Consider the following 72,089-nt stretch of genomic DNA (forward strand, 5'->3'; position numbering starts at 1 on the left):
GCACCATAAACAGGGTTTCAAAATAAATGAAACAAAACCTGACAGAATTAAATGGAGAAATAGACAAATCTTTAATCATAAGAAGAGGTTTTAGCAATTCTCTCTCAGTAATTGATAGGAAAACTAGAAAAAAGCGCAGAAAGGATGGAAAGGATGTAGAAGATTTGAACAATACTGTCAATTAATTTGAACTAACAGACATTTATAGGACAACACCCTTAATAACTACCAAACACATATTAGCTTCAAGCGCACAATGAACATTCATCAAGACAGACCATATCCTGGACTATAAACAAGTCTAAATAAATTTAAAAGAACTGAATTCTTATATTTATGTTCTCTGAACCTCTAATCCCATGGAAGTAATTATAAAACAATAAAGAGACATAAAGAAAATTCTCAAATATTTGGAAATTAAGCAACACATTTCTAAATATACAATATGGTAAAGAGAAAGCACAATTTTAAATATTTCAAACTGGGGTAGTTAAAACAAGACTTAGAGAAAATTGCATTATAACTTAAATTTTTATGTTAGTAAAAAGAGACTTGAATGATCTAATTTTCCAGATTGATATGCTTGAAAAAGGAAAGCAAGTCAAACCTGAACTAAGAAGAAAGAAATAATAAAATATGGATCAGTGATCAATAAAATACAAAAAGCATAGAGATAAATCAACAATAGTGAGGTCATTTATTTGAAAAGATTAGCTGAATAGATAAACCATAACAGTGATCAAATAAAACAAAAAGAAAACACATATTACAAACTGAGGAATGAAGCATAGATTACTACTACAGAGCCTAAAGACATTAAAAGTATAAGACAATATTAACAACTTTATACCAATAAATTTGAAAATTTAGATGAAATGGACAATCCTTTGAAAAACAGAACCAAAACTGACATAGAAGAAATGAAAAACGTTAATGACCTATATCTATTTTTTAAATTTAATTTCTAATCAAATCTTCCCCATAAGGAAAAACCTAAGCCTAAATATTTTCACAAGTGAGTTCTTCTCAAAATTTAAAAAATTAAAAAATAGTAATTTTTACCAACAATTAAAAACTAGAGGCCAGAGTATAGTCTTCAACTGCTTTTATGAACTAATCATAATTCTGATATCAAAAACTAAAAATAAAATATCAGAAAAAGGCATTACAGATTAACCACACTCTTGAACACAGATACAAAAATCATAAAATTATTAAGAAATCATATCCAGTAATATATAAATGAGATCTATTAACATATGAAATGAGGTTTATCCCAGGTATATAAGTAAGTTTGAAGTAACATTCAAAATCAATTTATTTCTCCACTTTAATAGAATAAAAGAGAAAAAAACCCCACATGATCATTGAAAAAGGTGTCTACAGCTAACATTATACTTAATGATGAGAATCTGAATGCTTCCCCCTAAGATTGGAATAAGGCAAGATTTTCTGCTCTTGCCACTTCCAATCAATACTGAATCAGAAGTCCTAACCAGGTAAATAAAGTAAGATAAACAAATAAAAGACAAACAAATATGAAAGATTTTAAATACTCGTCTATTAGCAGATAACATGATTATCTACACAGAACATCCTAAGGAATTTACAAAACAAACATCAAAACAAGTAAATTTAGCAGGAGTATACTACATAAAGTTGACATTTTAAAAATATATTATAACATATTATCAGCAAGCAGTTGGATAATAAAATTTTAAATGTCATTTCCAATATTAATCTAAAAAAGAACTTGAACTGTTTAGGGATAACTTAACAGGACCTTTATCTAAAAACTACAAAACTAAATAAATAAATGAAGAGACACGGCCTTTTGACTGATTAGAAGACAACATTATTAAAATTTCAATTCTCCCAAAATCCACTTAAAGATTCAATGCACTCCAAATTAAACTTACAAGAGATGTTTTATAGAAATAGACAAATCAATATGGAAATGCAAAGAAACTAAGAGAGCCAAGACACATGAAAATGAACAAGTTGGAGAAGTCACATTATCATGTTTCAAAACTCAGTGCAAAGCAACATTTACCAAAAAAGCATTGTACTGGTTTCAAAACAGACAAACAGATCAATGGAATATAACAGAAAATCCAGAGATACACCCATATACATGTGGTCAAACAATATTCCTCATTCTCACGATAAGTCATGAGAGAAAGGAAAGTCTTTTAAACAAATAATGCTAGAATACCAGAATAAACAGAGAGAAATGTATTTTGACCCCTACCAAACAGCAAACACCAAAATTTGAGATCAGAAAAATAACATAAAGCTAAATTTAGAGTTTCTAGAAGAAAACGAGGAGAATATTTTGATGACCATGAAGTAGGCAAATATTTCTTAAAAGGGTTACAAAAAGTATATGAAAAGGATTAACTGGATTTTAATTAATATTAAAAACCTATTGAGCATTTAGAAAATAGAGAAGGTGGTATACAGACTCGGAGAAAATATATGTGATGTGCACATCTGACAAAGGGTTTTATCTTGAGTATATAAACAAATCTTACAACTCAATAATAAAAAGAGAAACAACTCAATAAGAAAACAGATAAACATGAATAACAGAAGAAGCAAACAGGTGATTTGTATATCTTCACAAAAGAAGATATATGAAAGGCCAACAAATACAAGAAGAGGTATTCAGCAATATTAATTTCAGGGAAATGCAAAATAAAACCACAGTAGATACCACTTCACACTAGAAAGGCTAAAATTCAAAAGATTGTCAATACCAATACCAGAGTTGCTAAAGATCTGGAAAAAATGGCATATACCCAGGATGAGATACAAAACTATACAAAAATTTGTGACAACAGTTTACAGCTGTTGTCATGCACCTAACCCACGACCCAGCAATTTACTCTTCTGATATTTATCCAAGAGAAATAAAAACATATGTCCACAAAAATATCCAAAAATATTCATACCAGCTTCATTCATAATTGCCACAATCTAGAAACAATCCAAATGTCCACCAACAGAATGGAGACTCAGCATGTAATATACCCACACAAATACTACTTGGACCAAAAAAATGAACTACAGAAATATGCAACAATAAGTATGAATTTCAAAAACATTATGTTCAGCAAAAGAAACTAGAAACAAAAAAGCCTGTAATCTCTGCTTGTGTTTAGATAAAGTTCAGTAACAGGTGAAACTAACCTATGGTGATGCAAATCAGACCAGTGGATGCCTTGGCATGCGAGTGAGGTACTGACTAGAAAAGGACACAAAGGAACTTTCTAAAGAAATGCAAATATTCTATATCTTGAATGAGGTATAGCTACATTTGTGTAGACATGTACACTTAAAAAATATACACTTAAGATCTGATGCTTTTCCACCTCCGTGTTCAGTGATGCCATTTTGGTAGCTTGAAATTAGACATGGTGGAAGTACTTACACATGCAAATCGAGGAAATTCCACAAATAAAGGCTTTTTTTCCTCAACAAACCACTGCCAAGATCCCTCCCTTTCAAAGTGATTGATGTTGTAACAAATAAAAGTCTGAGACTATTGGTATCCAGCCATCATATGGACTGAGCAAAAGAAATCCTATCTGTAGCAAGTGAGAGAAGAGAAATAAAGGAGGTACTCAAAGAAAACCAAAGATAAGAGACAGAACAAGATATCCAACAAAATTGGAAGAAGCACATCATCACTGACAGAAAGGGGATGAACAAGGAATTCCAGTTCAGTGACTTTGGCTAGCTGCTGTCTTTCTACACTCACAAAAATATCTCTGAAGATCCAGTAAAAGATGAATTTCAAAAGAATAAAACAATGTGGGCAGAATAAAGTTATCAAATGTCATTAACTATATGTCCAAAGGAGCTAATTTTATTTGGTCATTTTCTTCATAGCACCTACCATTACCTGACATAATACCATGTATTTGCTCATTTTATTGCTGTCACCCCACTATAATTAAGGCAGAATCTCTGGCAAACCTTTCACTATAATAATGCCAGCACCTAGGCCATATCTAATACACTGTAGGTAGACAATAAGTATTAGCAGAATAAATGAATAAACAAGAAAAAAACAGATTTCTTATATGGAAGATGGAGTTAATGTTCTATTCTCCAACAGGTCAGTAACTACAGAAGGAAGAAGTTTGGTCATTGATAAGGGACTAAATTTCTTCCTGCTGACTTTGAGATGTAGGCAGGATAAGCCTGGTGCATATGTACAGAATGCAGCTGAATCTGGCTTTGACTTTTCAGGTCTAACAGAAGATGGACACATAAATCTTCAGTATAGGTGATAGTTATTGTCTAAAAGAAGCTTTAAGCCAACTTTTTTTTTTTTATTTTTTAATTTTATTTTAATTATATTTTTATACAGCAGGTCCTTATTAGTCATCAATTTTATACACATCAGTGTATACATGTCAATCCCAATCGCCCAATTCATCACACCACCACCCCCATCCCCCACCGCTTTCCCCCCGTGGTGTCCATACATTTGTTCTCTACAGCTGTGTCTCAATATCTGCCCTGCAAACCAGATAGATCATCGGTACCATTTTTCTAGGTTCCACGTATATGCGTTAATATACGGTATTTATTTTTCTCTTTCTGGCTTACTTCACTCTGTATGACAGTCTCTAGATCCATCCACGTCTCTACAAATGACCCAATTTCATTCCTTTTTATGGCTGAGTAATATTCCATTGTATATATGTACCACGACTTCTTTAACCATTCGTCTGTCGATGGGCATTTAGGTTGCTTCCATGACCTGGCTATCGTAAATAGTGCTGCAATGAACATTGGGGTGCATGTGTCTTTTTGAATTATGGTTTTCTCTGGGTATATGCACAGTAGTGGGATTGCTGGATCATATGGTAATTCTATTTTTAGTTTTTTAAGAACCTCCATACTGTTCTCCATAGTGGCTGTATCAATTTACATTCCCACCAACAATGCAACAGGGTTCCCTTTTCTCCACACCCTCTGCAGCATTTGTTGTTTGTAGATTTTCTGATGATGCCCATTCTAACTGGTATGCGGTGATACCTCACTGTAGTTCTGATTTGCATTTCTCTAATAATTAGTGATGTTGAGCAGCTTTTCATGTGCTTCTTGGCCATCTGTATGTCTTCTTTGGAGAAATGTTTATTTAGGTCTTCTGCCCATTTTTGGATTGGGTTGTTTTTTTTATAATATTGAGGTGCATGAGCTGTTTATATATTTTGGAGATTAATCCTTCGTCCGTTGATTCATTTGCAAATATTTTCTCCCATTCTGAGGGTTGTCTTTTCATCTTGTTTATGATTTCCTTTGCTGTGCAAAAGCTTTGAAGTTTCATTAGGTTCCATTTGTTTATTTTTGTTTTTATTTCCATTACTCTAGGAGGTGGATCAAAAAAGATCTTGCTGTGATTTATGTCAAAGAGTGTCCTTCCTATGTTTTCCTCTAAGAGTTTTATAGTGTCCGGTCTTACATTTAGGTCTTGAATCCATTTTGAGTTTATTTCTCTGTATGGTGTTAGGGAGTGTTCTAATTTCAGTCTTTTACATGTAGCTGTCCAGTTTTCCCAGCACCATTTACTGAAGAGACAGTCTTTTCTCCATTGTATATCCTTGCCTCCTTTGTCAGAGATTAGTTGACCATAGGTGCGTGGGTTTATCTCTGGGCTTTCTATCTTGTTCCATTGATCTGTGTTTCTGTTTTTCTGCCAGTACCATACGGTCTTGATTACTGTAGCTTTGTAGTACAGTCTGAAGTCAGGGAGTCTGATTCCTCCAGCTCTGTTTTTTTCCCTCAAGACTGCTTTGGCTATTCGGGCTTTTTTGTGTCTCCATACAAATTTTAAGATTTTTTTGTTCTAGTTCCGTAAAAAATGCCATTGGTAATTTGATAGGGATTGCACTGAATCTGTAGATTGCTTTGGGTAGTATAGTCATTTTCACAATATTGATTCTTCCAATTCAAGAACATGGTGTATTTCTCCATCTGTTGGTATCATCTTTAATTTCTTTCATCAGTGTCTTATAGTTTTCTGCATACAGGTCTTTTGTCTACCTAGGTAGGTTTATTCCTAGGTATTTTATTCTTTTTGTTGCAATGGTAAATGGGAGTGTTTCCTTAATTTCTCTTTCAGGTTTTTCATCATTAGTGTATAGGAATGCAAGAGATTTCTGTGCATTAATTTTGTATCCTGCTACTTTACCAAATTCATTGATTAGCTCTAGGAGTTTTCTGGTGGCATCTTTAGGATTCTCTATGTATAGTATCATGTCATCTGCAAACAGTGACAGTTTTACTTCTTCTTTTCCAATTTGAATTCTTTTTATTTCTTTTTCTTCTCTGATTGCTGTGGCTAAAACTTCCAAAACTATGTTGAATAATAGTGGTGAGAGTGGACATCCTTGTCTTGTTCCTGATCTTAGAGGAAATGCTTTCAGTTTTTCACCATTGAGAATGATGTTTGCTGTGGGTTTGACATATATGGCCTTTATTATGTTGAGGTAGGTTCTCTCTATGCCCACTTTCTGGAGAGTTTTTATCATAAATGGGTGTTGAATTTTGTCAAAAGCTTTTTCTGCATCTATTGAGATGATCATATGGTTTTTATTCTTCAATTTGTTAATATGGTTTATAACATTGATCTATTTATGTATACTGAAGAATCCCTGCATCCCTGGGATAAATCCCACTTGATCATGGTGTATGATCCTTTTAATGTGTTGTTGGATTCTGTTTGCTAGTATTTTGTTGAGGATTTTTGCATCTATATTCATCAGTGATATTGGTCTGTAATTTTCTTTTTTTGTAGTATCTTTGTCTGGTTTTGGTATCAGGGTGATGGTGGCCTCACAGAATGAGTTTGGGAGTGTTCCTCCCTCTGCAATTTTTTGGAAGGGTTTGAGAAGGATGGGTGTTAGCTCTTCTCTAAATGTTTGATAGAACTCACCTGCAAAGCCACCTGGTCCTGGACTTTTGTTTGTTGGAAGATTTTTAATCACAGTTTCAATTTAATTACTTGTGATTGGTCTGTTCATATTTTCTGTTTCTTCCCAGGTCAGTCTTGGAAGGTTACACCTTTCTAAGAATTTGTCCATTTCTTCCAGGTTGTCCAATTTATTGGCATAGAGTTGCTTGTAGTAGTCTCTTAGGATGCTTTGTATTTCTGCAGTGTCTGTTGTAACTTCTTTTTCATTTCTAATTTTATTGATTTGAGTCCTCTCCCTCTTTTTCTTAATGAGTCTGGCTAATGGCTTATCAATTTTGTTTATCTTCTCAAAGAACCAGTTTTTAGTTTTATTGATCTTTGCTATTGTTTTCTTTGTCTCTATTTCATTTATTTCTGCTCTGATCTTTATGATTTCTTTCCTTCCGCTAACCTTGGGTTTTGTTTGTTCTTCTTTCTCTAGTTCCTTTAGGTGTAAGGTTAGATTGTTTACTTGAGATTTTTCTTGTTTCTTGAGGTAGGCTTGTATAGCTATAAACTTCCCTCTTAGAACTGATTTTGCTGCATCCCATAGGTTTTGGATCGTCGTGTTTTCATTGTCATTTGTCTCTAGGTATTTTTTGATTCCCTCTTTGATTTCTTCAGTGATCTCTTGGTTATTTAGTAACATATTGTTTAGCCTCCATGTGTTTGTGTTTTTTACAGTTGTTTCCCTGTAATTCATTTCTAATCTCACAGCGTTGTGGTCAGAAAAGATGCTTGATATGATTTCAATTTTCTTAAATTTACTGTGGCCTGATTTGTGACACAAGATGTGATCTATCCTGGAGAATGTTCCATGTGCACTTGAGAAGAAAGTGTAATCTGTTGTTTTTGGATGGAATGTCCTGTAAATATCAATTAAATCTATCTGGTCTATTGTGTCATTTAAAGCTTCTGTTTCCTTATGTATTTTCATGTTGGATGATCTGTCCATTGGTGTAAGTGAGGTGTTAAAGTCCCCCACTACTATTGTGTTACTGTTGATTTCCTTTTATAGCTGTTAGCAGTTGACTTATGTATTGAGGTGCTCCTATGTTGGGTGCATATATATTTATTATTGTTATATCTTCTTCTCGGATTGATCCCTTGATCATTATGTAGTGTCCTTCCTTGTCTCTTGTAACATTCTTTATTTTAAAGTCTATTTTATCTGATATGAGTATTGCTACTCCAGCTTTCTTGTGATTTCTATTTGCATGGAATATCTTTTTCTATTCCCTCACTTTCAGTCTGTATGTGTCCCTAGGTCTGAAGTGGGTCTCTTGCAGACAGCATATAGATGTGTCTTGTTTTTGTATCCATTCAGCAAGCCTGTGTCTTTTGGTTGGAACATTTAATCCATTCACGTTTAAGGTAACTAAACATGTTTCGGGTTTGTTTTTGTAGGTCCTCTTCTTCTCTTGTGTTTCCCATTTAGAGAAGTTCCTTTAGCATTTGTTGTAGAGCTGGTTGGTGGTGCTGAATTCTCTTAGCTTTTGCTTGTCTGTAAAGTTTTTGATTTCTCCATCAAATCTGAATGAGATCCTTGCTGGGTAGAGTAATCTTGGTTGTACGTTCTTCCCTTTCATCACTTTAAGTATATCATGCCACTCCCTTCTGGCTTGTAGAGTTTCTGCTGAGAAATCAGCTGTTAACCTTATGGGAGTTCCCTTGTATGTTATTTGGCATTTAATTTTTGCCACTTTGATTACTATGTGTCTTGGCATGTTTCTCCTTGGGTTTATCCTGTATGGGACTCTCTGCTCTTCCTGGACTTGGGTGGCTATTTCCTTTCCCATGTTAGGGAAGTTTTCGACTATAATCTCTTCAAATATTTTCTCTGGTCCTTTCTCTCTCTCTCTTCTCCTTCTGGGACCCCTATAATGCGAATGTTGTTGCATTTAATGTTGTCCCAGAGGTCTCTTAGGCTGTCTTCATTTCTTTTCATTCTTTTTTCTTTATTCTGTTCTTCAGCAGTGAATTCCACCATTCTGTCTTCCAGGTCACTTATCCGTTCTTCTGCCTCAATTATTCTGCTATTGATTCCTTCTAGTGTAGTTTTAATTTCAGTTACTGTATTGTTCATCTCTGTTTGTTTATTCTTTAATTCTTCTAGGTCTTTTATAAACAGTTCTTGCATCTTCTCCATCTTTGCCTCCATTCTTTTTCTGAGGTCCTGGATCATCTTCACTATCATTATTCTGAATTCTTTTTCTGGAAGGTTGCCTATCTCCACTTCATTTAGTTGGTTTTCTGGGGTTTTATATTGTTCCTTCATCTGGTACATAGCCCTCTGCCTTTCCATCTTGTCTATCTTTCTGTGAATGTGGTTTTTGTTCCACAGGCTGCAGGATTGTAGTTATTCTTGCTTCTGCTGTCTGCCCTCTGGTGGATGAGGCTATCTAAGAGGTTGTGTAAGTTTCCTGATGGGACGGACTGGTGGTGGGTAGAGCTGACTGTTGCTCTGGTGGGCAGAGCTCAGTAAAACTTTAATCCACTTGACTGCTGATGGGTGGGGCTGGATTCCCTCCCTGTTGGTTGTTTGGCCTGAGGCGACCCAACACTGGAGCCTACCAGGGCTCTTTGGTGGGGCTAATGGCGGACTCTGGGAGGGCTGATGCCAAGGAGTACTTCCCAGAACTTCTGCTGCCAGTGTCCCTGTCCTCACGGTGAGGCACAGCCACCCCCTGCCTCTGCAGGAGACCCTCCAACTCTAGCAGGTAGGTCTGGTTCAGTCTCCCCTGGAGTCACTGCTCCTTCCCCTGGGTCCCAATGCACACACTACTTTGTGTGTGCCCTCCAAGACTGGAGTCTGTTTCCCCCAGTCCTGTCGAAGTCCTGCAGTCAAATCCCACTAGTCTTCAAAGTCTGATTCTCTAGGAATTCCTCCTCCCGTTGTCAGACCCCCAGGTTGGGAACCTGATGTGGAGCTCAGAACCTTCATTCCAGTGGGTGGACTTCTGTGGTATAAGTGCTCTCCAGTCTGTGAGTCACCCACCCAGCAGTTATGGGATTTGATTTTCCTATGATTGCGCCCCTCCTACCGTCTCACTGTGGCTTCTCCTTTGTCTTTGGATGTGGGGTATCTTTTTCGGTGAGTTCCAGTGTCTTCCTGTCAATGATTGTCCAGCAGCTAGTAGTGATTCTGGTGTTCTCGCAAGAGGGAGTGAGAGCATGTCCTTCTACTCCACCATCTTGGTTCCTATTCCCCCTAAGCCAACTTTTTAGTTCATTTTTATTTTATTTGTCCTTTTATCCTTAAAGAGAGATTTGGGAGACCCATATCCACCCAAGCCTAAGTTTATTATTTTATTCAATTAAAGAGAAAACATTCTGAGCATACATTGATGTGATAAAAGAGCTATCAAGTGATTCATTGAAGGAAATTTTTAACAACAAAGAACAGGAACAAGCACAGAGACTCATAGAATTACTCATTTTCAGTGAACTCTGGAGAACACAGACCACATCAGAATCACTGATTCTGCCAACTTGATCTTATGTCCAAAGTGGTAAGATCTTGTTTTAAAGTAGCCTAGCATTTTCATTAGCCTCAAGTGAGATTGTTAACATTCACTTCAAGGATAACTTCACTTCCTTACAAAGAGAGAATCAAAACCTGAGAAAAAGTGAAGTTCCCAAATTTCCAAACAATGTGGAACAAGTTCAGTATTTCCTATTCCTCACTTCCAATGTATTCACCTCCATAGAAAATCCCTCAATAAAAAGAAATCTACCCCAAAAATGATTATCTTCACTGACCCCAAGCTATGCTTTTGTTGTAATTTGTTTTCAGTAAAGATATCAATTTCTCCCTGAAGAAAAACTGCCTCAAGAAAAAACTAGAAGAAAGAACTTAGAATGGAATTTTTTCATCATGAAAAAATAATCTTATATTGAAAATATAACTTTCCTGGGCAATGTGCAGACTTTGTTATTTAATGGTGGGTTTGTGCTTTTCATATAAACTCAATGGAGATGGGGGAAAAAAGTAAATCTAAAGATTCATTCCTCCAAGCCCCCCACATTTACAATGGTGATGAGAAAGGCAAGTCAGATCCTATATATCCTTTTCCCTTTATCCCACTCAGTAGGACAGGTCAGAATGAATGGACATTACCACCCATATGTGAGTCAACTTACTAGGAAATTTCACAGAAGACAGCTCACTCAATCCTCCCAGTAAGCGTTTGAGGTAGTTCATCAGAGATCATGTCAAAATGGTGGTGTCCATTGATATATTTTTATAGAGGAAGATGGCAGAGACCCAGAAGCCCTGGAAGAGAGTTTGGTCCACAAGCAATTACCCCTACTGCTACCACTGTAGAAGCATAAACATACAGTCAAGTAAACAACAAAAGAACATGTTATGCCTTGCTGGACTTTGGATTACTGCTCCAGTATATACCCTAGCTGACCTAAACTACTGCCAGGTAGGCAGGCATTTTTGTCTAGACTAGATGCAGAGAAAGAACAAGCCAGAAGGAAAGCTCCTCTGTAATTCTAGGTATAATGGCTTTATACTCCCCTTGACCTTTGAGTTGTATCAGACTCCCTCACCTACATATTTAAAAGGCATGAAAAAATGCAAAGACAGTCAAAGATGCCTGGGCTTCTATCCAGGAAGAACTGGGTATTTCTCTGGCTTACCTCTCCAACCTCTCAAAAATAAGAGCAACAAAGAAGGAAATGCTGTCGATTTCTAAGAAACAGAGATTTCTTACCTCCAGTTTCTTAAAAATAAGAGGATTAGAAAAGTGGCACTCACATATGAGCTAAATCTCAACTCTTTCCAGTAGCACAAAGGTAAGCAAACTGATTTAAGACAGATTTTTTAACTAAATAGTTTGTTTTTATTTTTACTACAAGCAACACAATCACTGGATTGCTGAAATTAAGAACATTTATTAATTCATTGGAAGGACATTCTAATATCGCATAACTCATAGCCAAGACCCATGAAAAGATGAAACTTGGGTGGTTTCCCAGTACCCCAATACCACACAATCCCTCCATGGTTGGACTCTCTCACATCCACACTTTAATATTTTTCCCCAAATACATGAAATTTCTTGTAGCATACCAAATGTTCATTATGCACTTCCAGCCATTGCACTAACCCTTGGCTTTCACTCCCCTATTTTTTCTGTCTTTCCTAATCCATATTCATCTTTCAAGCATCAAGATACAGACTGTGTTTCTTTTTTTTTTTTTCTTAAATCAAGGGCATCTTGGATCTAATGAAACACAGAAACTAGGCAACCTCTAGAGAACTTACATAATTTGCCCAGTTTCTTCAAGGAAGGAAGCAGAGCCACCCTGTAGCAGTGGGAGGATTTACGAGGTGACACTCTGATGTGGTTCAAGGGAAAGAGCTTGGACACCGGGCAGACCTGGGCTCAGTTTCCAGCTCTACAGCTGAGAACCTATGTGATCTTGGGAAAGCAGAGCAACCTCTCTGAGCCTTGGGTTCTTCCTCTACCAGATGCAGGTCATGGCTCCCAGACAGTGTTTCTTATTCACAAAGTCTTCTGTGACATTCCACACCCAATGTCCTTTCTCTTGTCCAGTATCACCATGTGGAAGCCTTTATTATATAATAATAAACACCAATATCAACAATAATGCAGGTTAACCTACCATTTGCCAGGCACTGTGATAAATAGTTCACTGAATCATTTTATCTAATCTCTGCGTCATCTTTGTGTCTCAATTACTATTTGTATCCCCAAAGATGTTAAATGACTGCCCAAGGCTAGATAGCGATAGTAATAGAATTTTGACACCCAATCCAGTTATGCTGGACTTCAGAGCTGAGACTAACTACTAGGCTATATTCCTATTTATCACTATTTATTATAATTTGCTGTTTATTTTTTATGTCCCTCTCCACTAAACTATAATCAACTTGAATGAATTAACTGTGTCTTTGATATTTGGATTCCCAACAGCTTATGTATTACCTTGCTGTCACTCAAGCAGCCCAAACACTGGACTTAGTCTCACACAGTCCTCATCCCTAATTCCTTGCTATGCTCCATTCACAACTGTTTAAGGGAATGGTTGTTGAAGATCTAAAAATATATTATCATAGCATGGTGATGACCACTCAGCATAGGCAAGCTCTGGCTCACACCTGGCTCTGTCTTTAGCCCAATCTCCAGCCTCATCTCCTACCAAGGTGATAGCTGCCAGCACATCCTGGGGGAAGACATGATCCCTGATAACTTCAAATCCAGCTCTACCACCAAAGACACTGAGCACACTCAGATGGCATAGGAACACTCCCACACGAGGATATCCCTTCAACACCGGGATAGGTAACGGTTTCACCTAATTTCATAGAGACAGAAATGAGAAGACAAAACAATATGTTTCAAATGAAAGGACAAAAAAATAAGTAAACTGAAAAAGCAACTGATGAAACAGAGACAAATAATTTACTAGATAAAGTGTTCAAAGTATTAGTAATAAGAATGCTAACTGAACTTTGAAGAAGAATAGATGAACAGAGTGAGAATATTAACAAGGAACTAGAAAGTCCAAAAAAGAACCAATCAGAACTGAAAAACACAATAACTGAAATGAAAAACACACTAGAAGGAATTAACCCCAGATTAGGTGATACAGAAGAATTCATAAGTGGTCTGGAAGACAGATAATGGAAATCATCCAATCAAAAAAGCAAAAAAAATTTCTTTTAATGAGAACATTTTAATGGAGCACTGAGACAACATTAAGAATACTAATATTTGTATTATAGGGGTCCCAGAAGGAGAAGACAGAGAAAAAGGGGTCAAAAATGTATTTGATGAAATTATAGCTGAAAAATTACCAACCCTGAAGAAGAAAGCAGATATCCAGGTACAAGAATCAGAGTCCCAAACAAGATGAACCCAAAAAGACCCATACCAAGACATATCATAATTAAAACAGCAAAATTTTAAGATAAAGAAGGAATTAGAAAGGCAAGAGAAAAAAAAAAGTTACATACAAAGAACCCCCATAATGATATTAGCTGATTTTTTCTGCAGAAACTTTGCAGGGCAGAAGGGCATGACATGATATATTTAAAGTTCTGAAAGGAAAAAACTTATGACCTATAATCCTCTACCCAGCAAGGATATTATTCAGAGGTAGAGGAAAGATAAAGAACTTCTCAGACCAGCAAAAAGTAAGAGTTTATCAATACTACCAACCCTAAAAGAAATGTTAAAGAGTCTTCTGTAAGTGGAAAAGGCTACAAGTAAGAATTTACAAAAAAGAAAAAATCCCAGCAGTAAAGGCAAATATATAGTAAAGTCTGTGAATCACCCACTTAAATAAGCTGGTATGAAGATTAAAAGGCAAAAGTTGTAAAATCAACTACAACTACAAGGGATAAACATGAAGTTGTAAAATATGATAGCAAAAAAAAAAAATGTGGAGGAAGGAATTGAAAAATGTAGATCTTTTAGAATGTGTTCAAACTTAAATGACTATCAGTTTAAAACAAGTACATATAGATATAGGACAACATATATGAAGCCCACGGTAACCACAAATCAAAAATCTACAATGGATACACAAGAAATGGAGAGAAAGAAACACAAGTATACCACTAAATAAAATCATCAAACCACAGGGAAGAAACTAAAAGAGTAAAGAACAGGGAAGAAATACAAAAACAATGAGAAAACAAGTAACAAAATGGCAATAACTACATACCTATTAACAATCACTTTAAATGTCAATGGAAGAAATGCTCCAAACAAAAGACACAGGGAGGATGATTAGATAAAAAAGAAGACCCATCTATATGCTGCCTACAAGGGACTCACTTCAGACTTAAAGACTCACACAGACTGAAAGGGAAAGAATGGGAAAATATATTTCACACAAACGTAAATGATGAGAAAATGGTGGTAGTGATACTCATATCAGACAAAGTAGATCTTAAAGTCTATAACAAAAGACAAAGAAGGGCATTATATAATGATGAAGGGATCAATACAAGAAGAGAATATAACGTTTGTTAACATATATGAACCTAATATAGAAGCATCTAAATATATAAAGCAAATATTAATGAATATAAAGGGAGAAAATGACAATAATAGTAGCAGTCTTTAACACCCCACTTACATCAAAGGACAGATCATCCAGACAGAAAATCAATAAAGCAACAGTGGCCTTAAATGATACATGAGACCAGCTGGACTTAATAGTTATCTACAGGACAGTCCGTCTAAAAACAGGAGAATACATATTCTTTCCAAGTGCACGTGGAACATTCTCCAAAATACATAACATGCTAGGCCACAAAACAAGTCTGAACAAATTTAAGAGAACGTAAATTATATCAAGAATTTTTTCTGACCAAAACAGTATAAAATGAGAAATCAGTAACAGGAAGAAAAACAGGAAAATCACAAACACATGGAGACCAAATGACTTGCAACTAAAAAAACCAAAGGGACAATGAAGAAATCAAAGAGGAAATCAGAAAACACTTTGATACAAATGAAAATAAAAATACAACTTTCCAAAATCTATGGGACTTAGCAAAAGCAGTTCTAAGACAGAAGTTTATAGTGATACAGGCCTACCTCAAGAAACAAGAAAAATTCAAATAAACAACCTAACCTACCATCTAAAAGAATTAGAAAAAGAAGAACAAACAAAGCCTAAGGTCAGCAAAAGAAAGGAAATAGTAAAGATCAAAGAGGAAAATGATAAAATAGAGCCCAAAAACACAATAGAAAAGATTAGCAAAACAAAGATGTGGTTTTTTTTTTTCCTTAAGTCTCTTTATTCTTTTCATGCCTCTTTCCAGTTAGTATACAAATACAGAGAGACACAAAATTCATGTATAAGCAGGACTGTAGGGATATAAGGATTTTAAAATGAGATTTTTAAAGAGAAGGAGGGTTCCCTTAAACAATTCATTTGTTTTAGTACTATTTTTTGTTAAAGAAAAAAGATTCAAAAAAGTTGGCCACATTTTTAAAATGTAGTGTTTCCTATTTTTTAATATTATTAAATGTTCCCAGGCTGCATGAATATTAGACTTTTTTTTTGAATTTTATTTTATTTATTTTTTTATACAGCAGGTTCTTATTAGTTATCCGTTTTATACATATTAGTATATATATGTCAATCCCAATCTCCCAATTCATCACACCACCACCACCACCCCTGCCACTTTTTTGAAAAGATAAACAAAGTTGATAAGCCTTTAGTCAGGCTTATTAAGAAAAAGAGAGGACCCAAATAAACAAAATAAGAAGTGAAAGTGGAGAAATTACAACTGACATCACAGAAATACAAAAAAAGAAAATCATAAGAGAATACTACAAACAGTTACATGACAAAATATTGGACAACTGAGAAGAAATGGATAAATTCCTAGAAACATATAATCTTCCAATATTGAATCAGGAAAAAATAGACAATCTGAACAGACTGATCATTAGTAGTGAAATTGAATCAGTAATCAACAAACTCCCAGCAAACGTAAGTCCAGGAGCAAATGGATGCACAGGGGAATTCTACCAAACATATAAAAAAGAGCCATTACCTATTTTTCTCAAACTATTCCAAAAACTTGAAGAGGAGTGTACACTACCAAAATCATTCTATGAGGCCACTATTTTACCCTGATACCAAAACCAGAAAAGGACATTACAAAAAAAGCCTACAGGCCAATATCTCTGATGAATATAGGTAGAAAAATCCTCAACAAAATATTAGCAAAACAAATTTAACAATATATAAAAAGGATAATACAATATGACCAAGTGGGATTTATTCCAGGGATGCAAGGATAATTCATCATCTACAAATCGATCACTGTGATACACCACATTAACAAAAGGATAAAAATCACATGACCAACTCAATAGATGGAGAAAAGGCATTTGACAAAATTCTACATCCATTCATGATAAAAACTCTCATCAAAGTTGATATACAGGGAACATGTCTACATATCTCAACATAATAAAAACCATGTATGACAAACCCACAGCTAAGGTCATACTCAATGCTGAAATGCTGAAAGCTTTTCCTCTAAAATCAGGAACAAGACAAGGATGTCCACTCTCACAACCTTTATTTAACATAGTAGTGGAAGTCCTTGCCACAGCAATCAGACAAGAAAAAGAAATAAAAGGCATCCAAATTGGAAGAAAAAAAGTAAAACTTGTCACTGTTTACAGATGGCACCATAATATATATGGAAAACCCTAAAGTCTCCACCAAACAGCTATTAGAACTAAAAAAAATGAATTTAGTAAAGTTGCAGGATAAAAGATTAATATACAGAAATCTGTTGCTTTTCTACACACTAAAAATGAACTATCAGAAAGAGAAAGCAAGAAAACAATCCCGTTTAAAATAGCATCAAAAAGAATAACACACCTAGGAGTAGACTTAACCAAGAAAGACTTATATTCTGAAAACTATGAAACACTGGTGAAGGAAACTGAAGATGACACAAAGAAATAGAAAGATATCCCATGTTCATGGGTTGGAAGAATCAACATTGTTAAAATGGTCATACTCCCCAAAGTGATCTACAGATTTAATGCAATCCCTATCAAAATATCCACAACATTTTTCACAGAACTAGAACAAATAATCCTAAAACTTACATGGAACCACAAAAAAAAAAAAAAAATGCCTAAGCAATCCTGAGAACAAAGAAAAAAGCTGGAGGTATAAACCTCCCAGACCTCAGACTGTACTACAAAATGACAGTCATCAAAACAGTATAATACTGGCACAAAAACAGACACATAGTTCAATGGAACAGAATAGAGAGCCCAGAAATAAGCCCTTGCACTTATGGTCAATTAATCTATGACAAAGGAGACAAGAATATACAATGGGGAAGACAGTCTCCTCAATAAACTGTGCTGGGAAAACTGGACAGCTACATGTAAGAAAATGAAATTAGAACATTCTCTAATACCATATACAAAAATAAACTCAAAATGGATTAAAGACCTAAATGTAAGACCAGATACTGTACAACTCCTGGAACAAAACACAGGCAGAACACTCTTTGACATAAATTGTAGCAATATTTTTGGGATCTGTCTCCCAAGGCAAAGGAAACAAAAGCAAAAATAAACAAATGGGACCTAATTAAACTTAAAAGCTTTTGCACAGCAGTGACAAAATGAAAAGGCAACCCACTGAATGGGAGAAAATATTTGCAAATAATACAACATATAAGGTGTTAATATCCAAAAATATATAAACAGCTCACACAAATCAATATCAAAAAAGCAAACAACCCAATTTAAAAAATGGGCACAAGACCTAAATAGACATTTTTCCAAAGAAAATACACAAATGGCCAACAGGCACATGAAAAGATGCTCAACATCACTAATCACCAGGGAAATGCAAATCAAAACCACAATGAAATATCACCTCACAACTTGTCAAAATGGCTATCAACAAAAAGTCTACAAATAACAAATATTGGTGAGAACGTGGAGAAAAGGGAACTCTTGTACACCATTGGTAGGAATGTAAACTGGTGCATCCACTATGGAAAACACTATGAAGCTTCCTCAAAAAACTAAAAAGCAAACTACCACGTGACCCAGCAATTCTACTCCTGGGTATATTTCTGAAGAAAACAAAAACACGAATTCAAGAAAGATATATGCACCCCAATGTTCACAGCAGCATTATTTACAATGGCCAAGTTAAGGAAGCAACCTAAGTGACCATCAGCAGATGAATGGACAAGAAGATGTGGTGTGTGTGTGTGTGTGTGTGTGTGTGTGTGTGTGTGTATGAATATTACTCAGCCACAACAAAAAAGAATGAAATCCTGCATTTTGCAACAATGTGGATTTACCTAGAGGGTATTATGCTCAGTGATACAAGTCAGACAAAAAAACAAATGCTGTATTGTATCACTTTTATGTGAAATCTAAAAAATAAAAGAGTGAATATAACAAAACAGAAACAGATTCACAGATAAAGAGAACAAACTAGTGGTTACCCGTGGGAAGAGGGAAAAGAGAAGAGTAAGACAAGGGTAAGGGATTAAGAGGTACAAACTACTATGTATAAAATAAATAAGCTACAAGGATATATTGTACAGCACAGGGAATATAGCCAATATTTTATAATAACTTTAAATGGAAAATATAAAAATACTGAATCATTATATTTGATACCTGAAACTAATTTAATATTGTAAATCAACTATATACCACAATAAAAAAAAAGAATAGAAACATGAAACCCAAAAGATACAGCAAAGCATTCTAAATATTCAATCAATATACTTGAGATACTCTGTACATAAATGACCATGGTACTGTGCATATTTAGCAACATTTAACAATGACTTCTAATTTTAATTCTAGGTTTTTTCCCCTAAATTCTCTCTAGATTATGTTAGAGTTTAAAATAATTTGATTTTTAAATTTCCCACATAACTTTTAGAAAAAATAGAAAATATGGTGATAGTAACACATAACAAAAGATGACCCAGTAAAATTACTTTAAATAAACAAACAAAACATTATCAGACCTACTGGGATGCAATGGACAATAGCGTACACTGGCTGCAAGCCACTACATGACTTAAAACAGGAGTTTACCCAGACTCATGAAATGAGTAGCAGCAGGAAAATATCTAGCAAAAGGGCAACTTCCAGAATTTTCCATTCCTCTGTGACCATCTTAAAGCAAATTAATCCAGAACTAGTAGGAGGTCAGACTACCTAGGTGGTCTCTGAGTTACACAGCCCTAGAAATACAGCAGGTGATGCAAAGCAACCATAAATATCTTCCAACAATCATGCAAGATGTTTCAATCACACCACAAAAATTATACAAGAATCACTCAAATATAAAAATTGGATGATTTCCTACATAATTTTTCTATGTAATTCTTAGAATTTCACAAAATTTAGGCAGAATTCCTGCTGAAAAATTGTTGGGAAATTCTTCTAAAGTTCCTACGCAGAACAAAGTGGAATCACACACGAGAGTCCAAAAATTTCACTTACTGTGTGACCTCGGATAAGTTACTTCACTCATTTATGCACGTCGACTTGTATGCATATATTTACCTTTCTCTCTCTCTAGAAAATAAGCTTCTTGAGGGCTTGGATTATGTTTTTTGATCTCTGCTTTATCCTAGCGCAGGGGCAATGACTGGAACACAGTAGGCACTCTATAAATATATGACCATCGACTGCCTGCCTGTCAGGGAATGTGAAGGTATGAAACGAACAAATTATCAGCTAAAGGATAGGAGCTACCAGGATAAACGCCAGAGTCAGTGTTAAGACTGGTTCCAAAACCAGGACCTACTAAAAGAGAAACTGGTAGAAGAAAATAGGAACCCAAGGAGAAAACAAGGAATCAGTCATATATTCCTGAGTAGGCAATCAGGGTAGTATAATATATTTCTGGTGAACAGCATCTTGACCTAGGTGGATGTTTAAACATCACAGACATGGATGTGTCTGGTCCCACTGCAGGTTATCTGAAGGGAACAGCAGCTGCCCTAGTTCATAATATAAGATCAATATTTGAGTTCTGTCTTTTCAGCATGGACACTCTAATGACTTTACTTTTTCGTAATTGTGAATTCTTAATTGGAATTACAATAGTAGCCCATTTCCTAGTAGAAGTGATTTGAGGTTTTTCACATTATCTTTAAAAATCCTTAGGTTTTTTTTCTTTGCACAAACCTCTAAATAACAGTTCTATTTCTCCTGTCTCCTTTCAATCAAACTTTTGAGAGAGTTATCTCTTTTTTTATTTGCTTCCAAATTAATTTTACAATTCACTACACTCTAGCTTCTGACCCTTGAATTCCATAAAAAGAATCTTTGCTAAGATCATCCTTGACCTTACATGATTATCTGCATGTAATTAAAATCAACAAACACCTTTAAATTTCTGTCTCATATAATCTTACATTGGACAATAATAACTATCCCCTTATTTTTCACATGCTTTTTTTCCCCCTTGATTTACAGGATACAAGACTGTTTGGTTTTCTTCCTGTCTGGATAATTTTCCTTTGTCTCTTTAAAATGCCCATCTTCCAACCAGCCACTAAATGACAGTGTTACTCAAAGGTAAGTCTTACTTCCTTTTCTGTTTTCACTCTATATTTTCTCAGAGAGCAATCTCATCCACACCCATGATTTCAATCACCACTACTGACTCCTAAATTTACCTGTAGTCCAAACCTTTCCTCTGAACTCCAAACGTATATATCTAAAAGCTTGCTCAACATCTCTAGATATTTAAAAGGACCTAAAATTCAACACATCCAAAATGAGTCAAAATAATAATAGTAGCTTATTAAGCTCTTGCCCCGTTCCACATAATGCTCTCAGTAAGTTAGGTAATATTACCGTCATAATCCTCATTTCATAAATGAGGAAAATGGGGCATAAAGAATATAAATAAACTGCCCAAGTACATACAGGTAACAAGTCTCAGACCTAAGAGTTGAATCCAGGCCTCCCAGGTACAGAGATCAATTTCTTAACCACCATACTATACAGCTTCCAAATCTTCCTGTCTAAACCTGGTCTTCTTTCACTATTATACATCTCTGTAAATGGTCCTCTACTGGTAACCTATCACAGAATACAATGAGAAACAACTGCATTCTTCCTCCACCTCAGTTGACTGGCAGCTCAACTATGTTCAATAGAGACAGTTTTTCCCTTGCTCCTTTGGAAAAATCTCTAGTGTACTCCATATCTTATTTGCTCACTCAAGACACAAAAAACAATCTAATTTTGCTAGTTAAAATACCAAGGCCCATGTAATAGTTACAAAATCCAAAATCCATGCATCCACTTTCATGGCCTCCACTTCCACACCCCTGGTCCAATCTAACATTTTCTTTCACCTTGACTATTGTTCAGTAGCTTACTGCTTTCCCTCCATACACTCTGGCACCCTTAAAGGTTTCCTAAATGGCAGTTTGAATGATCTTTTCAAACAGATCAGATCAGCTGCTGCTTAAACCATTTTAATGGATATTCCATATTCTGAGGCCAAAACCAAAATCTTTAACCTGTCTTGTAGAGCTTTGTGAAGTCTGGACCTTATCTTTCTGAAAGTTCATCACGTTACTCTTTGCCTTGATTCAATCAAACTTCTTTTCAGTTCCTTGAAATAGTTATATTCTTCTTGCTTTAGGGCCTTTGCACATACTCCTTCTTCATCTGGAACATTTCCTCAAAAAAAATGTTTACTTTAGTAAACCCTTATTCATCTTTCAAACCTCAGCTCAAATTTATTTCTATCACGAGCAAAATCCCTTTAGCACCCATTATAAGCCAGGTTCCTGTGTGCTCCTAAAACAAGGGTCTTGTCCTTTTGGGCCTTTCCATCAGTTTTAATCATTCATTTCCTTGTATAATTAGACTGTGATGGTGGCGTTGTCTATTTCACTCACTGATATATCCCCAGCACCTAGCTTAATACCTGCTATATTACAAAGAGTAAAGGAATATATTAGTTCAGTGAGTAAATTAACTATGGTAAATTAAGTTATGCTTTTTAAGCTATAAAGACTTTTAGTATGACAACATTCTATTTATAAAAACCTATCCTTAAAATGATCCTAGTACTCAATATTTCAGCACTGAATTAATCAGAAATATTAAAATCATTACATATTTCCATAAATATATTTACAAAAAAACATAAATATGCAAAATATTTTTTTCATGCTTATAAACTATGCTAAGGATAGGCTGACTCTTTTAGGTCATTACATCTTAATAATCCCTATATGAATCAGTCAGTATCATTCTTCCATTACCTCAGATCATACCATCTGTCCCACAGACACATGGCCTAGACCATAGGGAAGACAGAGTGATTTACTTTAAATGAACTAGCACAAAATTAATTTCTCTAACTTGAAAAATCACTGGTCAGTGTTAAATCACATCACATTATATAGAACATTATAATAATGTTGCTTCACCTTGCAAAGGGAGGTAATATAATGACAGTATAGGACAGTGGAAAGAAAAAGGGCCCAGGGATCAGACAGATCTGGATTTGAATCTTGTCTCTGCCATGGGCCAACTACACAGCCATGAAAAACCATCTTAACACTCAGAAACCTAATATTTTCTCTGTAAAAATGGAAATTATAAATACTTCCTTCATGGAATTGTAAAGATTAAATGAGATACAAGACCTTATGTTATAACTGAATTTTCCAGAAACCAAGAAATTATACATAGATTTAGTAATCCGGACTCAACTAACGATTAGCTGTGACCTTGGTTTTATCTCAACCCTTCAGCTTTTCCCATACTAATAATTTTTGAGTTACACCTGCAACAACAAACCTTTATTTTCTAGCCAACAATTCCCAAAGAGTTTTGGGTCACTGGTTCCTTTTTTAAAATAATCTTATATTTATCTCTCTTTGATATACTAACAGTTGCTAACACAAATTACAAATATCTTATATACAGTTGTCCCACCAAAAGAGAGAATAATATTTTGTATTTGCTCAAGCAATGCTGGACATCCTCACTCGTTTGGAATTCAAAATTTAAATAAATCAGTTGGCGTCTGTGAGGCAATTTTACTGTCCTTTCTGTCTGAGGAGTTTTGCAGCTTGAAATGAGGAAACTATATGAAAACTAGTTTCCGTGCTTTACATATATAAAGTAATATGTGTATCTAGTATACTAGACAGGTCAGTTACTCATATGCCAATTTGACTTTGATGTATTTTTTTATTATGACCTTGCATAAAATCAGCAGTTTCCAAATGGTAAGTAACAATCCTCCTAAGAAGAGTTATCCTCCAAATTAGAAGAAAATTACTTTCTCAATTCAGACTTGCATATTAATTTTCACTGGGAGCTAATGTTTTTCTTCTTTCAGACTGATTTCAAATCAGAAGCAGATTATTTGTCTGACTGAATATTTACAAAAGGATCCTTATTCCTTAGTGTAACACATATTTATGATAACCTAAAAGTTAAAGCTAGTGCAAGGAGTAAGAATAGGACATAAAATATGCAACAACTTGAAACTAAAAATAATCCTCCTCACACCCTAGGACCATCTCTCTGTCCCTTCAGAAAACTCAGTATTCTACACACAATAAATGCTAAATAAACATTTTATAAATAAGAAAGTGGATGAGGAAGAGGAAGATGCTATAAATTAGATGCCAAAATGATCTCTGCCATAACTGAATTAGGCTGGGTTTGCTTAGTTTGTCCTCTGAGGCTACTTATTTCTCCCAAAAGCCTACAGCCATGAATTACGATAAATATGCCATTTTAGTGGTGTCTGATACTACAGCTTAGCTACTTCTATATCAATATCTAATGCAATAATGGGGTTGGATATAGCTTTATAAAGCTTATTCGATATATTTTGAAAATCACTAAAAATTTAGTCTTCGACAATCCCCATTTGGTAAATTTCATTTCAGGATGCAGCTATGTGGGTATAGATAGGGATGTCAAAAGTCATAGAAGTAGTACAGATTAAGTATAGAATATTAGGGGGTTGAGGGGAACCCTGTGGAACACCCAATTCAGAGGTCAAAAACGAAACTGCATTCTGCAGAGGAAAATGAAAAGAGCTGTTCAGACAGGAATGGAGGAGATGAGCAGAAAATTGAGAAAAAAGTAAATTATGCTATTTAAGTAAAAGGTTGCATCCTTCTCTGCCAAATGCTACAGAAGCCACAACGATGTGGACTTAGAAGATCCATAGGATTTTGTAGTGAGGGCATCATGAAGACATCACTCCCCAATTTATATCTTATGAAGTGCTTTTATATGCATTGTTCAGTTTAATACTCAAAACACAACACTGAAAGATCAACATGATAGTATATTAGAATTTGTACAAATGAAAAAAACTAAGACTGAGAGAGATCCAATTATTTGTGTAAGATCTTACAGCTACTAAATGAGGAAGCCAGGAAAAACACTTTGTATTATTTGTAATAACAATAACAACAACACTAAATCATCATTTACATTTAATAAGCACCAGGTACTATTTTTAGTTCATTATCATCCCATTTAATCCTCACAATGACCTTATGAGGTATGTTTTATTATTCTTATGTCACAGATGCAAAACCTTAGGCCACTAAGGATAAAACGACTTGTCCAAGGTCATATAATAGTACTTGAAAGGCTATTTTGGTGAAACAATTCTGGTTTTCCAAATTCCTCTGAGTCATCTGTTTGATACTATGACATTGAAGTACTTGATTATTTCATCCTAACAAAAAACTCCTTATTTATTCCACACATTAAAGGTCAGGTAAGTAAAAGTTTGAGCTTTTCCTCTACCCTATCCTTATTTTCCAAGTACCAATCTACACTAAAGAACAAACTTCCAGATTCCTATAAGCATTGTCATAAAATATTGTTTTATAATTCAACTCGGATACGTGTGAGAATTAGTTCAACCATCTCAGTGGTTTGCCCTCTGTTTCATATTCTCCATCATCTAAACGAAACTAAAAACACTTTCCCCTCTAATTTTCATCCCTCCTGCATCCATTTATCCTTTTGATTGGGCTAAGATTAAATATGCATCAAGATATTTAGTCAATGTAATCTAATTCAGCTATGTATGGGCACTGGAATTAGACCCAAACTCTTGCCCTCACAGGACACATAAGCTTTGACAAGATATTTTTCCTTTTGGAGGTTCAATTTCTTCACTTAGTAAATGGAGAACATCAGACTTTTGCCCATCAGGTTGTCATGAAAATGAAAGTGTCTCACACATATCAGGACTTCATTAAATACTTAAGATCTAACTCCACTGCTAATATTGTCAATAAATTCACCAAAAAATCATAAAAAATTAGCTTTAGAAAGTGTAAAAGTGTTTCCCTATTAATAATTTGTTGTATCATATTTTAGGTATAGTTTCTTTACTTTTGACTTTTAATCAATTAGTAATAATGTCATAGAAGTTATTCGTTGATTGTTGAGACTCTCTAAATATTTTATTTTAGCCTGAGTAGAATCAAGTGACTCCACTGCTTCCTGGTCATATTAAAACAGAAATTTTAATTTGACCACACTGCTATTTTAGATTTTTCTTCTCCTTTAGTCTCAGCTCTTCAACTCACTGCCTAGATGGATAGTACCTAGTATAGAATTACAGATGTGGCTTTGAAATTTTTACTGGAGTAATACCTAGCAAATATAATTTACAAATTGTAGTGGAGTAGATCTGATCACTGAAATCAGTGCTTATTAGGTCAATAACACATATTGTTTAATTACTTAACCTTTACCTCTGCAGGAAACAAGTCTTCAACAATTAAACTGTCTCTTCCAAATTATCAACCTCCTGAGCTTACTAGATGTATCTTGAAAAGCAGTTACATATTCGAATTTTTCAACCCCTCTCTGATGAGTCCCAGTATGCATATTCCATTTTTTATGGAATCTCAATTAGCATCTAAGAACACACTTTGAATAATGTTAATTTAGAATGTTCTACCTTCAAAAAATAATGTACACTGACCATGAAACTTTTGTTGTTTTGTGGGCATGTTATATGCTTACATGACTAAAAACTCCAAAAGTACGGCAGGTTTCCAGTAAAGCTTGTTCTAATAGTTCAGATTATATTACCAAGACCCATTTTCTCTCAAGCTCTCCACTGGTCTCATGCTGTCTCCTTGTCTCCACATTATGGACTCTCTGTAGCTACCTCTAAAAAGAAAAAAGAAAGAAAAAGAAAGGGAGGGAGGGAAGAGAGGGGAGGGGAGGGGAGGGGAGGGAGAAAGGAAAAAGTTAAAGGAAAAGAAAAAAAGCCTTCATTTGTAGTATCTGTGATTTCTGTGATGTAAATACTCCTAACACAGCCATGGCCATTTCAAGCTATCAATGTATACTACTGAATCCAGGATGGGTTATACAATCAGCTCTCATGAAGCAGTTAAGGGCCAGTTCCAAAATTACCTATGTTAGTTGCAGCTCAGTGTTCGTATTTTTATATCACTAAGTCTTGGAGGACAAAGTTTCTTCTGGTAGTTCCCGAGGAAGAAGTAGGAAATGTCTTTTCCCCAAAGCCTTCCACTAGTTTGCCAGTATCTCATGAACTCTGAATGGTTTACTTACCCATGAAATTTCTGGGGGAATGAAATAAACTAATTAGCTTAAGCTAATCTGGGGCTCACTGATCTGTGAACCATGCTGCCCAAATGTTTCTCCATTCGGACACAGCAGAGTGAAATCACCATTCAGAAACAAGGGGATCGCTAATCTAAAAAAAAAAAATAGATGGGAAGATAGATGGAAGGAAGGGAGGGAGAGAAGGAGGGACGGGGGGAGGGAAGGGGATAGGGAAGGAAGGAGGAAGGAAACCAAAAATATGCCACTAGAGCACAAAAAACAAAATCCATTTAGATGAAAATATCAGCACTATACTTGAATGCAAGCTCTGTAAAGGCAGAGGCATTTCTGTCTCCACTTTATTTTTGTTGATACTACTGATAAGTGTCCAATAAATACTTGTTGAAAAAAAGTTAAACAGCGGCTTCCCTGGTGGTGCAGTGGTTGAGAATCTGCCTACTCATGCAGGGGACACAGGTTCGCGCCCTGGTCTGGGAAGATCCCACATGCCGCGGAGCAACTAAGCCCGTGCGCCACAACTACTGAGCCTGCGCGTCTGGAGCCTGTGCTCCGCAACAAGAGAGGCCACGATAGTGAGAGGCCCACGCACCGCGATGAAGAGTGGCCCCCGCTTGCCGCAACTAGAGAAGGCCCTAGCACAGAAACGAAGACCCAACATAGCAATCAATCAATCAATCAATCAATAAATCTTTAAAAAAAAAAAATGTTAAACAGGAGGCACCCAAATATTTTTGACTAGATGAATGAGAAAAGTTAAAATTTTTACACAAATAACTTGGTTACTGGCTTTTCACTATTAAAATACTCCTTGAACTTTGATACATGGACCAGTATCAGTGTCACTAGTTTTGTAAACAGTCCTGTAAGTTATAGTGATTCATACTCTCCAAAATGACCCACAGCCATTATATTAAATTCTAGCCTATGACAGGTTATGCTGAGGTACTAGTGTATTTTTCTGGCTTTAACTATGAAAATTGGCCCATTATCATACACCAAACAATGCTGTTATCATAAAAGAACCCATTTAAGGATGTTAATAGGCATTTCACTAACTGCACCACCCAACTAATGGAGCATGTAGAAGGACTGTAGAGTGGTCAGCCATACATGATGTTGGGGAAAATAAAGATCTGCCAGATAAAGATCCATCTGTGCTCATCCATAGGCACTGCTTCAACATCAGCAGGTCATTATTGATTAATTTAAGGGCTTTTTTTATCTTTCTGAGGAGAATTGAAATATTTTATGGGTAGCAAACAGAGAAGCATCTTCTTTTTATTTTCTCTCCATATAGTACTTTTGCAAATGTTAAAATAGCTACTCAATTGTTTTTTCCCTAGTGTCCTGTGTATTCTGTGGACTATGTAGAGATTAATAGCAGCCTGCAATAATCTGTTGTCCTGTGTGGAAAAAAAACTATGCTGCTGTTTCTGGAAAGAAATAATTGGTATGTAGCTTATAGAGTCAACGTCTGCATTTAATGGAGCATAAAGCGGTGGTATTTCTCATGAAGGAGGCATATTATCCGTTTAAACAGCTTTCAGCCTTGCACATAAATTAGGCCTTCGACAAGCTCTGGAAAAAGAGAAACCACAGAGTAATGAATTAACATGCTTGCATATTCCTAACAAAGAAACCATCTCTTTTGAAAAGAAGAGAAAGCTCCAGTGTCTCTGCTACATTTGGAAATCTGAAATTAATTATTGACTTTTCCATATTGTTTGCAGCCACTTTGCCCATTTATTGTAAAATGTATATATGGTAATTGTTTTTACAGGAGCTCATAAAACGCAGACTGTAAATGAGATAATGTATGACCAATTTATCACATATGCCCTTCAGACATAGAGCTAAACCTGGCATAAATGAAAAGTGGTCAGTGCACATTTTGTCAAGGTCTTCTCTTACTGCACCAGGGAAAGAAAATGAAATGGTAAAATTCTCAAATAGCTGCAATTGAAAAACATTTTATATTTCTCTAAACTATTTCCCTTACCAGTTAAAAACCAATTTGGGGGCTTCCCTGATGGCGCAGTGGTTGAGAATCTGCCTGCCAATGCAGGGGACACGGGTTCCAGCCCTGGTTTGGGAAGATCCCACATGCTGCGGAGCAACTGGGCCTGTGAGCCACAACTACTGAGCCTGCGCGTCTGGAGCCTGTGCTCCGCAACAAGAGAGGCCGCGATAGTGAGAGGCCCGCGCACCGTGATGAAGAGTGGCCCCCACTTGCCACAACTAGAGAAAGCCCTAGCATAGAAACGAAGACCCAACACAGCCAAAAATAAAATTAATTAATTAAAAAAAAAACCAATTTGGGGTGGTTTCTAGAATCCCTCTTGGTGAATATATTTATGCCAAAAAATGATAATAATTTACAGAATATGGAACTTGACAAACTGTTTTCCCATTCACTGTACATAACACCATAATTACCATTCTTTGAAAAAGAAATTCAACACATATCTGCTGTTAAACTTGCACTAAATTTAAGGAAAAATTAATATGAAATATACTTTTCAAGTTATCATTCTCTGTATATGATAGCAGCTGTGTCAGCTAGGAGGAACCCGTTCAATTAAGCCCAAATCCCTAGGCAAGAGTGCCAACACTGACAGAGGTGACCACTAATCTCCTCTAGGAAAGGAGATTCCACACCTTCTTTAGTAGCTCATTCCAATAGTTAAAGTCAATAATGCTTTCACCAAGTGCTTCTTTCTTTCATTGAATTGAAACCTTCCTGCCTCAGGGTTGACGCATTCAGCTTCCTCTTATCTCATTAAGTAGTAAATAGGTATATAGTAAATTTTTGTCAGACCCTTTTTCAGAAGACCCTGCAAGATATAACAGAATTTATTAAATTCCTGGTTAATGGATCAATAACCCAATACAGCTGTAGTACTGAAATGAGGGTGTATTTAAGCAGAAAATATTTACTTAGCATATTAGAAAAAATTAAGAGGAAACTCAATCATTTCAAGACAAGATAACAAATAAAACTCTGCAAATAGAGAAAGGTCCAAATGTAATTTTTATATTAATGAAAGGGAGTTTAATGCAAAGGAATCATCAACAATAAGATTAATTGTTAAAGGGTAGTAACCACATAGGCAAATTCAACTAAGAGTTTCCCCCTTGACTCTATACTTTGAAGAGAAATCTGTTTCTACAAGGACCAGAATCAGAACTAAGTGCAAATGCCATATGTTAGGCCACAATGCCTCAGCCACTAAGAGTCAGTTTTTCAGAAATACGATAATTCATTACGCACAGGAGTAGGGGACTTTAAAAAAAAATTGGCTAATAAAGGGTAAGAGAGAGTTTAGTGAGTAAAAGAATATAAATAGAGAATCATTCAAATGGGGTTAAGAATGCAAGCTCTAGGGGCAGGGTCAAGAAGGCAGAATAGAAATGCCCTGGGCTCACCTCCTCTCATGAGCACACCAAAATCACAACTATTTTCAGAACAACCATCAACGAAAAAGTCTGAAACCTAATAGAAAAGATCTTATACAACTAAAGACATAAAGAAGGAATCACACGAGATGGGTAGGAGGGGCAGACTCACAATATAATCAAGTCCCATACTCCCGGATGGGTGACTCACAAACTAAAGAATAATTATATTGTAGAGGTTCTCCCACAGGAGTGAGAGTTCTGAGCCCCATGTCCCATTCCCCAGCCCAGGGGTCCTACACTGGGAAGACAAGCCTCCAAAGCACTTGGCTTCGAAGGCCAGTGGGGGGTTATTTTAGGAGTTCCAAAGGACTGGGGGAAATAAAGACTTCACTCTTAAAGGGAGCACACAAAGTCTCTCACACCCTCCAGGACCCAGGACAAAAGCAGTAATTTGATAGGAGCCTGGTCCAGACCTGCCTGCTGGTCTTGGAGAGTCTCCCAGAGAGGTGGGGGGCAGCTATAGCTTATCCTGGAGACATAGACACTGGTGGCAGCCATTCATGGGAGATTCTTCTACAGCATGGACACTGATGCAGGCAGGCACCATTGTGGAATTCTCCCTCTAGCTCTTTAGCACCAAGACCTGGCCCTACCCAACAGCCTGTAGGAACCAGTGGCAGCAGGCCTCAGGCCAAGCAATTACGTAGACAGGGACACAGCCCCAACCATCACCAGACAGGCCACCTAAAAACTTCCTGAGCCCAGAGCCACCTCTAGACATGCCTCTAGACACAGTCCTGCTCACCACAGGACAGGACCTGGCTCCACACACCAGCAGACAGGCACTGGTCCTATCCTCCAGGAAGCCTCCTCTAGCCTCTGGAGCAGATTCACCCACCAGGGGGCAAACACCAGATCCACAAAAACTAAGATACCCCAGCCTGCAGAACCAGCCAGCCCACAGCAGGTCAGACCCTGCCCTGGGATGAACTGGGACCAAGCACGGCCAACTAGCAGGCCAACACAAGCTTTGGGACACCCAGGACCCTGTACCCAACTGCATCAGGAAACGCCCCCTCCACACTAGCGATCATCTGACACCAGCTTTGGGATTCCTGGGCCTGGCAGCCAGACTGCAGGACCCAGCTCTGCCTGCCAGTAGTCTGGCATTAATCCCAAGACCTGGCTTCATCCACTAGTGAGTAGGCAACAGCTCCAGAGTCTTCTGGACCCTGACTCTGCCCACCAGTGAGCCAGCACTAGCCCCAAGGCTCCATGCGGTTCCGCTCCAGCTGCCTCATAACCAGGCCCTACCAAACAACAGCCAACAGCCTCCACACGTGGCAGGGTCTGGCAACCAACCAGACTAGGAGCCAATCAAGCCTACCAGGCTGTCCACATAGCCAATTCGCTACAACGGAAGGACCCATACATCCCTTATTAGTAGAACCCCTAGAGCATATAGCTCTGGTGACCAGAGGGGAGTCCACTTCAGGGATGCATAGGATGACTCCTAGAGAAAACCATCTTTCCAAGGTTGGGAAATGCAACTAACCTACCAGATACAGAAAAATACAGAACAACTTAGACAAAATGAGGCAGCAGAGAAACATGTTCCAGATGAAGGAACAAGATAAAACTCCAAAGAACAACTAAGTGAAGTGTAGATAGACAATCTATCTGAGAAAAAGTTCAGGGTAATGATTGTTAAGATAATCAAAGAACTTGGGAGAAGAATATATGCACAGAGCAAGAAGTTAAAGTTTTTAATAACGAATCAGAAAATACAAAGAACAACCAAGCAGAGATGAAGAATACACTAAATGAAAGGAAAAATACACTATAAGGAATAAAGAGCAGGGTAAATAATACGGACAAATGATAAATGAGGTAAAAGGCAGAGTAGTGGAAATCACTGAAGCTGAACAGAGTAAAAAAAAAATGAAAAGAAATGAAGACAGTTTAAGAGACCTCTGGGACAACATGAAGCACACTAATACTCACTTTATAGGGGTCCCAGAAGCCCGAAGAGAGAGAGAGAAAGGGCCTGAGAACATATTTGAAGACATAAAAGCTAAAAACATCCCTAGCCTGGGAGACGAAACAGTCACCCCAAGTCCAGGAAGCACACAGTCCCATACAGGACTAACCCAAAGAGGAACACACCAAGACACATTGTAATTAAAATGGAAAATTAAAGATAAACTATTCAAAGCAGCAATGGTAAAGCAACAAATACAAGGGAACTCCCATAAGGCTATCAGCTGATTTTTCAGCAGAAATCCTGCAGGCCAGAAGGGACTGGCACTATGTATTTAAAATGATGAAAGGGAAAAACCTATAACCAAGAATACCCTACTCAGCAAGGTTCTCATTCATTCTGATGGACAGATGAAAAGCTTTACAGAAAAGCAAAAGCTAAAACAGTTCATCACTACCAAACCAGCTTTACAACAAATGTTAAAGGAACTTCTCGAGATGAAAAAGAAAAGGTCACAACAAGAAACAAGAAAATTATGAAATGAATACGCTCATAGGTAAAGGCAAACATATAGTTAAGGTAGGAAATCATCTACACACAAAACTAACAGAAAGTTTAAAGACAAAAGTAGTAAAATCATCTATATCCACAATAAGCAGTTAAGGGATACACAAAACAATTAGGTGTAAAATATGATAGAAAAAACAGCAATCATGAGAGGAGGATAGTACAAATGGAGGGTTTTTAAAATGCATTTGAAATTAAGAGATCAGCAACTTAAAACAATCACATATATAGTGAGATTGCTATATAAAAACCTCATGGTAACCACAAACCAAAATCTATAATAGATATACTCACAAAAAAGAAAAACATAACACTAAGGATAGTCATCAAATCACAAGGGAAGAGAACAAGAGAAGAGAGGGGAAAGAGTGGCTAAATGGATACAAGAACAAGACCCATATATACACTGCCTACAAGAGACTCACTTCATATCTAAAGACATAAACAGACTGAAAGTGAGGGGATGGAAAAACGTATTCCACGCAAATGGAAGTCAAAAGAAAGTTGGAGTAGCAATACTTACATCAAATAAAATAAATATTAAAATAAAGACTTAAAAGAGTCAAAGAAGGACAATAGATAATGATCAAGGGATCAATCCAAGAAGAAGATATAACAATTGTTAATATATATGCACCCAACACAAGAGCAACTAAATGCAGTAAGTCCCTACATACGAATGAGTTCCATTCCAAGAGCGTGTTCATAAGTCCAATTTGTTCATAAGTCCAACAAAGTTAGCCTAGGTACCCAACTAAGACAATTGGCTATATAGCACTGTACTGTAATAGGTTTATAATACTCTTCACACAAATAATACATTAAAAAAACACACACAAGAAGAAAACAATTTTTAATCTTACAGTACAGTACCTTGAAAAGTAGAGTAGTACAGTAGTACAGCAAAACAGCTGGCATACAAGGGCTGTCATCAAGTGAACAGGCAAGAAGGGTTACTGACTGGAGGAGAGAGAGGAGGTGGGAGATGGTAGAGCTGAAGGATCTTCAGCACTAGGAGATGAAGGGCAAGCTGCAATTTCACTTACTCCTGACGTTGATGGAACGCACGTTCACATCTTTGAAAGTTCACAACTTGAAGGTTCATATGTAGGGGACTTACTGTATATAATGTAAATATTGACAGACATAAAAGGAGAAATTGGCAGTAACACAATAATACTGGGGGACTTTAACACCCCACTTACATCAATGGACAGATCATCCAGACAGAAAATCAATATGGAAACACTGGCCTTAAATGACACATTAGACCAGAGGGACTTAATTCATATATAGAGAGCATTCTGCCTGAAAGCCACAGAATACACAATATTTTCAAGTGTACATGGAACAATGCACACACTGATCTTCAATTAATCTACAATAATGGAGGCAAGACTATACAATGGAGAAAAGGTAGTCCCTTCAATAAGTGGTACTGAGAAAACTGGACAGCTGCATGTCAAAGAATAAAATTAGAACATTTTCTCACACCATACACAAAAATAAACTCAAAATGGATTAAAGACCTAAATGTAAGACCACAAACCATAAAATTCCTAGAAGAAAACATAGGCAGAACTTTTTGACATAAATCGTAGCAATATTTTTTTGTATCTGTCTCCTCAAGCAAAGGAAATAAAAGCAAAAATAAACAAATAGGACCTAATTAAACTTAAAAGCTTTTTGCACAGCAATGGAAACCATTGACAAAATGAAAAAACCTATTGAATGGGAGACAATATTTGCAAGTGGTATGATCTATAATGGGTTAATATCCAATATATTTACAAACAGGTCATACAACTCAACATCAAAGAAGCAAACAACCTGATTGAAATATAGGCAGAAGACCTGAAAGGACATTTTCCTAAAGAGGACATGCAGATGGCCAACAGGCATATGAAAAGATGCTCAACACTGCTAATCATCAGGGAAATGAAAATCAAAACCACAATGAGATATCACCTCACACCTGTCAGAATGGCTATCATCAAAAAGACCACAAATAACAAATATTGGAGAGGATGTGTAGGAAAGGGAACCCTTGTACTCTGTTGGTGGGAATGTAAATTGGTGAAGCCACTGTGAAAAACAGTATGGAGGTTTCTCAATAAAACTAAAAATAGAACTACCATATGACCCTGCAATTCTACTCCTGGGTATATATCTGAAAAAATCAAAAACACTAATTTGAAAAGATACACGCACACCAATGTTCATAGTAGCATTATTTACAACAGCCAAGATATGGAAGCAACCTAAGTGCCCATCAACAGATGAATGGATAAAGAAGATGTGGTACATATATATACAATGGAATACTACTGAGCCATAAAAAATGAAATTTTGCCATTCGTGACAACATGGACTTCGAGGATGTTATGCTAAGTGAAATAATTTAGACAAAGACAAATACTGTATGATATCACTTACACGTGGAATCTAAAAGACACAACAAACTAATGAATAACACAAAAAAGAAGCAAACTCATAGATATAGAGAATAAGCTGGTCATTACCAGTGGGGAGAGGGAATGGGGGAGGGGCAATATAGGGGTAGGGGATTAAGAGGTACAAACTATTTTGTATAAAATGAGCTACAAGAATATAATATACAACACAGGGTGTATAGGCAATATTTTATAATAACTATAAATGGAGTATAACCTTTCAAAATTATGAATCACTATATTGCAGACCTATAATTTATATAATATTGTACATCAACTATACTTCAAAAAAGAAAACAGCAGAATTGGAATGAGGGAAGGCAGAGCTATTTGTAGAAAGGGTAGTCAGAGAGGACGTTCTGAGGAGGTGACACTTAGCTGGAGTCTAAAGGATGAGCAGAAGCCAGCCATGGAGATGTGAGATAACAGAGCTCCAGGCTCATGGAATAGCGAGTGCTCAGCCGTGAGAGGAGGCCAGTCTGCAGCCTAAGAGGTGTGAGGGAGAGTGGCCCAAGATGGACACAGTAATCTGGACATGTGCCACATCATATCATAGAAGGCCTTTCAGGCCAGCTTGTTTATTCTCAGTGCAGTAGAAAGTTACAGAAACAGAAGATGGGAATGACCTGATTTACATTTTTATAAGCCCATTCTGGTTGCTGTGGGAAGAATGGACATGTGGGGCAAGAAGTGAGACTGGGAGGCCATTTAGGAGAGGATATTGTAATATTCTCCAGGTAAGAGGCGATAGTGGTTTGCACTGTGGTGGTGGAATCTGAGAAGGAAAGAAGTGGACAATTTCAGACTATAGTTTGGAAACAGAACCAAGAAGAATATGAACTACTGTATATCCTTAGCCTAAAGAATCAGGACCTTAGGTATAAATGGCTTTCTATGTAACTGTTCTTTTGTAGAAAGGAAAAGTGGTTCTTTACTGTCACACATGCAATAATAGGTGAATAAACTTAAGTGAAACAGATAAAAGAAAAGAATGCAAGCTATACCACCTCAGAGCTCTGTGCTCTGGTGCAAAGTACTTTACTCCCTCTCAGTTCTCCCATCTCTAAGTGGGGCTGATAGTACTAATCTCTTAGCATGAGGATTTTATACAATCATGCGTGTAAAGAATATACACTATTTGACACAGATCATGCGTTCAACAATGTTACTTCTTGTTATTGGATATTGTGTTCTTATAGCTGTTTGTATTATTGTATTTTAATTTCATTTGAAGGGAGAAAAGGAGTAGTACTACATTTGCCTAGTATTTACTTAAGGTAAACTAGATTAAAACCTATGCCTTTTATATACAATATTAAAGAAAATTGAGTACTGCAATTGGCAAGCAGACAAGCTACAGTTGAACATAAATATTCTTCACATTCTCTATACAAGTAATTTAAAAGGAAGAAAAAGAATTGGATGTGAGACGAAATATTAAAAGATGGTTGGAATTATAGACTCCATTTATTGTTTAAAATGAGAAATAATAATTTTTCTTTTCTCACAAAAATAATTTCCTGAGGGTCTCTCTTCTTGCTAATCAGAGACAGTGATGATTTTTACCTTGAATTAACTCTGTTCAAGGGACATTTTGGTATTTTGGAAACACATGGACTTTGAAGGCAGACAAATGTTTGTTACAACCCCAAATGTTTCCCTTACTAGGTGTATGACCTTCAACACTCCCCTTAGCGTCTCTGAACATCAGGCTTATATTTTATGTAAAGGAAAGAGTAATGCACACTTGTGTTGAGTACTAAATACTGTGGTGTTTATGTTGCAAGCTCACCCATTTATTTACACTACTCTCCGATATACAAAGGATACATAGCCTCTTCATAGTCTATAGTTGGTCTGAACTTTCTCTGGAAACCTTACTTCTTACCTCACTGGGGAGGGGAAAAAAAAGAAATATTAGAACAATATGATAAATTTGATCCCACCCCAAAATTTGAACATTTTCTTAAGGTAACTAAATTTCCTTTGGAGGAATCATTTTTTCATATTTCCCCCTTTCCCTGCTTCTATGTAAAACGGGACCTAAGAATGGGGAGGTGGGGGTCCTATGTTAATTCATGAACCAGCCGCACGGTTGAAGGGGGCCCATGGGTGCATAGCACGTTGAGGAAAGTTTTCCACTTATAACAGCACCGACCTAGGAGATATGAAACTGTTATATTTTCCACCCTAGCTAGCTCAACCTCCTGAAACTGATAACAAACCATGAACACTGAGCAACTCTGGGATGCTAGACCTCTCTTGGGCCTAATTAAAGTATCTTCCTAATCACTGAAAAATCAAGCTTGTTTTAACTAACTATGGACTCAATCCATCTTACCAAGTATGTTAAAATGAACTCTCTTTCTAGTATTTAAAACCCCTGCGTTTTCCTCCTCAGTGAACTCTGCAGTGAATTTCTTCACTGATGTGTGTTCCCTGGCATGACAGCATTTTTTTTTTTTTTTAAACTTTGAGAATATCTGCTTCATTCTTTGACAATGTGTTGGTATCTTTAAGGTAAAGTTGGTACCACCCTACCTCTCACTATTCTTGCAGTGTTTGCTGAGAAACTCTGCAAGGGGAACACTTTGAATCTGTTCTCTCTTTCCTTGGGGTCTAGTGGCCTTTCCTAACAATTTGATCCCATCAAGGCCCTGGGGATTGCTGCAGACTCCTTTTCCTTTCTTGGCCTGGTGGTTTGCTATCCAGATCTCAGACAAAGGATCCTTTACCTAAAGCTTTAATGATACACACTGGCAAGTTCCCCAGTCAGATCCTGAGTTCACCTGCACATCCTTGCCTAGCAGCCAGTGGGAACATGTTCGTTTTTCCATGCCATGTGGGAACCGGCACTGTCTCAGGAGTGTCTTCTATTAGCCAGTCCTACAGGCTTTTCCTTAGGTACTATTATCTGCGTGTGGGTAATGGTGTCGTTTTCAGAGCCGCTAAAGGATGCAAGGCAAAAGCTTCTCTCCCCTCATTATTTCCTTGAACCTAATATATCTTCCCTCCTGGGACCTGCCCAGAGAGAAGAGGTTGTGACACACATCTTCTGCTTCCTTTGCTTCTCTCCCCCTCATTCTTCCCACAATCCCTACTGATTGGATCAACTTTCTTTTAGTTTGATTTCCTATCAGGTAGAGATTTCTTCAAAGTCTTCCAGGCTCAAACCTTACGACTTTTCCTAAAGGATGAGTAGAATATGGAGAGATTGGCTTAACGACAATGGAATGTAAATGAACAGGAATACAGAAAATATTGAAATTATTTTACATGTGAAATATCTGGCACAAAGTAATTATTTACATATTTAAACCTATGATTATAATACTGCCTAGAAAGATAATTTATAACATAGCCAAATATCAAATAATGGCTTCCTATTCTCAGTTTACAATCAGGAAAGAAGTTAATATCACCGGACTGTAAGAAATATCCGGATCATTTGACAAACTCGTAGATAATCAAGTGACGTGATAAGAAAAGCAATGCAGCAGGGCTCAGCTGGGACAGATAACCCAGGAGAAAAGATGACGTAAGAAGCTTGAGGCACAGAGAGATTCATTATTTTTATTTTTTATATGGATCTGGGATCCACCATGGAACGTGGGGAAATTACTGTAAGAAGCTTCTTGCTCTTTAGGAAACTTGTTCTTCAGATTTTAAACCTCAGTGCATTATATGACTTGCAACAAAGGCCAAGTGTTACAACACATCTGGTTCTAGCCCTTAAAAGAGGGACTCTCTAATTGATAGTGCTGTACGACAAAAAAAACAAAAAAAAATACACAATGCTGCCCATGAACACCTTATCTCCGTAAGAACAACAAACAAGCAAATATATATTTGGTACAATATTATGAAAGCATGTGCTGTTACGTATCTTTTTTACTACTTGAGGCAAATACAGAGCTCAGGTAGCTATTCTACAGATTCACACTGACCATAAATCATATCCCCTTGATGCCGATCCAAACCAAACACTAGCATAATCATTCTAGGATTTGGGTGTTAGCCTTTTGCCTCCCTGACACAAGTACTATTATTTTAATTAGGTAATGTGATCATTATATTATTAATCAATTTCCAGACAGCTCTTCTTTTCCAAAGCTAAAATACTTTTCATATACAAAATCCAAAGAACTAGCCCATGTTAACTGTGGTTATTGTCTTACATGTTATATACACCATCATCAGTAATTTCAGGATGCTTCCCCTAAAGGCTCCTGAACATTACTGGGTCTCACTCATAACCATATATTCATTAATTGTTTCTAGTCTCCTGGACCCGGCCTCTCTATAAAAAATTCCTCCAGACTTAGTGCTGTTCTGTCTTCCCCAGACCTCTGTGTGTATCTCTTTCTTTACCTTAGCACACACTGTTGTTTTCTGTCTACTGTTTACTCCATGAAAATGATAGTTCCTCCACTGTTTCCCCTTTTATATGCACCTTTCAATTACAAGCTCTACCTGTCTGTTTAGGAAATGGTTTGTTATTTCCAGTCTTCCCAAGACTATACAAAAGTCAAATTATTTTTTCTCTCATCCTAAAAATCTTGGATTGCAAATTAAGCTGGGAGGGTAAAGCAAGAACAAAAATGGTAGATGGGTCACTAGAAGGTCAAGAAAATGTGCCATGGAATGAGGTAGAATTATTCCGTAGTATGATAAAGTGCTCCCTTTAAGCTGTCTAATCCAAAAGGCACGTATTGTTAACTGGAAAATATCTCATCTATAACATGTGTTTTCTCTTGAAGAATAGTCTTTCCTCATACTTGGCCGCCTGCCTGCCAAGTTTCTTAACCCTCTTAGTCTCCAACTTTGGTTTCCAGAGTTACTTTAATACCATTACCACACATACCTTCAGACCTCAGCCTGTGAAAATCCTTTGGGGGTCATCTAAAGATGAGATCATCTAGCCAAGGGAACATAAAATTAGAGTGGAGAAGTGCCAGTTCTGGAACATCAAAGGATTTGAATTATACTCTCTCCCCCCCACCATCTTCCAATTTATCAAATTCCAAGAGATTGTTTTCTGTTTTATCCCAGAAAATATTGAGAGGCAGTAGATAAAGTATATAGAGTTTGGAGTTAAACAGACATGAGTTTGAATCCAGATCCCTAACCACTGAATTATTTTAAGCCGCAGTTTCTTATCTATAAAATGGAAATAATCTCTCCAAGTATTGCTGTGCCATCCATGAGGACTTGGGACATTCCATCTACAGTGTTTTTAAGACAAAATCAGGCACATGGAAGGCATATAATTAGTGGTAGTTCTTTTAACTTCCCTCACAACCTTCTACTCCAGGACTCTCCCATACCTTATGTCTAAAATCTACCGCCAACATTTGAAGATCCCAGGGTTCCCTAGTTTCCAGGGGGTCACAGCCATACATGCAATATATTATAGAAGAGGTAACTAGTACTCTGGAAAGTCTGCAAAGCAGCCTTAATTTCTTCATATAACAAAGAAAATTCTTATTCAAAGAGACTTAAACTGAAGGAAAAACATGTTTATTTATCCACATTCCATGGAGGTGTCCTGAGAACACAGCCCATGATAACTGTAGTTATTTTCTTATATGTTACACAAAGTGTGTCATCAGCACTTTCAAGAGGTGCCTGTTAAAGGACCCTGAACATTACTGGAGTTTCACTCATCACTATGTATTCCTCAACTGTTGTTTCTAGTCTCCTGGCTCCAGATTCTCTAAAAGAAGAATGATATATAAAAAGGTTATAGAGCATAGCTGGAGAAATATTCCTACAAACAAAGGTAGCCTAAATTTCTGAGAAATTATCAATTGTATCAAAATCATTATTATCAATGATATCAATTATATACAGACACCCATTGCTAATTTTCAACAATACTGCTACCATCAGGGACTGGGACCCCAAGAAGCTCAATATTCCAAGTTTTTCTTACCTCTTCTATAAAAGCAGAGCTTGGGTTAAGCAATCTAAAGTCCTAAGAGATCTCTTCCAACATCCACTGCTATTGAGATACTACTTCAATGTTCAGCAGGAGTGTGGGAATTTACTAAGAACACAAGTAAGACAAAGAGTTGAAGACTTTTTCTGAGATTATCTCTGTGCACGGAACTCTGCTTGTGTGAGCACAAGACTTCTCTCTCTCTCTGTGTGTTCCACACTCAGAACTCAGGTATCTGCTCCCCAGCTGGCAGTTCCCTCTCTCTGGAATGAAGGACAAAAGTCAGAAAACTGAAGATCCTTAGAGAAATGAGATTGCCTAGAAGTGGGATGGAAACAGAGGGGAAGGTGGAGTCAGACTATCCAGGACAAGGCTCTCATTCCTGGAGTTTTGAAGGAAAGGGAACTTGGTGAACTAGTTGCCAGGACAACCTGGTCTTGAGGCAAGGGTGGTCGGGGCAAGGAAATGGGAGACCTGCGGCTGCTCCTGCTCCTGCCCCTGTCCCTGGCAGCCTTCCACGGGGTCAAAGGCTGTTTGGAATGTGACCCCAAATTCATCGAGGATATTAAGTCCTTGCTGGTAAAGCTGGTACCCTCAGAAGTCCCTGGCCGAACTCATCTGCTTGAACGGCAGATTAAGGAGATGATCCGTTTAAGCTTCAAGGTCTCCCACAGGGACAAGATGCTTCGGGTGTTGGGTGAGGGAAGCTCGAGTCCCTGAGAGTTTTGGGGGTTAAAGGGAGAAGGGAGGTAGGGAAGAGAGCACCTGGGCCCACGTAATTTCCTCCATAAATGTAATTATTCTCCCACATGTTCCTTTACCCCTCCTCTCTAGCTGTTCAAAAGGTTGTCAATTTGAGAACATGGCTGAAGAATGAACTTTATAAACTGAGCAATGAAACATGGAAAGGTGAGGTACTGTTTCAGTGTTAAGAGATTGTATTGCCCAAGCAAGTATGAGAAAAATTCACTGGAGAAAACAAGGCAAAACAATTAGGATTAAATTAGGAAGGGAAAGGCCACCCCTATTTTCTGATGTCCCTTCCACCCCTCTTTAGGTGTCCTTATCCTTCAAGTCAAGCTTCTCGATGTCCGCCAAAACCTGGAATCCAAACTGAAAGAACTATTAAAGAACTTCTCTGAAGTTGGTAATATAAGATGTCTATCTAACAACACTGAAATTATGTGAAAGGAATAGGAAATGAGGGGTGAGAGGAGGAATGTGATTTCACATTAGAATAATTTAGAGTGGGTGGAGGGGTGGCTGGAACTTAATGGGTAACCAAATAAAGATGACTTGGGTACACATATGGCAAACACTAAGTTGATTCTAAGCTCATTAGATCTTTCTGATTCTCTTTTAGCTTGTTCTGAAGATTGTGGTAAGTACAGTATATGTGATGCCTTGAGGTTTCAGCCATATCTTCCCATCTCCTGTGCTCTATATGACCCTATCTCTTCTACTTGTCACATTGAGAACGCAATTCCTAGAGCTATTGGCTACAAGGGGGAATGTCAACGATCACTGACAACAAAATCTAGTTTATAAAATCTCAGACACCCCAGAGATTTTAGAGGTGCTAAGAGGCCTATAGTATAGTTTATAACCCAAAGCACCAATATAAGCTGAGCCATCATTTTCCTACTTCTTCCCAGAGATCTGACTTAAAATAGAGTTTTGAGTTTAGAGTTTTGACCCATCAATAAAATTGATTGCCAGGGGAAGAAGAAAGTCACAGCAATGTAACCAATGGAAATGCCTGAGATCTAATCCATACTTGGTGTCTGAGCTAAGGAAACTCCATGCCGTGGCCCCCTTCCAACTATCTTTCTTCTCTCTATCAGTCGTGACTGAAGGTCCTATCCTGGATTGTTGGACCTGTCTTCGCATCACCACTCGGTGCTTCAAAGGAGAATATTGTGCAGGTAACAAAGATTGCAGTGTGGCATTTTGAAAGGCCAGGGATCAAGGAGTTCTTCATTGATTTAATCCACAAATATTTGTTGATCACCTTCTCTGTAGGTCATGCTAATGCCACAAACAAGAGCTAAGATGCTGGACAAAATTTGTACCGGTATGAATTACCGGGCACCGGATAACTGAAGAGCTTAGAAATGAAAAAGCTGTACTAAAGGTGGAGAAATTAGGCTAGGGGCAGTAAGAGAAAAAGTTTTGTAGAGCTTAGGAGTCTAAGTAATTAATACAGATCAGAATAACCAGGGAACAGTGACGTAAGTGGTGAACAGGGCAATTTTTAAGGTTAAAAAGAGTCTTCTTATGGATAAAGTTCTCAAGTTACTAATTTCCTTCTCCAAAATTCACTTTCTTTTTTGCCCTTTCTTCTTTCAGAAGATGATCCAAAGAAGGCTGAGAATCAAGAGATTGCACTATTTCTGATATTATTAGCAGAAGGTGTAATACTGGGAGGTGCTTTGTTACTGTGAGTTTTCCTCCCTCCAAACAAACACTGGGTCAAGCATTTCTTTGGCAAAGATATTGCCCAATCTTCCCCTTCCTTCCAATGGAAATAAGGGGAAAGAAGTCATTTCAAAATCTGGGATCTCATACTAACAGGAATGAGACAGATAAAGTCTGATGGGACAAAAGTTGGAACATAGGAAATGGAGGAGGTACAATGAAGTATGAGAAAAACTTTCGTAGAGGAATTCAAAAAAGGAAGAAAAAACAATTGTTACAATTTTTTTAAGAGTTGGGCTACTAATACTGAAGTTGGGATTATCTTATTTCTCTACTCTAGATTCCATTTTTGCATCTCTCATCGGAGGAAAATGAAGGCAATACGAAGGTCATTAAAGAAATACTTGGAGAAGAAACTTGAAGAATTAATGGGGATAATGGATGAGAAGGAGAAAGATTTTGGAGGCGGAAAATAAATACAGAGACACAGCCAGAAGGTCTTTCATAATTCTCTTACGTGTTGACTCAGAGTAGAAAACCAGGAATTAAGCTCTCTTGCAGTCATAAAGTCAGAATATTCTAAAAGTGAACTTACAGTTTCTCTAGTAAAGACCCTTTCTGATAACCTGAGGCAATGGAAGCAAATGATTTACTGGAAGTTGTACAGAAAGTAATGCTGGTATGCTACAATGCACATAAAAGATGATACGCTGCATGATAGTAAAGAATGCATGGTTGTCTAAGATTCTACAGAAAACGTAATAAAGACTCAGCTTTATTTCTCGTCCTATCAGGCTAAGCATCCTATCAGTTTGGAAAAAAGTTTTAGTTTCATTTTTATTCAAGAAGTTTACTCTAAAATCATTCCATTGATTGGTCAACTTATTAAGAAATCAAACATATTTTTTCAGAAGTAGTTATCAATCAAATGACATTTTGAAGTGTACACTAAATACAATATTTCCACATCTTAATGTGTATAACTATTACCAACAAAATTTAAAGTATGGTTTTGGTTCTTCTGTTTAAAAAAAAAGGCAAAGTAAGAGAAGTGGAATCAATTTCTTAATACTGTAGACTACATTTAGGATAATGATGAAATAGATGGAAAATTTATACTTGCAGAACAGAACACTATCTTTTTCCTAAACCTGTCTTTTTCTATGATGTAAATCAATGTTCAACTTATTATAAATAAAAATAAAGTTCCTTGTAATCACCCTAAAGAAAAGAATGCATGGTTGGTAACTCTCATTAATGTCTTTAATCAGGAAAACTTTTAAATTTCTAAGTTTGCTTTTATTTCCACCTTTCCATATTTATCTATGTTTCCATATTTATTAGGTTCAATGTGGAAAATTCTTTGGCAATACATAACATTTAATCTTCATCATGATATGACACACACATACACACACACACGCACACACACAAAGTCCAAAACATTAGTCCTGAGTTGAGATTTGTCCCAGTCATTTTTCCCTAAATCTATGGTCTATGACTGAATTAGATATTACTGTCTTAGTCTAGTTGTTCTTATTGAACACTTTTTAATGTGTATACTACCCTAATTAGTGCTTTACATCTACTAATTGAACTCTTGCAATAATCTTTTGAGTTAATATTGTTATTTACCTCCGTGTTATGGATGAGGAGACAGGAAAATATCTAACTCGAGGTCCCACAGCAACTAATCTAGGCTATGATAAACTCCCTTGATGGCTAACCTGTGCTTACTCACACCATCTGATTGGAACTCACAGCTATAGGCATGCAGTTATGAAAGATAGATTAACGGAAAGATAATAAGTGTGGGTTTATTGTCAACACCAACTTGATTACAGGCAGTGGTGGCAAAGCCTGGAATAAAACTGAGGCCTGGCTAACCCTGAAATACATGAACTTTCCACTCTATTTTGTGTCCTTTTATTCTGGAAGCTTATTTCAAAAGAAAAACACCACAGTTTAGCAGTAGAAGAATAGGTCCTGCTTCAGTGGTGGGTAGAAGTGTTTGCTAATCTTTCACCCACTGTAGATCTTTGAGTACTTGTTTGTTGTTGCTGCTATATTAATGAAATATTGAATGAATCAGAATATACTTGAGGAGGACCTGAACATTAATATCTCTCAGTTGCTAAATTTGAACTTCATGTTAAAAATAATCGTGTTGTTGGCACCCATCATTTCCCAATGATTTAAGGCTCACCTTACCAAAAAATTCTTGAGACATACTAACTTCTTTCATGGTCTTTATAAATTACTGTTTTTATATTGTCTTATTTTTCATTATAGATAATTATATAAACACGATAACATACTTGTTAGATTTTGTGTGTTTTTGTGTCTCTTTGTTTGCTTTAGTGCAGCCTTTTAAATTTCTTGTCATATTGGCTTATTGTCCCCTCCCCACTACTCTTGTATTTCATTCTCATCACTCTCTTCTAGAAAACCTAGGTTGACAAGGATATGTCTTTCATTATTTTATCCAAACCTAAATGGTTATAAATAAACAGATACACATACATACAAATACATTTACACATGTAATTTTTTGCTATTAAAAATTACGCACACTAATGCATGTTGATTTCACACTTAAATACTCTGTGGAAATTAAGCCAACTGGTATCAACATCTAGTCACTCTTTTTGGCGGTTGCACACAATAGCATCGTACCATAATTATTCTAACATTCCTCTATTTTGGGTATTCTCTTCATTAGGTTTTTTAGTCAGTATAAATAATGCTGCAATAAACATCTGTGCAATAAATATCTACTTATTGATTCTCCCATGTGTAAGAGATAATGTTCAGAACTGGAATATCTGAAGTGAAAATTATTATATGTGCTTCATCAGAGTCTGCCCACATACCCCATCCCAACTTACAGGATCCTATTCTTCCCTAATCAATGCCCTCACTTTAGCAATAGACACCTTACAAGGCTGGGATTCTACTTGAATTGTAATTCAGCCAATAGCAGGATAAGGTCCTGTGTTTTATTTTCAGCAATTTCAACTATAGGAGCTGTAGGAGATAAGGCTCTTCCTCAGAGCACACCTAGGAGCTCATAGGTCACATATGTGGGGTTTGAGCTGAGAATTTGAATCCCAGAGCTCATCCTTTTAGCATTTTGTCCAGAAAAAGAGGAGCAACCAATCAACATCATCACATTACTTAGTTTTCGAAAAATGTTGGAAAGTATCATACAAAGAATCACCTAACTTGCTTCTCATAAGTCGTTGATTAGGAGTATCCAATGGAGATGTTTTATATAACTCTATAAACAGTTCATGCTGAGGACTGTCAGTGCTCTCTTTACTACTGGCAGTAAGTCATCAGCAACTTTAAATGTAATAGGACTAGAGAGCCAATTCAAAAAGCCCAAAACCAATTCTGAAAACTCGTCCTTAAAACTATATTCCTCTAGAACTACTCTCAACTCCAAAATCTGTATTAGTCTGGGTTCTTCAGAGGAACAGAACTAATAAGATAGATATGTAAGAGGAGATTTATTACAGGAATTGGCTCACACTATTATGGAGACTGAAATATGCCATCATATGCAGCCTGCAAGTTGGAGAACCAGGAAAGCCAGTGATATAATTCACTTAAGAGGCTGAAGGCCTGAGAATCAGGGGGATCTACCTGGTATGAGTCCTAGAGTCACAGTCTGTTGACCATGAGAGAGAGAGAGAGAGAGAGAGAGAGAGAGAGAGAGAGAGAGGAGGAGAAAGACAGAGGGAGAGAATATGTGCTTTTCCTCCACCTTTTTGTTCTATCGGGGCCCTCAATGGATTGGATGATGCCCACGCACATTGGTGAGGGCAGATATTTTTTACTCAGTCTACTGATTCAAATGTTAATCTCTTCCAAAATTACCCTTACAGGGAAACCCAGAAACAATATTTTGCCAGCTCTCTGGGCTTCCCTTAGCTCAGTCAAGTTGAACACATAACAATAACAATCACAAAACATTACCTATCAAGTGTTGTGAAGAGTAGCTAATTATATGCATTTGAGACTATAATCTTCTATTCATCATATATCATAAAGATCAAAAAATATAATAATATTGAATAGGTCATTCTAAATAGCTAGGAAAAGAACAAAGTAAACTCAAAACATGTACAAAGAGGGAAAATTAGATTGTATCTTAATGAAATGTAAAGCAAAAAATAAAGAGATAACACCAGATGCTAATACAAGTCTTCATCCACAGAGAACAAAAATTTTTAAAGATACATTAAAAAGGTAGAAATAAAAGGACCAAAACTATAGATAGAATTTATTTTTATCTTAAGAGACTCTTTTAAACAACTATAACATTTAAAACTTGGATGAAAGGATATTTTTATTAGAAGTACAAATTACCAATACTGACACAGGAAGAAAAAATAACCCACGTTGCCAATGTTTTTAAAGAAATTTAAAAATGGTATGAGCACTACTGAAAACAAATGCCATGCTTAAGGAAAAACCTGAAATGAGACACAACATGCTGACTTTGATTTTTACCTGAATGGTGAAACTATGATTTCTTCCCACCTTAAGCGCATGGTACTTGCTTGTTTCCTTCACTAAAGCAAGGAATACAGGAGAACAAGTGGTTTTGATGGAAAGAGCCCAATTTCAGTTTTGAAAATACTAAGTATCAATTTTGTTGGGTGTCAAAAACAGACATCCATTCAGTGTTTGAATTTACATATATGAATATAGCAAGAAGATCAAAGCTAAAGAAACATATTTCAAAACAACACTTGAACAGAATAACTAGTGAACCTGAAAATATGACTAAGAAGATCATCCAGGTGAAAAGGTAGAGAAGAAGTGATGAAGACCAAGGATAGGATACTAAAGATCCCCACATGATAGTAAAATTAAAATATAACTCTAAGTGGGCTGAGAGGAGCAGCCAGCAATATTATATGTTATTAAGATATCTATAATATTAAGATACTTACAATATTAAGATACCTAAAAATCCAACCTGTTTTGTATAGTCTTACTCCTTGGAAAACCTTTATTTGAGATGCTGCCTTTGGGCTGAATTCCCATCAGCTTTGACTATGTGTTTCAAAGTTGTGACCCTTCCATCTGCACAATTTACTACAACTGCTTTATAATATGAACCCAGAGTCTGATCGTTATCATTTCTAGAATCACCAACACGAGGAGGGGCTGGTCGTTTTGTGTTTCTATGTGTTTACAGTACAATAACATGAAGATTACCTAATGAAACTCTATGTTCATCTACTAGGAAAGGTCATGTGGTACTTATATTTTCAAATGTCAAATACAAAATTAATTGCTTACAATTCTAATTTAAGCTTGAGCTAACAGTTAATATTAAAAAAAAAAAAAGATATGTAAAAACACCTTTCCAACAAGCAAATCCTCAACCCAAACCTCATTTATAGCTTAGTGAAACAATACAAATCATTTTATTACTGGAACAAGTATATTTTAAGAACTAACATATACTCCAATGTCCCGATGTCAACCCTGCATGAGTTTATTTCTAGCATTTCCCTAGGATATACAAATCAATCATTAGGGGAACATATTTCTCTGAGTCTGTGAACCTGGCATAGTTGGTGCAATTTCTGACCCCCCATCATTCTTGGGGTTACTTTACTAAGAATCAGTATTTTCTAAGGTGTTTTTTTTCCCCCCAGGAAAAAGAGGTCAGAGGTGAGGTTCCACTTAGCTTTTACCGAATGAAAATTTAATAATTTATTTTATCTAGAGGTAACATTAGAAGGTGCTAGTCAATCTAATTAAGGTACTCAAAACATAAATTATTAGAAAATAAAAAATAAAAGCTAACAGGATAAAACAACAGCTGGTTTAACACTGGAAGCTTCTTAATTTCCAATTATTAATAGTCTTTCTAACTTCATTCCCTTACATCCTGACTCAAACGGAGGTTGTACCTTCTTCCACCTGAGGCAAATGCTTTATGATTTATACTTCCTGACCTGCAGCCTCTTCTAGAACATTCCTTCATTATTTATCTCCCATCATTTGTCTCCTTTCTCTTCCTCAATACTAGGTCTTTACTCTTAGTGTCCATTACTATAAATTAAAGCCTCTTTTCTTCATCCTTTATCCACTTCGAACTACCACCCCAGACCTCCCTGCCAAACTTCTTAAAAAAGCACCCTATATCTCATGACTATTTCTTCATTCCTGTTCTCCCCTCATTTCACCACAATCTGCATTCTGCTCCTCACCACCAATTGGAAATTGCTCTAAGGTTGTCACTGATCTCTTAGTTGTTATATTCAGAGAGTTCTCTTTATTCCTCAAGTTACTTGTCAGTTCTAAGACTTATCAGAGTGCTAATGGTTTCCTTCTTAAAGTACCCCTCTTGTACTTGGCAGGTTTTGTTATTTTCAAGGTTTTGTTCGAATTTTTACACCATGTTTTAGCTGCTTTTGGGGGGGCTCTTCCTCCTCTGCCTACTTACTTAGAAATTGAACACCAGAGAATTGACTTCAAATTTTTTCTGCTAGCTACTCCATAGCTGGTAGAATCTCATCCACTCAGGAGATTTTAACTATCACCTAGTAATTGTATCTCCAAATTCTTAGACTTTTATTTGCACACCCCAAGTCCTCCACCTCTGTTTCTGAATACATACCGGATATATCCATCTAGACATAAAATACCAATTTTAAACTCAGCATGCCTAAAACTGAACTCATTATCTTGAACCATTTCTGATTTTATACAATTCATCCTTACCCAGAGTGTCCTTCAGTCCTCATGAAGAAAATATATGTTGAATGTAGATTACAGACAAGGCATTTTACTGAGCATTTTCATAATTATCTTCCCATAGATTCCACAAAATTATTTTAAATCATTTTTGTATGGATGAAGCTCGGCAAGTTTAAGTGACTTCTTCCAAGTGCTTACTTGGTAAGTGGTGGAGCCAGGATTCAAACCCCACTAGCCAGCACTGGCTCCGTGGATACCATAAATTACCCAGAAGGTAGAAGTCTCAATGTATTCTGGAATCCTCTCTCTCCTTCATCTATCCTAGCCAGTCTCTTCAATTAGCATTGATCTTCACTCCTAAATATCTCTTAAATCTCCATGGCTACTGCCACAGTTGAAGTCCTTCTCTCCCGTCTCAGGGCTGATTGCAGTGGCCTTCTAATCAGCCTCCCTGGGCCCAGCCTCTCCAGAAGCCAAAGCCACCCTTCCTTTTGCACTCAGAATGATCAGTCTAAAAACACAAATTGATTTCTAACTCCTAAGTAAAGTACTCCAATGACGCCTCCACTCCTAAAAGTGAAGTGTAAACTCTTTCATACAACATTTTACACTGCTTAAATTTTACCATTCCACACTATGTAATCTCACCTTTGGCCAAATGCCTTCCTAGGCCTCCTTCTCTACTTAGGGTTTGCCAAACATACTTGGCCTTTTCTTCCTCCTAGCCATTACTTGCTATGTTTTGTTGATTGCCTGGTAGTCTTCCTCAGCCTTCAAAACCCACATCTAAAGTCATCTCATAAAGCCTTTCCTGAGATGGTCAGACAGCATTAATCACCCACAACCTTCAGGATCCATTACAATTCATTTGCTTCTCTAAAGCACTTTTCACAGAGGACTGTTATTATAGGTTTGCATGTCTCTTTCCTAGACATGAAATCCTCAGGGGCAGGGACTATGCTATGCGTATCTTCATATTCCCAGCATCTAGCAATGTACCACAAAACTGCATCAGCTTCAATGTCACCTAATCAAGGGATTTCATATAACTATGAATTAATGTCTGATTCCAAGAGGTCAGAAATCATGTCTGTCTGTCCACAGAGATCATTGCAATACCTGGTACTAAAAAATAAATAGTAGTTAAATGGAAATCTAAATATGTAAATGAGAGCATTGATGAACGCTGTTGTTTGGAATCAAGTATACCCTAGGTATTCTTGACACTTCCACATATACTTTGTCATATTGTCCACCGTAGCCTCAGTCCATCTTTAAAATCCCTTGCAGCTGGATGGCCAACACTGCCATGGAATAAGGGCTACCTTAACATTGTTTGGAGCTAACACATTCCATGCAGCGTAGGTCAGAGTTAGAGTAAGTACCAAGTTCCCAAATCAAGTGCACAGGTTCTTAGGGTGAAACCTACCTCAAGGGCATCTATGGGAAGTTCTCAGCAGCTCCACTTACACCTCAGGGGAGCTGGGTTGGCTTTGTCCCATCAGCCTGCCAATTGGACCAGATCTGAAGAAACCTCAAACATTCTAATAGTTCTCATGACTTTTGGCATTGATCTAAATTGAGAAATTATCTCAAAGATCAGGAAACTCCCACATATTCCCCTGAGTCACCCTGATAACAGGGATAAGGTGGGAGATGGGTAAGGCGCAGTAGAGATGTCAGTATTTAAGGACCTAATGGTATTAATATTAATAAACACAGAAGGTTCTGGAACATTACCCTGAGCATTTTCCTAACTTCAAGATGCATGTTTTTATTTTTCAACTCACCTAAAAATAGACTGAATAGCAAGACTAAGTAAAAGGACAGAGTGAGAGTAAAGTTGGAGAATGGAAGTAAATATCTGAGGAATGGAAGAAGGACACTTTGCACTCCACTTCATCTCAAAGAACTTGCCTAACTTCAGGTTCTCCGGTTTGCATTCCCAGATCTAGCACTACTAAAACTGCCATGTAATATTACATGTGCTTGCACATCTTCCTCTAAAATAGGAAACAAATACAAACACCTTCCAATTAAAGGGCAGCACTGGCAGATATGTATGTTTGTCAAGCATCCACTGGACCATTACAGGGCTTTCTGTGAGGCATTCCTCTCAAGCCCCTACCTAACAAGGCTTCATCAATCTGCCTGATGAGGTGGCCCTTCACAATTTCTGCTGAAAGTACTAATAAGCACAGGCTCTTCAGGTTCAGAATTCATGTTTTCTCTTTCATCCACATTCTCTTTATCTTACTAACAGTGTCAGAAAATGTTCAACAAGATTTTCTAGTGAATAAAACACATCCTGGTTTTATCTTTGGCACTTTGGAAATCTATGTGAATAATACTTTCAAGCCAACAAGACATCATTTATTAAGTTGCTGCTTCTATAACTGATAACCTCAGTCTGGGCTATGAAAACAGTCCAAAGAGAGTTCAAAGAAAAGGTTGAAAAATATTAAACACAGAGTTTGTGATGCAATGCTTATTAAGACATACAGAACCTTGTATAAAAACCAACTGCATTTCCTTGAAAGAAAATGCAAGGGAAATTTACAGTCATTATCTCTGGGTGGTGTAGGTTACCAGTGATTATTATTTTCTCATTTTTGCTTGTTGGTGTTTCTGATTATTCTACAGTGACCTTGCATCTTACTTATGTAGGGAGAAGGGCTACTTGACTTAAACTTGAGGGCAATAGGACTTCCAAAGCAAACGTGGTGTATTACAATTTGTTCCAAACTGTCCAATGAATTAATTTAATCCAGTATTTAGTTTATGAGATAGATTTTTACATAACAAAGTAGCCCGAGTGACTATTTCCTTAAATTTCTTCCCTTGGAAATGAAATTTGGTTTAACATTCTTTTTTCTTGTCCTGTAATTCTGGTATATTTTGTTTCAAAGGCTTATTGTGGCAAAATCCTTTCAATGACTCTATGTAATGTACTCAGTACCATAAGGGAGACTAAAAGGAGATGGAATGCAGTGACATTTTTTAAAAATAAAACTGGTATTATAATTATTATTATTAAAGAAACACCCTATTTATCATTGATTATAAGGTACAAAAATCTGAAGAGTCATGTTTTCAATTCTAAGCCACGAGCCAGGTCAGGCATTACACACTACTCATCTGCTAACACTAAGGTCAGCTAAGGACCTGCTTCTCTTTTATTTGCCACTGACCCTTACTATCTTGTCATTAGTTTTTCACTTTTGTTGCCCTATCCCGTTTATGATCTCAGTATCTCAAGTGTATTTCCATGTGTTTTGCTCTTTGTTTTAGACAGCACTGTCTAATAGAAATATAATGCAAAGCACATACATAATTTTAAATTTCCTAGTAGCCACATTAAGAAAAAGTTTAAAAACAGGTGAAATTAACTTTAATAATACATTCCAACCCAAATATCCAAACTGATATCACTTCAATGTGTAACCTGTATAAAATTATTACTGAGCTATTTTAATTATTCATTTAGAAACTAAGCCTTCAAAACTTGGCTGGTATTTTATACCTTCAGCACATCTCAATTTGAAATTTTTTAATTGGAAATACCTGATTTGCATTTATATATCATAAAGTTTACAGCTGAAAAAGGAAACCCAAAGTTGTTCCAAGCACGCTTAAAAGTTTTCCAATCACTCAATCTAATGTCAGCTTTTAAATTTACCGTAAAGTTAAATAAAATTAAAAGTTCGGTTTCTCAGTCACATTAGTTATATTCCAAGTCACATTAGATACAATCCGCACGTGGCAAGTGGCAACCATGTTGGAGAGCACAGGTTTAGAATCCACAAACTGTTTCTGCTTAAGACTTTCAAAAGTTGGATATTTTTTCCAGGTCTTTAAGGATCAAACCTCAGATCTGGCCCACACACAAAAGCCCAATGGTGGCCCCTACAGACACCTTTCACAGACATTTTCAGGTAACAAGCACCCCCAACATACACACACATACAGAAGAAAACACTTTGGAATATATCCCCATCTGATGGTGACCCCTGGTATATGATGGCTCCCTGCCTTGGGGAATAAGTACTGCATTCTGAATTTACTTGGAGATAATTCCTGGAAGAGGCACAGTATTTTTAAAATATAAATGAAGGACTAATCTTAGAAAATGCAAATGAAAACATAAATGGCTTACTTTGGAATACACATAAATTCTTTCAGGCAATAAAGATTGATTTATTAACTTATCAACTCAAAGGCAGACTATTGTAGTACCCCAAAGCAATAAATCCCCAGAGTCACCTGTTATGTTGCTCTTGCTTATAACTGCATTTGGGGCTTTTTCCCCCTCTTACTGATCCTGTTGTTGACAAATACATACCTTAAAAAAAGAAATCAAGCAGATGGTTTATGTGACCTTTTTGTGGGAGAGGGAGGACTGTTTTGTTTTGTCTTGTTTTTGCAGGGGTGAAAAGAAGGGCTTGGGCAAAGATTCTTGTATAATTGATTTGGACTGATGCCAATTAAAAATCTTCACTGAGAAAATGAATTTTCCAGAAACTTTCAGACTATCAAGGGGAAGAGTTTCCTCTGTAATTACAATATCTATATGAGTATGGTTACAGAGTCCACAGGCAGGATCTACTCCCCAGATAAGAAATGTGTAATAAAATGGGTATTTTGTGTTTTATATTTTGCAATGTTATCTTTCCATACATATATAATTGTAGTCTATTTTTCTTGTGCCTTTTTCTAATGCATAATGTATTTTGAATTACATGGTTTATATACAACCATTTACATACAACTTAAAACAACAAGTTTTATGATCAGAATGTGAGCCATTTTAATACAGTTCCGAAGAAGTCAAGATTCTTTGTTTGGAATTTTTTATTTCCTTTATCAGTGGTTTACTTCATGGGTCCCATAGAACAGCACTAACCAACAGACATACAATGCAATCCATAAATGCAAATCACATATGTAATTTTAAATTGTCTTGCCTCCATATTAAAAGAGTAAAAAACAAGTATAATTGATACATTTTTATTAAACCTTAAATATCCCAATGAGATACTGTACCATCTTTTATTTTTTATTTAAAGCATTGAAATCTGTATATTTGATACTTATAGTCTCTATCAATTCAGACTAGCCACGTTTCAAGTACTCAATAGCCACACGTGGCTAGTGGCTGACATTACTGAACAGCAGAAGCAAATATAATAATCGCAGTGAAACTTTGGTATAAGTTGCTGAATATATGTTACTTTATCAAGCAAGATGGAAACAAGAGACCTATTCAAAATTATGTTTAACAGTCAATTAAGTGTTAAATTTTCATATTACTAAAGCAAAGTTAAAAGAAATCTGTCGTGATTTTCTGTAAAAACTATTACTTGGCCTATAGAACGTAGCACTTTTTCTATTCTTTCCTATTTGTGCTATTAGCAAATTTTCAGGGTAGGCTCACTAGATCCCTACAGCACAGACAGCTAAATAACCTTGATCATGGTTTAAACTGGTCTTGAAATTAGTTCACATAATTACCTGTCAGTAGAATATGTCACTGGTTTTTCTTTTTTCAAAACATTTTTTTTAATCGAACATCTTCAGAGCTTCCTTACAAAATTGAATGAAATATTAGAATGACACATTCTGAATGAAAAATGTTAATTTCTATCTCACCCTTTCTTCTATTCAAATGCATAATTTTTTGCCAGTGTTGAAAAATCTGCAGCATTAATCTCTATGGCTTAAAGAACAACCTTATTTTACAGCACAGTTCAGTAAGACACTAGAAAAACTGTAGACATATTTACAAAAAGAAATATCCACAAGCTATTACATTGTCATACATTAGTGCACTTGCCTGCCTATGTGATATTTTTCTCCATGTTCAATGGTGCATATCAAGTTAACAACCAAAACTTATTATCTAATGTATTGTGTGATTAATGGGATAGCTCATATTTTAATCAGCCATAGATTTCTTCTCAATGAGGTCTACTTGCCTTACGTACATTATAGTCATTCAGTCTTAACTTTTTATAATAGTTTTTCTTCTACTTTCCTTTCTATTTATTTTTAACAAAAATTTCATGTGAATGCTGCTAATAGATTTAATAATTCATTTTGTGATACCCCTATATTTTTAAAGACCTATTTATTTGGCTCTGCAAGAGTGCTTTGTATTTAGAGTTAGCAATAACTATTTTAAATATAATAACTATAGTTTATTGATCACTTCCCACTAAGTCAGAGGTATCTCCCTTTTCTTCTTACTACCAGAGAATTGTTTTCTTACGTAATTTTGCCCATCACAAATTTACAGTTACCTGTGAGCAGCCACTGTATTCCCTGCTTGACTATAAGCTACTTAAGAAAAGTGATATTATATTTATTTTCCTATTTTTTAAAAGCCAGCAGAGTAACTCACATATTATAGATGCATCATAAAAATATGTGGACTTTATATACGAATCATTATAAAGCTATGACCTCAGTGTTAGTCTAACAAATGACTTAAGCAGTCCAAACCAAAACATGGAGTCATAGTAGCTATATTATTTAGCTATTATATATTATACTATAATAGGAATATTCAACAGTTGCTCTGTTTTGGCACTACATACATTAGCTGCAATGTTTTAGTTATCCTATAATCTTTTAAGTATCCTATAAGGATAATTATCATAAAGGATAATTAAATACTAATATGAAGTATACACTATGAATAGCCCCATTGCAAAAATAATAAAACTGATGTTCTGAAAGAAAAGGGTACTGAGTCAGAGTTTGGACATGCATGTGTCTGATGGCAAAATTGGAGTTTTTAACCACTGAACAACAGCACGGCCTCTTGAGGCCTCTGGCTCTGAGAAGCTTAGATGGCAAGGCCTTTAAACAATGGAGTTGCTAATGCTGGGGATGATTCCACTGAATGACATGCATTGGATACAACAGGTAAATACAAAACAAATATATCATTCATAAGTATAAGAATATTGAATCCAAATTACTGAATAGCTGTAATCTTTTGTTACTGGTATTTGGTAACTTTGTCATTATATTTTCTGAGTAAGTTTTATGTACCTACCATTAAACATCCTAATTCTCTTTGAGGTTTTGATTCATTTTTTTTCCCCAGATTCTGACATATTTATGTTAGACCGAAAGAATTTCTGATCTTGAGAATGTGTTCAAGTTTGTTGGTTTATAACTATAGTCAAATTTGGAGTGGCCACTATTGATTTTTAAACTTAACTAGATAATTGAATTTTCTCACTGACCAGAGGCTATTAAGAGTTTATTTGATTAGAGGTACCTGTTTCATTTTCGTTCTGGGTTGAAAGATCATTTACTATCAACCTGCTACAACATCTGTTAAAACATGTTCCTGAGGGAAGCAAACAAATTAAAAAAAAAAAAGCAAGTAAGAATACACAAACACACACACAGAGTAATTCTCCTATACCTTCATTTTAACATGTTTCTCAAACTTGTTTCCTTGAGAAATTGCAGAATGGCCTCCTTTTTCTACAGTTGCATTTTCAGTTTATATATATATGTGTGTGTGTGTATACACTAAATATATTTTTACATATTTACTATGTAATAAAAATATAAACAAATAAATATACCCATACTACAAAACTACCTAAGAACATAGATTAAAAGGTAAGAAAGGAGACTGAGCCAAGATGGCAGAGTAGAAAGACCCTGAGCTTACCTCCTCCCATGGGCACACCAAAATTACAGCTATTTACAGAGCAACTATTGATGAGAAAGACTGGAAGACTAGCAGAAAAGATCTTCTACAACAAAAGATATAAAGAAAGAACAATAATGAGATGGGTAGGAGGGGCAGAGTCAAGGTAGAGTCAAGACCCCATACCTCCGGGTGGGTGACCCACAAACAGGAAGATAATTACAACTGAGGTTCTCCCCAGGGAGCAATGGGTCCAAGCTTCACATCGGGCTCCCCAGCCCAGGCGTCCTGCATTGGGAAGAAGGGCCCCCAGAACATCTGGCTTTGAAGGCCAGTGGGGCTTACTTTCCAGAGAGCCAGAGGGCTGTGGGAAACAGAAACTCCACTCTTACAGGGCACACACAAAATCTCACATGCTCCAGCAGCCAGGGCAGAAGCAGTAATTAGAAAGACCCTGGATCAGATCTACTTGCTGATCTTTGAGAGCTTCCTGAAGAGGCAGGAAGCTACAGGAGATCACCCTTGGGACACAGACACTAATGGCAGCCATTTGGAGGAGCTTGTTCTACCGTGGACACTGTTGCTGGCAAGAGCCATTTTGGAGTTGCTCCATCTAGTTCATCACCACTGGGACCCCCCTCCACCTACCAGCTTATCGGCACAAGTACCAGCATGCCTCAGGCCAACCAACTAGCCAGGTGGGGACAAAGCCCCACCCACCAGCAGGCAGGTTGCCTTAAGACCCTCTGAGCCAACAGCCACCCCAGGACACACCCTTGTCCACCAGAGGGTCCAGGACCAGGCCCCACATACCAGTACACCACACTCGCCCCGAGACACCCACGGCCCTGCAGCCAGAGACTCTGGGACTCAGCTCTGCCCACTGGTGAGCAGGCACCAGCCCCAAGACCCCCTGCACTCCAGCCCCACCCACCAGCATGCAGACACACCAACTCTGGGACCCGGCTCTGCTGACCAGAGGGCCAGCCCCAGCTCTGGGACTAACTTCACACACCAGTGGGCAGGCACCATCCCCAGGACCCCTTAGGCCATGGCCCTACTGATCACAGGTAGACACCAGCCCCAAGATCACTGTAGACCAGCAACCTGTCATAGAAGAACACAGCGCACCCACCAGCAGGCTGGCACCAGCCCTACCCATGAGCAGTCTGACACCAGCTCTGAGCACCCTGGGCCCTGCAGTCACAGACCCCAGGACCTGGCTCTGCCCACCAGTGGGTAGGCCCAGCCCTGGGATCCCCTGGGCCCCAATTCTTCCCTCCAGCAGGCAGACACCAGTTCTGGGACAACCTGGGCTTCAAAGCCAGCAACCTCAGGATCTATTCCCACTACCAGAGGCCAACATCAGATCCAAGACCCCTTGGACCCCTCAGCCACACTGGGATCCAATCCCACTCACCAGTGGGCCAGTACCAGCTTTAGCACACCCCAGAACCCAAAGCCCACTGTGTCAGAAAATAGCCCTACCCACTAAGAAGAGGCCAATACTAGATCCAGAGAGACAGAGAGAGAGATTGCTATATGAACCTCATAGCAACCACAAACTAAAAATTTATAATAGATACACACATACAAAAGAGAAAGGAATACAAACAGAACACTAAAGATAGTCATCAAATCACAAGAAAGAAACAAAGAACTACAAAAACAAGCCAAAGACAATTAACAAAATGACAATAATTACATACTTACCAATAATTACCTTAAATGTAAATGGACTAAATGCTCCAATCAAAAGAAGTACAGTAGCTGAATGGATACAAAAACATGACCCATCTACATACTGCCTATAAGAGACTCACTTCAGATCTAAAGACACACACAGAAGGAAAGAGAGGGGACGGAAACAGGCATTCCATGAAAATGGAGATGAAAAGAAAGCTGGGGTAGCAATACTTATATCAGACAAAACAGACTTTAAAACAAAGGATGTAATAGACTTTAAAACAAAGGATATTACATAGTGATCAAGGGATCAATCCAAAAGGAAGACATAACAATTGTAAGTACATGTGCACCCAACATAGGAGCACCTAAACACATAAAGCAAATATTAATAGACATAAAGGGAGAAATTGACAGTAACACAATACTAGTAGGGTACTTTAATACCCCACTTATATCAATGGACAGATTATCCAGACAGGAAAAAAGCAGTAGAATACACAGTCTTTTAAATTGCACACACAACCTTATCCAGGATAGATCACATGCTAGCCACAAAAAATGTCTCAGTAAATTTAAGAAAATTGAAATTATTTTTATTTTTTAACATCTTTATTGGAGTATAATTGCTTTACAATGGTGTGTTAGTTTCTGCTTTATAACAAAGTGAATCAGTTATACATATACATATATCCCCATATCTCTTCTCTCTTGCATCTCCCTCCTTCCCACCCTCCCGAAAATTGAAATTATATCAAATATCTTTTCTGACCACAACACTATGAGATTAGAAATCAACTATAAGAAAAAAACTGCATAAAACACAAACACATGGAAGCTAAACAATATGCCACTAAACAACCAATGGATCACTGAAGAAATCAAAGAAGTCAAAAAAAACATGGAGACAACTAAAAATGAAAACACAATTATCCAAAATCTATGGGATTGGAGCAAAATCAGTTCTAAGAAAAAAGTTTATAGTGATTCAAGCTTACCTTACCTAAGGAAACAAGAATATCTCAACAACAAAAAAAAAACTCACTTTACACCTAAAGCAACTAGACAAAGAACAAACAAAACCCAAAGTTAGTTAAAAGAATGAAATCACAAAAATCAGAGAAGAAACTAATGAAATAGAGAATAAAATAAACAACAGAAAAGATCAAAGAAACTAAGATCTGGTTCTTTGAAAAGGTAAATAAAATTGATAAACCTTTAGCCAGACTCATTAAGAAAGAAAGAGAAGAGAGAGGGCCAAAATCAATAAAATCAGGAATGAAAAAGGAAAAGGAACAACCAACACCACAGAAATACAAAGGATCATAAGAGATTACTATGAACTTTGTACTCAAAATGAACAACCTGAAAAAAAAAAATGGACAAATTCATAGAAATGGACAATCTCCCAAGATTGAACCAGGAAGAACTAGAAAATATAAATAGACTAATTACCTGTAATGAGTTTGAAATAGTAATTTAAAAAAAAAACTCCCAACAAACAAAAGTCCAGAGCCAGATGGCTTCACAGATGAATTCTACCAAACATTTAGAGAAGAATTAATATCTATTCTTCTCAAATTATTCACAAAAGTTGCAGCGGAAGGCACCCTTCTGAACTCATTCTACAAGGCTAGCATCACCCTGACACCAAAACCAGATAAAGATATCACAAAACAAGAAATCACAGGCCAATATCACTAATGATCAAAGATGTGAAAAATTAGCATCAAATTATTAGCAAACCAAATTCAACAATACATTAGAAGGATCATACACCATGATCAAGTGAAATTTATCCCAGGGATGTAAGGATGGTTCAATATCTGCACATCAATCAATGTGATACACCACATTAACAAATTAAAGAATAAAAACCATATGTTATCTCAATAGATACAGAAAAAACTTTTGACAAAATTCAACATCCATTTATGACTAAAAACTCTAAGTAAAGTGGGTATAGAGGGAACCTACTTCAATATAATAAATGCCATGTATGATAAACCCACAGTTAACATCATACTCAATGGAGAAAAGCTGAAAGCATTTCCCCCAAGATCAGAAACAAGAAAAGAATGCCCACTCTCACCACTTCTATTTTACATAGTATTGGAAGTCCTAGCCACAGCAATCAGACAAGGAAAAGAAATCAAAAGAATTGAAATTGGAAAGAAAGAAGTAAAACTGGCACTGTTTGCTGATGACATGATATATAAACAGCTCATACACAGAAAATCCTCAAAACGCCACCAGGAAACTACTAGAGCTCATCAACGAATTAGTAAATTTTCAGGACACAAAAGTAATATACAGAAATCTGTTGAATTTCTATACACTAGAACCAATCCCATTTACCATTGCTTCAAAAAGAATAAAATACCTAGGAATGAATCTAACTAAAGAGGTAAAAGTCCTGTATTGAAGATGACACAAACTGATGGAAAAATATACCATGTTCATGGACTGAAAGTATTAACACTGTTAAAATGACCACATTACCCAAAGCAATCTGCAGATTCAATGCAATCCCTACACAATATCTATGGCATTTTTCACAGAACTAGAACAAATAATTCTAAAATTTGTATGGAAACACAAAAGACCCCAAATAGCCAAAACAATCTTGAGAAAGAAGAACAGCGCTTGAAAGAATCATGCTCCCTGACCTAGGACTACACTACAAAGCTACAGTAATCAAAACAGTATAGTAGTGGCACAAAAACAGACACACAGATCAATGGAACACACAAGAGAGCTCAGAAATAAACCCACACACTTATTGTCAATTAATCTATGACAAAGGAGGCGAGAATATACAATGGCGAAAAGACAGTCTCTTCAATAAGCGGTGCTGGGAAAACTGGACAGCTACATGTAAAAGGATGAAATCAGAACACTTTCTCACACCATATACAAAAATAAATTTAAAATGGATTAAGAACCTAAATGTAAGACCAGATACTACAAAACTCCTAGAGGAAAACATAGGCAGAACACACTTTGACATAAATCGTAGCAACATTTTTTGCGATCTGTCTCCTAAAGCAAAGGAAATAAAAGCAAAAATAAACAAATGGAAACTAACTAAACTTAAAAGCTTTTTCACAGCAAAGAAAATCATCAACAAAATGAAAAGACAACCTGCTGAATAGGAGAAATATTTGCAAATGATGTGATCAACAATGGGTTAATATCCAAAATATATAAATACCTCATACAACTCAGCATTGAAAAACAAACACCCCAATTAAAAAATGGGCAGAAGACTTGAATAGATATTTTTCCAAAGAGAAACGCAGATGGCCAACAGACACATGAAAAGATGCTCAACATTGCTAATCATGAGGGAAATGCAAATCAAACCCACAATGAGATTTCACCTCACACCTGTCAGAATGGTTATCATGAAAAGACAACAAATAATAAATATTGGCAAGGCTGTGGAGAAACGGGAACCCTTGTAGACTGTGGGAATGTAAATTGGTGAAGGCACTATGTAAAACAGTATGGAGTTTCCTCAAAAACTAAAAATAGAACTACCACATGCCACATGATCCAGTAATTCCACTTCTGGGTATATAGCCAAAGAATATCAAAACACTAATTCGAAAAGATACATGCACCCCCATGTTCACAGCAGCATTATTTACAATGTAAATAAACATTATTTACAAAATACGGAAGCAACCTACGTGTCCATCAACAGGCTAATGGATAAAGAAGTGGTGTGTGTATATATATATGGGATATATATACACATACAATGGAATATTACTCAGCCATAAAATAGAGTGAAATTTGGCCATTTGTGACAACATAGATGGACCTGGAGGGTATTATGCTGAGTTAAATAAGTCAGAGAATGACAAATATGGTATGTTATCACCTATATGTAAAATCTAAAATATAAAACAAATGAGTGAATATAACAAAACAGAAACAGGCTCACAGATATAGGGAAAAAACTAGTGGTTACCAGTGGCGAAATGGCAGGGAGGAGAAGCAGGTTAGGGGTAGTAGAGGGAAGACAGGGGTAGGGAATTAAAAGATAAAAACTACTATGTATAAAATAAGTAAGCTACAAGGATACATTTTACAGTACAAGGAATATGGCCAATATTTCATAATAACTTTAAATGGAGTATAATCTATAAAAATTTTGAATCACTATGTTGTACAACTGAAATTAATATAACATTGTAAAGCAACCCTACTTCAATAAAAAAAAAACTTAAGGGTCAGAGCAGAAGCATTCCCTACATTTCCCGCTAATGCCTGGTCATAATACTGCCCTGGCTATTCTAGAGATCTAGAAGCAGGACTCTTTTAAATGCCTCCATCTGAACTAGAAGGAAAATTAGAACATCCGTTTTCCACATTCACTTTTTTGTCCCTCTGTGTCCCTTGCCAGTTCCAAATTGAGCAATACACTTGAAGTCTGGAATCAAAGAGGTTTTTAATTCCCAAGTACTTTGATTTCCTTTCCATCCTGTAGACAAAGAGTTGAATATGGAAACATATTGGCAGCTTTGCGGCTTAATCTGCTTCCACAAACTGAATGGACAAGTGGTTGTAACCAAGTAAGTATTTCCAAGTGGGCATAAAGTAGATTACTTGCCAAAGTTCAAATTTTCTGTCAAATGGGGCTCTTAGATTAATTATTACCCACTCTCCTGATTGAACAGGCCTACAAAAAAGAAGAGAGAAAGGAAAAATACGCGCGATTTTTATTTCTGATTAGAAAACTCTGAAATCTCCCTTTCAGTAATGACATCTTTAGTACGCAAGTGAAATGACAGATTGAGGATTAAAGGTCCACAGGAAAAGCAAAAGCAAAAATTGTTCCTGAGAACAATTATTTTACCAAAAATGCCATCTTCTCATCCTCTGAAGCCTTTCAGCCAGGCCCATGAATTAGTCCAGCTGCACATCCCCCTTATTCCTTATCTAATGCAAAATGATCTTATTTGACTGCACTGCTCAGCACTTGAGAAGCTCTAATTGTTTCCTGTACATTCAGAGTTTCATATTTTAAAAATATGAAACTATTTATTTTTCTTTCCCACTGTTTGTCCCTTTAATTAGACATCATCAGCAACTCCAGAACTGAAGTATAAAGAATTCTTGGGAGAAATAGATTCCACATGTATTCATTTCAGTTATCTTCTGGGCAGTTTTTCTGCTCCACTGACCCTCTTTTAACATACTGTCACTTGGAAGGGCACCACTGCAGTGTTCTTGGCTAGCTATCTTACATGCACTGTCTTGAATCTCCACTGAAAATCTGTACCAAGGAATTTAGTATGACTCTACTTATACAAGTGAGGACAAAGAAAGGCTCACACTGTTTAGCTAGTTAAATATCATGAAGCTCATGAGTGAAAGACTTAAACTTAAGTTAAATGTGCCCTTAAATGTTAATGGACACATCTTTTACCCCCCCCCCCTTTATAATCACAAACAGAAAAGGAATTGACTATTCTAGATTTTAGATGCACTTCACTGTTTTAGACTGAGCCCCTTGCATTGGAGTGTTGGGACGTAACACTCTTTGAAACACATTCCAGCATCACTCTGCAACTGCTGACTTTAAAAAGATATCTCAGAAACATAAAACCCACTCCCAAATAGTTTATGCTACCCCATCTTCCATGCCAGAGAATACAATGACCCACACATGATTTGTCCCATTTCCTAAAGGTGAGATCAATTTGAAGGTGAAACAAAAAGAAATCCTGAAGGGGAAAAATTAACCACCACCACAACAAACCAAGCCACTTAATCTGAATTCAGAGGTTCTGGCTAGTTCAAACAACGAATAAAGAAAATGGGAAGAATACAATTTGCAGCGATTTCGCAAAAGAGAAAAAAATCCTTACTTTACAAATAGCTCTGGCTTCATATCTAGCCAAGCAAGCAGCAAGGCAGAGGCAGATAATAATGTGATTACTCTGGTAATGATATGCATTAGATACATTATGGGAAACAATAATGCTCCCTACTGAATGCAGTCAATCCAGTTATTGATTTTTCTTAATGTTAAAAGCGCTACTCTAAAACTGAAAAGAGATATCCTTTATTTATTCTCTTTCCCTTTCAGTTTCCAAGTCCATAGATCCTTTGATGCAGAGTAGTATACCAAGATAATGGAGTAATGTATATCTAATCTGACACCTACTGGGCCAGGCTAATGGTTCAGATAAAAACTGCTAGGATATTGCTGCTCATGCAAAAAGCAATGTATGATAGGAAAAAGTCTGAACTTTCCTTTAATTTTTCTTTAGCTTTGTTTTCTAAAGCATCCTTGCAGACCAAGCACATTTTTCTTTCAAATCATAATTGTAACACTGATCAGTCCACAGATGAGATGAAGCTGTTGGGTCTACATTAAAATGTTCTCTCCAGAATATATTTTTCATCTATTTAAGCTTTTGATACATTATTATTGTATAGAAAACAGGTACATATGTACCTGGATATAGTTCCCTTTTTTATCCTCTACAACTACAGTTTAAATCACTTTCCCCTACACACACACACACACACTCCTATCCTACCTTGCCCTCATTCTATACTTCATGCTGCTTATTAAATTAACATTCAGTACCTGTAGCTATGTATTTCTAATAAACATGAGAACAAGTATTTCAATAAATACAAGACAATTTGGCAAATCTCGACTTTCCTTTTCACTTCACAAACTATAGGATTTTTTCATCTTTATTAAATATTATTTCACACTGTCCTTGTCAAGTGAATAACTAAGTAAAACAGTAGACTGATGTCAAAAGTTCCTTTTATGACTGATCTGTTCCATCAGAAAAATCACACAATGTATTTGCACCCATCCTTTGCCTGATGCTTGATACTCATTTCCCTCATTCATCTCATGTCTCCATCACTTTTTTTTTTTTTTTTTAACTCTGGAGGAGAGTAAGAAACATTTCTTCTTGTCATTTTCACTTGGCCAGTTTCATTTAAACTGCCCCCCAGAGGATGTGAAACAGCATGTCTAAGGCCACAGACCTAGGACCAGTAACAGAAACTAAAAAGCATCTGAATACCTTCCTCAGTTTAATCAATGGAAATCATATGTGCATTTCTAATGAACCTTTCCATACATTTTAAGAGTAGAGAATCAAAACTAAAAGGTAATTCAATTTTATCAATCTACCTAAAACAAGATCTTCCCTGGGTCTCTTAAAATTATTAAGATGAGAAAATTGCTTAATTTTTAAAGATCTTTCCACATGACAAACTTTTCATTTAGCATATTGCTTACTTGGCCTAAAGCCATGTAGGTGAATAGAGTAAAATATTTTGGCCTGGTATAGAAAAGCAAACAATATCAGGAATTAATTATTCAGTTTTTCTAAATGGCTCTAAGCCCAGTTAAGATTATTTCTTCCAAATTTTAATAAGGAGATGTGAAGTATAAAGCACTTAGGATGATAAATAATTCCTTTTTTCCTTTTCCTATTTTCGCTTTTCTACCCAATAAGCCTTTGGGAGAGACTAATTCGGATAGCTTGTTATTTAAATGGCTTTGTATGGAGAAATCTTTTTTCGTGTTTTCTCTCCCACTTTACACTTGAAAATTTTCTTCCAAAGAGCTTTCTGTGACCTCTTCTTGGGTAAAAGGATTGAGACCTCTTATTTATGTACCTGAATTGGCCAAAAAAGCTTTCTCCATCTAGTTTCTTGAACATTTGCCAAACCTTGTGCTATAGATATTAGAAGGCCTTTAAGTTATTACAAGAGGTCTTTACATCAATATGTTTATCAAAGTTTGTCTGTACCCTGAATATAGTATATGTCCTACACATATACATTCTAAAATTTTTTAGTTATGCAGTAGTGTACGAAATGGAAACTAATTTCAAAGCACTATCAAATTAATAGTGGTATTTGGTCCTAATTTCTCCTTTGCTGAAAAAAATTATTAAGTGGGTCTGAAAAAATTTCTGTTACAAAAAGTCTGAAATGTTTAGGGAATAACTGCTCTCAAGTTGTAGCAGATCTCTATAAAAAGTAGAAACCATAAACCTTTCAGCAGAAAGTGCCAATGGTAATATATCCAAATGAATCATTTTTGTTTTACTTATTCCTTGTCTGTGCTTAAAGTTATCATAAAAAGGGAGAAACATAAAAAGGGAGAAACTAACCCAACCATAAATTATTTCCATCAAGAAAACTATATGATGACTTCATTAAAAATAGGTATTCGTGGGAGTTCCCTGGTAGCCTAGTGGTTAGGATTCCAGGCTTTCCCTGCTGTGGCCCGGGTTCAATCCCTGGTCAGGGAACATCCCACAAGCTGCGCAGCATGGCCAAAAAAAAAAAAAAAAAAAGATAGCTATTCATTCATTTCTTTGCTAGTTTGATGAGTATAAATATCTTGTATTAAAAAGCCTTTTATATCTTTAACATCTATTTCACACACTTTCATTGCATTGGATTCTACAAGTCACAAACTCTTTCAGCCTTGGTTTCTTAATCTGTAAAATAATAATATTAATAGCTATCAGGTTGATATGGGGTTTAGATAATTTATGCAAATTACTCATAGTAATGTATGCCCAAAAGTAGGTTTCATAAGTAAGGTTTCTTCCACTAAACGTCACAACGCTTGAGTGAAAAATAAAGTTGATATCAGCCCTTACTTACAAATGAGAAAAATGAAATGCAAAAATAACTGAGAGATTTTCCACGTTAATACAGTGAGTAGGGACTGGAACCCAGGCATTCTGCACCTAGCCTAATTTATTCATTCATTTATATCCATATTTTATAGATTCTGGGGATATAGCAATAAATAAAATGGACAAAATTCTAGCTCTCAAGGAGCTTGTGTTTCAATGAGAAGAAAATAAACAATCAATATGTCATGTGATAGTAAAGCAAAATAAAGCAGACTAAAGGGATGAAAATTGATGGAGTTGACAATGATGGTTCATTTTATGTTGGCGCTTGGGAATAAGCCTCTTTGATGAAATCTTATTTGAGCAGAGATCTGAAGGAAGTAAGAGAGTGAGGCATGTAGGTATCGGGAAGGTCATCCCAAGGATGAGTGGTGTGTTCTAGAGACAGCAAGGCAGCCAGTGGGTCTAGAGCAGGGTGAGGTATAAAGATGAGACCAGAATAGCCTGAGCAGTGGGACTTCCCCAGTGGTCCAGTGGTTAAGACTCCGTGCTCCCAATGCAGGGGCATGGGTTCGATCCCTGGTTGGGGAACTAAGATCCTGCATGCCACATGGCGGGGCCAAAAAAATAAATAAAAATTAAAAACAAAAAGAGTAGTCGGAGCAGAGAGCAGATACTTTAAGTGCCCTGTAGTCCTTGGCACTTATCACACTGCATCTTGCTCTTCAGTGAATCAGTGTAATTTTTACTGTGGCACAGGAACTCTTTTCTAGTACTCCTCTTTTCTTTAACCCTACTTTTAATTAGTAGGCTTTGTCAATGCTCCAACAATAATGATGTAAAATTTGAAGATTACAAGGCTTCTCCAAATATACTGCTTGTCAGTCATCACCGCAAAGGTGTTGTCAATCACAATTCACAGGTGAGGGAATGGAGACACTGAAGCCTTGGCTGGTTTCTCCAGAGCCGTAACTTCATAAAGCAACATGCTTAATTTTGAAATGCCAATCCCATTGTACCATGCAGCCTCTACCCCACCATTCTACTTCTCAATATGCTCCTAGAATAAAAGCTCCACTTAGAGTCTTCTGTGACAGTAGGAAGGCTTGATTCAGAAAGAGGTAATATCTCAAAATCATGAAATGCACTTAAATGTAACATGTGAAATATTATGTGTCAAGATGCTGAGAAGAATAGGATTTGCTCAGAAAAGAAAATCAACTATTTACTAGAACTAGGTTTTCAATAGAAAATACTAAAGTGTGATGTCTTAGTAAAAATGTAGCTCATTGAATGGATTGGATATGGTTCTTTTTTTTAAGTTTACTTTAGGGAATATGATTCCTAATTTTGTACACATACATACACACACAGAGAGAGAAGTAAATTCCACTAAAAAATAAAACTTCCATCTAAGTTTTATATATCAAGTTTGTTTGAAATCAAACATTTTTTAAAGGAAATTTTATAAAATATATCCAGTAACTTGACCATACATTACTATTACATCTTTCTGATTAAACCCTAATAGACATGAATCACATAACAGCAAGGCCACAAAGATAATTTGTTCCTCAACTCCAGCACCTAAAGTTAGAAAAGTTGGGTGACATAAATTAACAGGAGCGTCCATAAATATTTTGTCCATAGCCAGAAAGCATTCAAGTTTTGTCTGTAGCAGAAATAATCTACATGCTGGCCAGCCATCATACTTAATTAAATTTGTAAGGGTCACATCAGAGGTAAAGAATATTATCCACACGGGTAATTCAATAGGAATACTAATTCACTCAAAGGGGTCTCAGTTGCCCTTTCAGCTTCACCCTTTCTTATAGAAATTCTTATTGTCAGAATAAAAATATCAAGCTAAGCAGATCTACTAACTCATATCCTTGTTTAAGCCGAATTTGAATGTCTCATAAAATCATCCATTACCATGGGCAATAAGTATTTATATTGAGGCTTCATCCATCTGTTCTCATTCAAATAAAGGAGGATATTGTTTGTATACAGGAAAAACTTCTGTCTCAAGGAAATGTGTCTGCTATTTGCTCACCACAATAATACTCAGAGTACAGTAATTTTGTGTGCTTCATACCTACAGGGCATGAGCTACTGATTTAAATATTACAATTAGTAAAGGTAAAAACCCTTATCAAAATTCGCCACCATACTCTGATAATTCCTTCAAGCAGGTTGCCCTTTTATGATACCTTTTTCCTGACAATCAGGTACAGACAAGCTGGTTCTTAATGATTAAAGCTCAGATTCTACCATGGACTAAGACTGATCACGATTTCTAATAAATAAATTAAGCTCATATATATCTTGAAACTGTTGACATTTGCCAGTTGATTATAAATGTGCTAGAATTCTTCTGAGTTGCTTGATTTCTTAAGCAGAAAGTCAATGAAAAGGAGCACAGAACTTTGGAAATAAGTAGACATCAGTTAAAATCCTGAATCTTACTAATTGTGTGAAATCATGCAGGTTGTTTAATCTCACTGAGCTTCAGTTTCCTTAATGGTAACATGTTGATAATATTCCCTACCTCATAGCATTATTTTTGGTTCAAATGAGATAATGCACAGAAAGTATTCAGTAAGTATATATAAATATTATAAGTATATAATACTTATTGAATATGTAAGTATTATATATGCATGTGTGTGTGCACATGCCCTTCTATTTCCCTTGCATACATATCCTCTGTAAACACCACACAAAAATAACCTTAGGTCCACAAACTCCAAATGACTTGATTTAATATAATCCTAAATCATTAAAGCTAAGTCATATCAGTGGGTTAAAAAAGTTACTGCATCTGTCAGCTATTTCATCATTAACTAATACGTGCATTAAAAAATTTGGTTTAGTTTGGTCCCATGTCTTCAACCTGTATCACTCACAACACTGACGTCCATCCCATACCATTCATAACAAATATTTCCTAGGTCCAAATTAATTTGACTCAAATATACATTGAGAATCAATTTTACACAAGATAGTACTAAGTGCTGAAGTATGGGGAAAATTTAAGAAAATGTTTCCGGCTAAAAGATAAGTAACTCTACTTTGGAATTGTGCTCTCACCCTATAGCACATCACGAATATCAAAGGATTATGCATCTGAACAAATGCTTATCAAAATTTACCATATAAGCTCTTCCATATTGATTTGAAAGCTGTGCTTCAATAATAAAACAATAAATAGTATAATTAACCTGGTTTAGGGGAATGACCAATACCTTTACACAAAAGAATTGTAGGCTCTACTATTCTACTGCTCTGGACCTCAATTCATCCATTTGGAAAATTATGAGTTTGGAGTATGCAATTTATCTTATAATTATTTTCCCCAAATTTCAAATACTTCTCTGATTAAAAACATAAATTTGTTAGCTCTTGGCTAGTTAAATGTTGTAGTTATCACAAGCAAACATGTTGACTGGTTGTGATGTTTCCTGAAAATATTTTTTCCTGC

The 72,089-nt window shown here is 36.4% G+C and overlaps 1 protein-coding gene across 2 annotated transcripts; it reads left to right on the forward strand.

Annotated features, from left to right (window-relative positions):
- The first annotated feature begins 41,923 nt into the window (after positions 1–41,923).
- IZUMO3 (IZUMO family member 3) lies at positions 41,924–44,352 on the forward strand. 2 transcript variants are annotated; one of them, XM_059926374.1, is made up of 7 exons: positions 41,924–42,155; positions 42,293–42,367; positions 42,516–42,605; positions 42,822–42,839; positions 43,303–43,383; positions 43,808–43,898; positions 44,217–44,352. In XM_059926374.1, exons 1-7 carry the CDS (start codon positions 41,924–41,926, stop codon positions 44,350–44,352), a joined length of 723 nt encoding a protein of 240 aa, XP_059782357.1. The 2 variants fall into 2 exon arrangements, with proteins under 2 accessions (XP_059782357.1, XP_059782358.1); XM_059926375.1 differs by lacking the exon at positions 42,822–42,839.
- The last annotated feature ends 27,737 nt before the right edge of the window (positions 44,353–72,089 follow it).

The sequence above is a fragment of the Balaenoptera ricei genome, chromosome 6, assembly GCF_028023285.1.
Source record: "Balaenoptera ricei isolate mBalRic1 chromosome 6, mBalRic1.hap2, whole genome shotgun sequence".
NCBI lineage: Eukaryota > Metazoa > Chordata > Mammalia > Artiodactyla > Balaenopteridae > Balaenoptera > Balaenoptera ricei.

What these genes read in the sequence shown, in the direction of transcription:
- IZUMO3 (XM_059926374.1), top strand. Translation starts at nt 41,924, where the DNA reads ATGGGAGACCTGCGGCTGCTCCTGCTCCTGCCCCTGTCCCTGGCAGCC. An exon ending in CAAGATGCTTCGGGTGTTGG is followed by an intron (nt 42,156 to 42,292) that starts GTGAGGGAAGCT and finishes CCTCCTCTCTAG; the next exon opens with CTGTTCAAAAGGTTGTCAAT. An exon ending in CTGGGAGGTGCTTTGTTACT is followed by an intron (nt 43,899 to 44,216) that starts GTGAGTTTTCCT and finishes TCTCTACTCTAG; the next exon opens with ATTCCATTTTTGCATCTCTC.